A 72089-nucleotide genomic window follows, 5' to 3' on the forward strand; every position below is an offset into this window, starting at 1 on the left:
AGACGGCCGAGGTGGTTCCCAATTTTCATCCATATCATCAGAAGGAGGTGGGCTTGAAGAAGATGTAGACACCACCCTTGATCTTTTCCTTGCTAGGGATGTGGAAGACAATGAATGATCATCAGGAGGAGTGGCTTCCTCAAATGATACCTCGGCTTGATTGTCGATTTCCTGATGTGCCCCTACTTCAGGAGGAACATCTATTGTGGGCACTTGTGACCCTCTATGCACCTCTGCTTGCACATCTCCTTGCGCTGCCTCTCCTTCCACATGTACTTGGGCTTGTACTTGCACATGTGGTTGTTGTTGCGGCCGTGGTTGTTCAACACTCGTCAGATGAAATACAACAACCTGTGTTGATTGAGGGACATTGCTGCTACTTTCTTGCGATGAGCCAACATCATTGGTCGATGGTGATTGAACAACTAGACTAAGTGCCTCTGCAGCACTCAAGGGCTTGGACTTAAGTTGGCGTGGTGGTGGGGGTGGCACTGAGCCCAATGGAGCGGGGGTGCTGCTCCCAGCTTGGTCCCCAGCAGATCCCGCTGCAGGCGTACTTTTTTTTTTACTCCCAAAAAATGTGGCGGGCGGCACACCAGTCTCCTTGGTAACTTGCTTCTTCTGCTCCTTACTGGCAACTTTCTTGCTGGAGGAGCTACGGGAACTTTTTTGGGGGCCATCTTCTTCAGAGCAGGTCAGAACAGCAGGCCACAGTTGCACGAGTTGCAGAGTTGTCTGTGGCCAGACGTGACGTCGTGTGACGTTATGCTGCACACACACACCGCTGCAGGACTTCTTCCTGGCACTGGTGGTTCTCTTGAGTCTTGTGCACCTAAAAGCAATGGAAGACAGAGGAACATCAGTTCAGTTAAACACCCCAAAAAAATCGAAAAACACAGAAAAATAAGCACAATCCCATGCCATCCATGATCTTTAAATTCAAGACACCCCACAGAAAGACTAGGCATATGCACCACTCACTACCCCTGGTGAAAAGGCCACAACAACAGCCCAAAAAACGAAAATCACAGAAAAATCAGCAAAATCCCAAGCCCTCCATGATGTTTAAATTCAAGACACCCCACAGAAAGACTAGGCACATGCACCACTCAGTACCCCTGGTTAAAAGGCCACAACAACACCCCAAACGAACGAAAATCACAGAAAAATCAGCACAATCCTAAGCCCTCCATGATGTTTAAATTCAAGACACCCCACAGAAAGACTAGGCCTATGCACCACTCACTACCCCTGGGCATAAAGGTTGAAAGCTAGGCAAAATGGTTGCAGACCTATGAACACTGCCTGCATTCAAAATGTCCCCCTCCCTCCCAGCACATGGCCAGGGCCTGTAGCAGCACTCAAAATGGCCCACACCAACATGGGCTATCCCCATGAACACCCCAAAAAATCGAAAAACACAGAAAAATCAGCACAATCTCATGCCATCCAGGCACTCCATGATGTTTAAATTCAAGACACCCCACAGAAAGACTAGGCACATGCACCACTCAGTACCCCTGGTGAAAAGGCCACAACAACAGCCCAAAAAAACGAAAATCACAGAAAAATCAGCACAATCCCAAGCCCTCCATGATGTTTAAATTCAAGACACCCCACAAAAAGACTAGGCCTATGCACCACTCACTACCCCTGGGCATAAAGGTTGAAAGCTAGGCAAAATGGTTGCAGACCTAAGAACACTGCCTGCATTCAAAATGGCCCCCTCCCTCCCAGCACATGGCCAGGGCCTGTAGCAGCACTCAAAATGGCCCCCACCCACATGGCCTGTCCCCATGAACACACCAAAAAATCTAAAAACACAGAAAAATCAGCACAATCCCATGCCATCCAGGCCCTCCATGATGTTTAATTTCAAGACACCCCACAGAAAAACTAGGCACATGCACCACTCAGTACCCCTGGTGAAAAGGCCACAACAACCGCCCAAAAAAACGAAAATCACAGAAACATCAGCACAATCCCAAGCCCTCCATGATGTTTAAATTCAAGACACCCCACAGAAAGACTAGGCACATGCACCACTCAGTACCCCTGGTGAAAAGGCCACAACAACAGCCCAAAAAAACGAAAATCACAGAAAAATCAGCACAATCCCAAGCCCTCCATGCTGTTTAAATTCAAGACACCCCACAGAAAGACTAGGCCTATGCACCACTCACTACCCCTGGGCATAAAGGTTGAAAGCTAGGCAAAATGGTTGCAGACCTAAGAACACTGCCTGCATTCAAAATGGCCCCCTCCCTCCCAGCACATGGCCAGGGCCTGTAGCAGCACTCAAAATGGCCCCCACCCACATGGCCTGTCCCCATGAACACACCAAAAAATCTAAAAACACAGAAAAATCAGCACAATCCCATGCCATCCAGGCCCTCCATGATGTTTAATTTCAAGACACCCCACAGAAAAACTAGGCACATGCACCACTCAGTACCCCTGGTGAAAAGGCCACAACAACAGCCCAAAAAAACGAAAATCACAGAAACATCAGCACAATCCCAAGCCCTCCATGATGTTTAAATTCAAGACACCCCACAGAAAGACTAGGCCTATGCACCACTCACTACCCCTGGGCATAAAGGTTGAAAGCTAGGCAAAATGGTTGCAGACCTAAGAACACTGCCTGCATTCAAAATGGCCCCCTCCCTCGCAGCACATGGCCAGGGCCTGTAGCAGCACTCAAAATGGCCCCCACCCACATGGCCTGTCCCCATGAACACCCCAAAAAATCTAAAAACACAGAAAAATCAGCACAATCCCATGCCATCCAGGCCCTCCATGATGTTTAAATTCAAGACACCCCACAGAAAGACTAGGCACATGCACCACTCAGTACCCCTGGTGAAAAGGCCACAACAACAGCCCAAAAAAACGAAAATCACAGAAAAATCAGCACAATCCCAAGCCCTCCATGCTGTTTAAATTCAAGACACCCCACAGAAAGACTAGGCCTATGCACCACTCACTACCCCTGGGCATAAAGGTTGAAAGCTAGGCAAAATGGTTGCAGACCTAAGAACACTGCCTGCATTCAAAATGGCCCCCTCCCTCCCAGCACATGGCCAGGGCCTGTAGTAGCACTCAAAATGGCCCCCACCCACATGGCCTGTCCCCATGAACACACCAAAAAATCTAAAAACACAGAAAAATCAGCACAATCCCATGCCATCCAGGCCCTCCATGATGTTTAATTTCAAGACACCCCACAGAAAAACTAGGCACATGCACCACTCAGTACCCCTGGTGAAAAGGCCACAACAACAGCCCAAAAAAACGAAAATCACAGAAACATCAGCACAATCCCAAGCCCTCCATGATGTTTAAATTCAAGACACCCCACAGAAAGACTAGGCCTATGCACCACTCACTACCCCTGGGCATAAAGGTTGAAAGCTAGGCAAAATGGTTGCAGACCTAAGAACACTGCCTGCATTCAAAATGGCCCCCTCCCTCGCAGCACATGGCCAGGGCCTGTAGCAGCACTCAAAATGGCCCCCACCCACATGGCCTGTCCCCATGAACACCCCAAAAAATCTAAAAACACAGAAAAATCAGCACAATCCCATGCCATCCAGGCCCTCCATGATGTTTAAATTCAAGACACCCCACAGAAAGACTAGGCACATGCACCACTCAGTACCCCTGGTGAAAAGGCCACAACAACAGCCCAAAAAAACGAAAATCACAGAAAAATCAGCACAATCCCAAGCCCTCCATGCTGTTTAAATTCAAGACACCCCACAGAAAGACTAGGCCTATGCACCACTCACTACCCCTGGGCATAAAGGTTGAAAGCTAGGCAAAATGGTTGCAGACCTAAGAACACTGCCTGCATTCACAATGGCCCCCTCCCTCCCAGCACATGGCCAGGGCCTGTAGCAGCACTCAAAATGGCCCCTACCCACATGGCCTGTCCCCATGAACACCCCAAAAAATCGAAAAACACAGAAAAATCAGCACAATCTCATGCCATCCAGGCACTCCATGATGTTTAAATTCAAGACACCCCACAGAAAGACTAGGCACATGCACCACTCAGTACCCCTGGTGAAAAGGCCACAACAACAGCCCAAAAAAAACGAAAATCACAGAAAAATCAGCACAATCCCAAGCCCTCCATGATGTTTAAATTCAAGACACGTCACAGAAAGACTAGGCCTATGCACCACTCACTACCCCTGGGCTTAAAGGTTGAAAGCTAGGCAAAATGGTTGCAGACCTAAGAACACTGCCTGCATTCAAAATGGCCCCCTCCCTCCCAGCACATGGCCAGGGCCTGTAGCAGCACTCAAAATGGCCCCCACCCACATGGTCTGTCCCCATGAACACCCCAAAAAATCGAAAAACACAGAAAAATCAGCACAATCCCATGATATCCAGGCCCTCCATGATGTTTAAATTCAAGACACCCCACAGAAAGACTAGGCACATGCACCACTCAGTACCCCTGGTGAAAAGGCCACAACAACAGCCCAAAAAAACGAAAATCACACACAAAGCAGCACAATCCCAAGCCATCCAGGCCCTCCATGATGTTTTTATTAAACATCATGAGTATCACTGAGTACCCCTGGGCAAAAGGCCCCAACAACAGCCCAAAAATCGAAAATTACAAAATTGTAGTTGCAGCAACTGTAATGCCCCAAAGAAACTTACTTGTGAAATTTCTAATCCAAAAGTGATCCAAAGAAAGTCAAAAAGGCCTCAAATCCAAATATCCAGCTGCATCCACAAAAAGTAATCCTTCCAGCTGAAGAATCTGAATGAAAGTGACCAGCACATGAAGAAAGCACTGGGAGGAGCCTGCTGGACAGGAACAGGAATTTGGAGACTGTGGGGCACTTCCTCCCTCCCACCTCCCCCCCAAAAACGGACTCCTTGCAAAACAAAGTACAGGCAAATGTCAATTTGAGGAGTTATTCTGATAAAAATCATCATTTTCAGAAGGTTTATGCTGCTTGCTGGTGGATTTCTTGTGCAGAATTGCAAATTTTGTATTTTCGCGAGTGCGAGATTGTTGCTGCCCGCTGCATGTACGGGTTCGCGATTGCGAACTCCCGCGATACGTGATCACGGCGTACTCGCGTTGACAAGTGCCTATGCGGTGCTGTGAAATCATCACACACACATAAATCTCTCACTCGAAGGAGGAGAAGAGACCAGGAAGTCCCAGTGTCTTGATTACACATAAGGTCGTAATCCTCTTTTTACTATTTTTTCCCTACTTCATGTGGTGGTGAAGCCTTAGCGTGCTTCGCTCACTTGTTGCATGGAATATATGGTCCTGATGAACGCTGAGCTGAGTATTGGCTCTTTTTAGCAGAATCATGTCGACCTATATTTGTTTTTTGTTTAGGACTGGGTGGTTCAAACTAACATAACCACTTTCCCGTCCGTTATTACTTTCACCAATAACTTTTAATGAGGTTAGAACTACCCCCTAATAAATTAGTTCGGGGAGTAGTCCATACTTCTTTTAATTTTCAATCACTACTTCCAATACAGAACTCAATGAAGACAAATGGCAACCAACTGTCTTGTTGGTGCCTGAGGGTTCTTTTTGTGGCGCTCTATATGGAATCTTTTGTGTCTGATTGCTCTCTGTCTGTTCCTCTCCCTTTGCTTGGTGGAAGCTATTGACTATCCCTTTTAGTTTTTGAGTCACTCTTTTGTTGATTTATAACTATTGCTCATAAAGGGGTACAAGAGTGGCTTTACAAGCCCTTTCTCTCCTGTTGATTATATATATGTAATATAGTTAAGGCCATGCATGGCGGTGGCTACTTCAGAGTGATGTGTTTGGCGCACTGCATTAACATTATTGCTCAAGATTTCTTGAAAAGAGAAAACACAGTCAGAAAATTACTGACCACCTGCCGAAGAATCTGCACACATTTCAGCTATTCTTTTGAGGCCCGGAAGGAGATGAGGATCATTCAACATAGCCGTGGAGTTCCAGATAAAGGATTCATCCAGGAGGTGGCAACACGTTGGAACTCAACCTTCTACATGCTTGAACGTCTGTTTGAGCAGTACTTGGTAATCAATGAGTATGTCAATAGCATTAACATAGGGTCTGCTGCTATGAAAGACATGAGGCTAGAGCTGGAGAAATGGGACCTAGTTAAAACCCTGACAGACATGCTTCGTCCTTTTGAGGTCTTCACCCGTGAAGTCAGCAAGGAGGACTGTAGTTAGAGCAAAACTATCCCATTGTTGTTCTTGCCCGATCAACAACTGAAGAGGTGTCTTCAACGTTACGAGCTGATGTTCACAAACAAGACGCATATCGGTTGGGGGAGAGCTTATTAAGCCGCCTACTTGTCAAAGAAAGGCTTAAAAAAATACATTCAGAACAACATTACATTTGTGCCACTATTCTGGATCCACGGTACAAAAAGGCACTGACCAGCAAAGTAGTCATTCCTTTTGCTGAAGAAGATGTTTCAAAGTCCAAACATTGGCTAGCTGTGTCAGCCACTCGGCTCGAAATAGAGCAGCAGGAAATTGAAGGAAACACCACAAGTACTAATGAAGCAGCAGGCCATCCGGGGTCAAGGTCCACTTCTGTGGCTGAAGGCAGTCACTTTCCCTCACAGCCATTAACGACAGCAGCAACAGTATCCTCGTCATCATCACCTGCACCAGGCCCAGCCATAATATTGTCGGAAGCAGATTGGATAACTCGGCAAGGGTTTGCTTGCTCCAGTGTTGATGCAAAGGAAACACTTGGTACACAAAGTGGAGCACCACCCAGGGAGGCCCTTGAGTGGATGGTGCAGGCCTATCTGGATGACCCAACAGAGGTCTACATTAATCGTGACCCATTGGTCTATTGGTATGGGAAAAGGCCTCACTGGGCACTGCTCAGCAGGCTGGCTGTAAATTATTTGTCTTGCCCACTCGTCAGCGTGTCTTTGGAACATGTTTTCAGTGCTGCTGGTGCCATTGTCACTTCAAAAAGGCCCCCCGCTCACCCAAAAATGTGGAGAGGTTAACAATGATCACGATGAATCAGCACTTCATACCACCAGATTACAAAATACGTGAATCCACGCAGGAAGAAGAGGACACCGACTTAGGTGACGGAAGCTCTTCTCTGTTAGCTGACCTACTCCATGTTCAATTCACACAGGTTGGGGACAAGCTCTACTTCCCTGACAACTAGGCTTGAAAAACTTACTTTTTGTTTTCTTCCGTCCTTTTTTACTTTTATTTCTGTGTGCCTTTCTTGGATTTGCAACTTTTAGCACAACAAAACTTCAATCACAATAAATCCATCAGCAGCACTGTCTTCGTCTTATTTTCCATATTGAAGGTGCCGCTGTCTGCACTCCTGAAGTTCACAACTCAGTCATGCTCCTCTATTCTCCTCCTCCAGACTCCCCTTATCCATTTCCCTCAAGGCAGATGGCCGGATTACGCCGAATCTAGAAACTGCTGCTTCAGTCAGTACACGAGTCCCCTCAAAAGAAGTGGGACTGGAATGACTCACTATGCTGACTGCAACTTCTGAAATTGACACGAGAGGCTGCCCTGTGGCCCTTCACTTAAGAATAAGATGACAAGTGGAACAGGTAATGAATGATGAGAGGGAATGCAGTGGTGGACAACACTGGCTGTCTGGCTCTGATGAAAGCAATTGTTGTTTGTTTGTTGTGCATGAAGTGAATCCTATCTATGAGTTCTGTTATTATTATTTAATCTTTTACTAACTGAATGTAACTCAAGTGTACTATGTTACCTTGTTTAATACAAAGTGTACTTCTACTGCAGGGGCCAGCCACTACGTTGCATTTTTCAATATGGAAAATGTCCTTGGACTCAGTGTATAGACAACATTGAGTTTGCCAATAACATACCATGATGATGATGAGTCTTGATGATTAAAGTTACATATTATCTTTATTCTTTACACAGTCACTTGCTGGGATGGATGGATCATCATCATTGTCAGTTTACGGAAGAAATATGGCAGTTTCGTGAGTTGCAACAACAGGTAAACAAGTCAACAACAACCACAGGAGACCTACATGTCTGTCTAGTCGTGGTATGGGAGTGGTAGAGCCAGTTAGTGTATGCCAGAGACCAGACAGCAGTTCTTGTAAAATTGTGGATATGTGGCTTGCTGCATAAAATTCGATATGCTTTTTCTGTCTGTGTCAAAGAGGTATGCTACATCATCAGGTTGGTTCACTCAGTGGTGTCTGCCTTGCCCGCCTGCATGGCCCTGGCCTGCTGTGTGCAATTACTATCCCTGAAAAGGAGACTCAGAGTGCGCACTTTAGAAATGATGCCTGTATGTAATAATGTCGCCTCTGAAAGTGTTATTTTTGCACTACACACCGTACCTTATATTTTTTCTCAGTGCTGTTTTAATATCCCTTCCTGTTTTTCCATCAAAATTTGCAGGCCGGCTTTTACCTTATGCCATGGGAACAACATCAATCTGCAATTCCGCATCCGCCAGGCAGGCATTGGACAGTGTGTCTGGTCACCAAGATTGATCGACAGAGTGTCAGATGGAATTGAGGAGTACTGCGAATAAGAGGAATGGCTGGATGCATGAAACTACCCAAATTGAACAGGACAACAACAACATACAGTTACAGTATTCGCTTCACTTCTCCTTATCTTCTAAATAACTTATTGATGTGAACTTCTATGAGTGGGACTCTCTGCTTCAAATTCATCCCTACAGCTATTTTATAACTTTCTTTGCTATTTTTAAAACTAATGTAATGTACTACTAAGTCATTGTCTCTCTGAGTGAAATTTCGTAATTACAGCAGCCCTGTACTGTCTAATAGTTTAGTACTATTTAGTAGGTTGTAGTTAGTACTACTTTTCAGTATCCGAACCATCCATTTAGCAAACAACTTCATGCATGCACTTCCTTTATGTCCCTTAAAAGATTTATGGATATCTTCGCATCCAAAGATTTGTTTTTTTCATTTGTTGTTTGCCCATGCTGTATCTTTTTTTACTCTCTCCACAAAACTTTCCCAAAAAACCCCATTCCCATCCAATTTTCCAACCCTAACCCGCTTCCCCCGGGCTGTGTGGTTTTCATTGAGGTGTGACTAAATGACAGCAATAATTCCACACACTATTCTGGGGAGGATAAGGTGCAAGCAGCCTCCTCAAATACATTTTAAGGCAGCTAGATGAATCGTAGGATATTGTAATTCTGCTTAAAAAAACACAAAAGAAATTACTTGTACGTGAACTTGTGGTAGCTGGCATAATGCCAGCTCAGTCAGCTTGCACACCAAGAAAAACAGACACAAGCCATGATGACGCAGACTCGCATTACTTTAAGCAGTACATGCAGGTGGGGATAGGGAAGCTCTTACTTTTCTATAGGGGTGGCACTGGCGATACTGGCCATACTCCCTTACATCAAGGGCTACTGCTCAATGTAATTAATATTTCGCACCGCCCGCCCCCCCTGCCTTCAGTACAACAAAAGTAAAATGAAGATTATTCATTTCTGATCATGCATCCAGCCGATCACATGATATTTGCTTATATGATGGATGACCTTAGGTGCTTTGTTGTGATAGATTGAACAACAGCGATAGTCCACCCTTGATTGACACAGCTGAAAGAAAATCATTAACATAGGGAGTGAGTGTGGTACCCATAATTGCCGGAGGAAGGGACTTGACTTGATATAATGTCAATTATACAATACATACACAATATAAGCCTGGGCTCAATCTCTACTCCTGCCCGCCCCGGTCCGACGCGGTAGCCAGTACCGTTGCGCGGAGGACGGGTCAGGGAGAGCCAGGCACTTCCGCCCTACCACAGGAGCAGTTAGCGCTCTAGTCGTAGGAACTTCAGGGCTATTTAGGCAGAGTCTGTCTGCGGTTGCGCTGCGGTAGGGAGGATGGTGGCAGCGTCTCTCCCGATTCGCTCCGTTGCCACAGGTAGAATTCCAGTGCTTCTCTTTCTGACGCTATTTTTAAAACGTGCATTTTTACTTTGAAATTTCAATTGTGGTTTTGACTGCAACTTTGACTGCATTTTAACAATACTCTATCTGTGCCATTTGGGAATTGTAAGAGGGCTTGGCACACACCGGATACTAACAGGAATCCTGGGCTCAGTCTCTACTCCTGCCTGCCCCGGTCTGACGCGGTAGCCAGTACCGTTGCGCGGAGGACGGGTCAGGGAGAGCCAAGCATTTCCGCCCTACCACTGGAGCGGTTAGCGCTCTATTCGTAGGAACTCCAGGGCTATTCAGCCCTCATGTATTGACGAGTGCGCAGCAGTCACGTGCAGGGAAGCGCCGAAGACACGCCGAAGAAGAGCCAAAGAGTAGCCGGTCTGCGCCCGTCCGCGACTGGACGGGACCAGGGACTTCGGACTCTGTCCAGGTCAGTAGAGACCTCGATGTAGTAAGTCGTGTTAGCTACTCAGCTCAGGAACTATTGAGCCTTCAGATAGCACCTTTGCAAGGTTGCACACTGATACTTGGCCATGCTTAGAAGGTCCCATTTCGTGTATGTGCTGCCGGTTTCAGGCCTCTCCCTATAAATACATCAGTTGGGTGTCACAGGGGAGAAATACGCTCGCTGAATGGGTGGAAGAATTTACTATCCAACACTCATTCCCTACCTAAACACCACACAGAAATTTGGGATCTCATTTCCACCGCACAGCCTTAGTTATGTTTTCTGACCGAGACTTGGCTGAAACCCCACACGGTCCCTGCAATTACCTTGGGTATCCCTGTGGGATATAAAATGATAAGGCTAGACAGACCTGTTAAAACAGGTGGTGGCATTGCTATCACTCATGAAGAGGGTATTACTGTTTCCATTTTGGAACAAAGGAGTACCGCCATGATGGAAATTATGATCTTTAGGATCAATACTCCCTCTAAAGCCCACTGAAAGGGGGCTCTGGTCTATTGCCCACCAGGGCCAAGTGCCAATTTTGCCCTCTCCCTAGTTGAAATATTGGCCCGCATTTTAAATCTGGAAACAATTTTCTACTTCTAGGGGATTTTAATGTGCATGGCGACCTCCCTAATAATCCGGAGACTTTGTATTTCTGGTGAACCTATCCATACTAGGACTTACACAACACAACAAAGGTTCAACTCACCTAGCAGGCCACACATTGGATATGATCTTTTCTAACTCCTCTAAGATTGTATGTCGCCCCTCTACTCAGGTGAATTGGTCAGACTATTTTGTTATTGAATTCTCCCTGCTGGGCTTGGACAACCCTAGTAAACGACCCCTTCCCTCCTCCTTTTTGGCGTAGACAATGGTACAAAGTGACATCTGATGATTTTCAGAAGGCACTAGTCGAACCTCTTATTACAGCCTCCGACAATATCGAATTGGCCCTATCTAAGTTCAATTCTGCCATTTTAACTGCGGTTGACTCTCTGGCTCCCATGAAATTATGTAAACAGCGCCCTATGTCCTGTCAAGAGGCGTGGTACACTGATCAACTACGGTCTGACAAACAGGCTTGTAGAAAGTTAGAAAAGGTCTGGAGAAAAACTCACTCTGAGGAAGACAAAAATGGTTATTATACTGTCCTGTCTATATATCATAAAAACATTAGATTGGCCTGGAAAAACTACATAGCCTTGCAACTAACTGAGGCAGGCAATTCCTCTAAGGTATTATATCGGATTCTACAATCCTTTACTAAACCTACGGCTTGTGAAAGTCTTGACTCATCCTCACAATCATTATGTGATGACATTTCTCCCTTTTTTAGTAGTAAAATAGAGATGATTTATGATAAAATCATCAAGACAACAAACCCTATGGACTGCCCCCCACACCACCATATTATTCCGGACCATCGATTCCACCACACTCATGGCCTTCCCAGCAGTTAGTAAGGGTGACATTGAGACACTAATAGGCCTAATTAAGACAGGATCTCCTTTAGACCTTATTCCTACCAGAATTGTTTCTTCCTTGGGCAATTCTCTTGGTCCTATGATTCAGACTTTGGTGAATCTCTCTCTTGCTGAGGGTCAGGTACCACAGGAGTGGAAGAAGGCTCTTGTAAATCCTATCCGTAAAAACTCTATTCTTCCCTGGACTGATTTATCCAACCTCTGCCCCATATCTCTCCTCCCATACCTGAGCAAGAAAACGGAAAAGCATATCAATATCCACCTGTCGAATCAAGCTAACTGGAGGTTTAGATCATTCCCAGTCTGGATTCAGGCCGAACTATAGCACGGAGTCTCAGGTGTGGTCTTCTTGTCCCTGGGAGGTGCTGATGATCATGAAATAAACACAAACATGGATGATTGTTTTTTTGAAATATTTAATTTCTTTGACCACAATCTAAAATTATCTCGGGGAAACAAATTACCAACAATTGCACTACATGTATTGATTGACCTATCTGATCTGGTCAACTAGGTTAGATAGTACAGTATTGCTGGATTCGCAGACCGTCTACTTGGAAAGTTATGTAAATCACTAACTAAACCAACAACAAAAAGGTTCTACTACGACTGCCAGCACTCAGCAGCACGCGACGTGACAGACACATCCGTCATCAAGATTGCACACCACAAAAAAATGTCCTACTACTAAATAACAAGTCATAATATACTCAACCTATCAATCCACCACTATCTCTTCCTAGTGGCAGCAGGAGTACATGGAAGGACTAGATGTGAGTCTCTAGTCTCTCTAGCATTACGCAGTTCTGCTCAAATGAGCACAAAGTTGCAAACAAGTAAGCATAGTAGCAACGCCACTGAGCAGGCGAGCACCTGCAATCACAGAAGCTATTTAAAATTAATTTACCTGCAATGTAATCGAATCGGCAGCATTCTTGCTCTTCTGGAAAAACATATATTAGCAATATGACACAGAGCAGAAGAAAACAAAGTAGTTATTAAATAGCTTCTCACCAAGGCCAGGGATCTCCACGCCTAGCAGGTGGAGCTGGTCCTGCTCCCAGTCAAGGAGGTCAGCCCACCTATGCGTCGCCTGATGGTAGGTGCGCCAGACCCCTGATTCCCTACGCATTGCCCGGCGCACCTTATCCCAGAGCTGGCAACGCTCTCGGAGGCCATATCCTGCACCGGGCCTGCCCCCTGCTGCCACGGTCTTTGGGAGGTGGCGCTGAACATAAAATATAAGTGCAGCCACCTCCACCACACTGAATATCTCCCGGGCCACTACATCCTCCCCCCTTAATCGCCCGCAAGGGACCCTTCCCCTTGTTCTTCCCGGCTCCTTTTGCCATGGACGAGAATGGAATAGAAAGAGAATAGGGTAAAAGTAAATAAAAGAAAGGAGTTAAAAAAGCAACCCCACTTCTCAAAGTATGCCATTTCAAATATTGTGGATTAATGTATAAAAATTTAATATATGATTTGCAAAAATGTGCATTTGATTTGTTGTTATATAATAATATGTCATCTAACATTTTAAAGAAAGTGCATTAAATCGTAAAAGGTGCATTAATAATTGATAGATTTTAAGATAGTTTGATATAAAATGTAAATATTGCTATATTACTGCAGCAGCATAAAGGGACAGTTGTCATTGTAGGAAATGAATTACAATGTACTTTTAAGTGTTGCTGCTTGTCGACATAAATATTTTGAGGTTGTGAATATTTCATTTGGTGTGTGAATTATTATCTGCATGTCTGTTTTGTGAGTTATGGATTGCAACCCTTACTAAAAACTGAAAATGTCATTAGCTTTGTTTTTAATAGCCATCACTTCACATTAACCTTTGCTTTATCAGTGATTATTTCCATCACATATCACATCAACAGCTGCCTGCGCCACAATCACAGCAGGCAGGCAGCCTCAGCTACACACATAAAATACAAGTTTCATCTTCATAGTGGCAGCCCCCCACCTCTCTACAGAGTGCATTTAGGGACACTAGAATGATGCGGAAAGATTATCTAATATAGTTAAAAAGGCAATCTATGTGTTACATTCTACTTTAATAATAATAATTCATATTTGTAAAACGCAAAACATATCACCCCTTAAGGTTTCAAACACTGGGGTTGTCGTGGAGATTAAGGGAGCTATTGCCCAACGTCACATGATGCTGAGCTGAGCTGCTGCCGGGGGTTGAACCATCAACCCCATGCTTTGGAGTCAGCAGCTCTGGCTGCTGCATCACACTTCTCACCGCAGCAATTTTTGCATCCATTTGAGCTGTTGCTTTACCAAAAAATGGATAATGTGGAATATGGTCCTCTATTGCCATCTCAGGGTTTAAGTGACATTTAAATACCACTTTTTTGCCTTCAGCCTCATGAGTTATGATGTCACCCAACCCCTCGAAGCCAATATTTGACCATATTACCCCATCACCCATTATGTTTTTTTCTTTATATTACGCAATGTCCAGCTATGGTTCAAGTTCACTTTCAATTGCAGGGCACATTTTTGATTTGCCTATAATTTGAGATTCCCATTGCCAGATCTGCACACACGTTGGCAAACACTTTTTTTGATCACTGGTAGCACAGCGTGCTTGTCCATATTTACAAGACCACATAAAGCCAACCACCGTGACTTTTCATGGCCTTGTAAATGGGGCCCGTTTTGTAAACTTGGGAATGCATCAAATTCATACTTCTCCCCAGGGGAGGCATATGGGATGTGCAACAAGGAGAAATACCTTTATTTTTTCTATATGTGCTGCATTATACATTACACATAGAAAAAGGAAAACACCCCTTGTGAAAATAATCACCCCTACAGTGCAGCCACCATTGCTGCATAGAGCAAGGGTGCGTGCGTTGATGCATGGCAGCCCCTTGTTCTCATGTGCAGGGGAAAAGGACAGGAATGTGCCAGATCTTGTAGATACAGCGCATCCCTGCAGTTTATTTTTGATACATTGCAGAGCGGCAGTAAGGCTTGCTGCACGGCCATGCGTTAAAATATTGGAAATGAGGCCCTTAGTGTATGTAGCTCCAGTCTGGTGTTCTCATTTTCATTCAATCCTTTCAGGGAGAAAAAGTAAAGGAGGTGTAAAAAAAGTGTTTTCTCATTTTTATTTCTCATGGGACACTATGAGATGGTGAAAGGATTTATGGCATGTATATAGAAATGTATTAGGGAGGTGTACTATTGGCTTTTTATTCGAATTTTCATATTTTGGGTGTAGAATCAGATTGACTATTGTACTCATATTCCTCTTTTTGGGATGGTGATTATAAGCTGGAAGAGTATCAGACTAAGCTTAGGGTTTCTAACAATAAAGTCGTCATGACTGTGCACAATTGTGTAAGTATGTGAGGGCTGTCCATATAATTCCCATGCAGCAATGGATGCAACACAGATGTTATCTTGATGAACTGTTACCGAGGCTGCTGGGAGGTCAAGCAGTTTAAAGACTGCTGATTGACGTTTCTCAAGTGCTCCCAGTATCACCTTACGTATGAGTTTGAATGGATATATATTGCCTCTGCCTGGTTTAAGACCCAAATACCTGCCTTGTAGGAAAGATAAGTGCTGTTGCAGCTGCACCTTTTCCTCATTTGGCATCAATAAGTTTGGTTAATAGTTTGACAACTCATTCACACCTATATACATTTAAAAGAGGTTGAATATCAGTCTTTTTTTGTATGGACAGCAGTATCCATTTTGAAAAAGCGATTCATTTACATGTCAGAAAGTTGGCAGCAGAGAAAAGGGCACATGAACACTGACAAAGCTTTAATATTCATTAACGTTTTGCAAATATTTCCAGCTGCATTTATGTGAAAGTTGCATAATGAAGGAAGGCATTCTCAGATGGCAATGGCGGGCAAGTGTTATTTTCTTCATCAACTCCACTGTATTGGAGAAGAACAAGAGTAGGTCTTTTGTCTCTTCTGAAAGGGGGATCTGTGTGAAAAAGCATGCAAAAATGTGTTGTTTTGTTGCTACTTCCCAAGAGATACCAGAGATGTATGGAGCAGTGTGCTTCCATTCTGTCTAGTAACACTTCATAATTTCCCATTGAGTATGTTCTGCACAGTGATTTGTCCTTCTTCCACTCGGATTTCTGTCAGGTCCTGCTGGCAACCTACACAGAAGGGTAGGTCACCCACTGCAGGTTGGATGCGGGACCTGTGCACTGACAGGGTAGATACATTGAGAGTGATGGGCACAGGGATTTGATACAAACCAGACCCTTTGGCCAACCCATGCTGCACACAGCCAAAGGCCATGCACAGCCCAGGTTAGTAAGAAGGCCTGGCGGAAGGCTGCGGGCAGTGGCGGTTGCCCACTTACGGGGCATAGGGTGCAGGATTTAGTGAAGTCCAGGTCCTTCAGCCAACTCGGTCTGCAAATGATTTTTGGCTTATAGTGGATCGAGAGCAGCAAAATGGTGTATGTGGTACATTATCACAAATAAATGTAAATTCACTAAAAAGTGACACGTTAAAGTGACGTCATTGGAACTCTGGTATATTAGACTTTCACATATATTTAAAACAGCCCCATAAATTCAATTCCTTCCTACAGTTAAAGTGCAGTTAGTGTTAAAAGTTAAAAATGAAAAAAATAACTACAATCATAAGTTAAATTTGTGATAGCAAACAATAACTAGCAGCAAAGCCATGTAAACTATAACTTGCGCACAAAATGTAATTCTTATGACCTCACAATATTGATACCAATAAAAAACAATGCCTAAAAGCACTACATAATTAAATAACAACACAGATTCAAACCAATAATGTAATATGTCATTTCATGTACACAATTATTTATATTTTAATTGAATATGTCACATCAAGGAAGAGGTCATGAGCATTGCATTTGTCTAAATTAGAGGTTTAGATAGTACAATGATGTCAACCAAACCAATCAAAGAATTCCTCTGAGAAAGGTTCTAGTGATGTCAAGTATCAAATAATTCCATTTAGTGTTTTCTCCATCAGAGAGATCAAAGTTTCCTTTTGGTTTTAAAATGTAGACCATTCCCTTTTTTAAATTAATCAACACACAAATTGCCATGCTGAAATGTAGTGCCTGGCTCCTCCTTCTTGGGATCAGGCGAATATTGTCATTTTCAGAAAGAGGGACAAACCACCCACGTTGCCAGACCCATACAGACCTATATCTTTGCTGCCTTGTGATGGCAAGATCTTTGCAAAGATCCTGGCCAGCCTCTTAGCCAAGGTTATTGTCAGCTTGCTAGTGTCATGCAGACAACATGGTTTGATCCCAGGAAGAGGCAGTGTCAACCATGTATGGTTGGTGCTAACACTTCTTGATCTGGCTAACATACATCATACAGATTGGCTGTTTAAACCCATGGTGGTGGTGAGGCTACGGCCACACCGGCGGTCGGGACGCTGTATTCCTGGTTGGGTGCCCAGTCCAGCATGGGAACACAGCTACCACTAGGAATGATGCCTGGAGGTCTTGCAGTGGTCTGAGGCCTGCAATATGCTAGTGGTGCCGCTGTGGCTCTGCCAATCATATTCCTTACCACCACAATTTTCATGACAGTGAGACTGCCATAAGAAGTGTGGCACTGAGGAAACTAAGGGGACCCTACAGTACTGCCTGTTTCCTCAGGGTCTGGGGATGTATGCAGGGGTGGCACATTTTCTCTCCCTGCCTGCATACACCCCTAGTTCCTGCACCGCGTGAACTTCACAGTTCATGCCATGAAGTTACGCGCTTTGGCAGCCCTAAGACGAGGTCTTGCTAAGGTGCACATATGAGTCTTAGCACGGTACTGCTGTGGGACTGCCATAGCAGGCCTGCCAACCTGGATTCCAGTAGGAAACTGGCGAGCAGTCTCAGGACGGGTTTGGCAGTGTGCTAGCAGGACAAAGGCGTGGTGTCTCGCGGCCACATCGCCAAACTCGTAATCGGCTCTTAGCCATACATTCTACTCGAAAATACTTGAGTCTTTATCGTCAACTCTGTAATTAGAACAGAAAAAGATTATTGTCCCTTTTGACTTGGCTAGGAAAATGTGTTACCACACATATCAAATTTATGATGAAAATTACTCTGTTTCATCTTCCTTGCAGGTGTTAGTTTGATACGTGTGTAGGTGAAATATAACTAAGCACCAGTTACAACTTGTTTCTTGCAGCGTTTCAGTTTTCAGGTCATAAGGATGCAGGTGTCGCAAAGCTACATTCTTCTAGTCATCAAAGGGTAAATATATCCTGAAATCCTTTGAGGCTGTGGTCCTGCAGGTATGAGTAGTGGGGCTGAGTTGGGGCGATTCGACAGATGACCATGAGAGAAAATTAAGTAAATAATTCATTTTCCCTCATCGTAGTCTGAGAAAATGGGCCCCCCACCTCGATCGGCCCCAACGCTCCACCACTCTTACTTGCACGGCCCGCAGCTGATCATATGCCCCCTGAAATTGCCTATAACTTTCATTTGTTTTGAAGGAAATGTTCATTTAGGCCCACATAACTGTCACTAAAAGATGTTCAGAGAGTCATCTTTCACATTCTTTATGGAAGGATTAAAACAATCAACCTCAGGGTCATGAGTCATTGTCTCATGCCTTGCTGAGGATACAGGGGTGTGGCTTTTGTTGTTGTTTGTCTCTACGTGGAAAGCAGACAAGAGAAATTGTGATGTACTCCAAAGGGAGAGATCAGTCCACTATGAGGAAAATATTAAAATGATGTATGAACATGCTGAGTAGTATACTTTTATCTTTGAAGTTCAATGAACTATATGCATCCTTTTTAGTAGTGATTGCTCACCCTCCACTAAGATGTACATATGAGTGATATCCTAACACTTCAATCAAATTACAAACAATGTATCATGTCAGCACACTAACCAGACAAACCTCATCACCAATACTAGCTGATGTATTCCATTGTTCTTGTAAAGCTACTTTTATCTATCTCTTGTCTATTCACAATATTAATGGCAACTGGTTAATAAAAGATCAGTGTTTTTATAAAAACGTTTGCTTGTACTTTAAAAAAAAATGTATTAACTACTTGCAAGGTACATGCTGTTTTCTGCATTCTTGAGGACCTCTGATAGATTTAAGCTTTGAACTTGTCTGAACTACAGAGAGTTAGTTAACAGAGGCTTGGAGATCTTTAAGCTCATCTAGTTGAAAGCTGTAGGAGCTCTGGACAAGCATAGTAAGCCTGTAAATTCTCTTAGCCTAATATTGCCAGCGATACTCTGACAGATATGGACCTCCTGCTATGGTAGGTAGTGTGGATATGTGTATTATAAATGTTACCTGATATAAATACTTTGTACTAAATATAGCTCTCAAAAATAGTCACATAATGAGAAAATGTTCTATTACGAAGCCTAAATGGGCAATATTTCTAGATAATATTTATTACTTGATATTTATGTTAGATGATATTCTAAAATGATATTCTGGTACCAATCCCTAGCACCATCCCGTTTTCACATAACATTCAATATAAACAGCAAAGTAACAATGGTAGAAATGGAAACAGTGTAAAACTTTCACAAAGTGGGTTTATTTTGGGGTATAGTTATACTGTCCCCCTCCAACATTGTACCCACTTTTGTAAAAAAACATGCATTCTATGTCTCCTCATAAACACTACTGCACCTGCAGAAATAAACTTTACAGGATTTTCCTTGGTCCTGTGAGCAACCAAAGCCTATCAAATGTAAGAGTACTACTGTTCACCACTATCCAGGTAGCTAAGATATTCAGTCTTAGACATGAAGTAGCCTTTCAGCCTCTACAGCTTTATATGTTTACTAGCAGCCCGCCCCAGCGTTGCCTGGGGCAGAAAGGGGCTGGGGGCAGTACACCCGCTCCTGCTCCGACCCCCTCCCGCCCCGACTCACTCCGGCCCCCCTCCCGCCCTGACTCACTCGCGCCCCCCTCCTGCCCCAACTCACCGTGCCCCCCTCCCGCCCCGACTCACTCGCACCCCCCTCGTAAACGATAGGAGAGAGGATGTGCTGTGTTTCTGAGCTAGCTAAACCACAATTAGTACTTATATGTTTTAATGAACTGTGTAAATCAATGTCCAGTTTGATGGCTTCCAAGAAAACTTCCATTGAAAACCCATACCCCTTCCCCTCCACCAATGGTTTAATTGCATCTGTTCAGTACTCGCGCCCCCTCCCGCCCTGACTCACTCGCGCCCCCTCCCGCCCCGACTCACTCGCACCCCCCTCCCGCCCGACTCACTCGCGCTCCGACATTGTCCTTTACTGCTGCCTCCTTATTGCTTCCCCCTGCATCACACAGTCTCGCACTGAACTTTCCCTTTCCTTACCTGTGCCGCCGCTCCTCACTGCACAGCCGCTCCTCCTACATCGTCATCACGCAGGACGCGTTGCGGTCATCACGCACGTCGCATCGCGGCCAGCGCTAGGTCCCGGCCGGCGCTACTTTCAGGGGACTACTTTGTTTACAAACTTAATTTTTTTAATTTACTTTTTTTTTTTTTTATATATAGCCTATGTCCATCTACACACCCTGACATTTTCATAGATGTATCGGGTGTGTAGATTGGCGCTGTGGTTCCCAAGTTTACCTGGCCAAAAGGTGCAAGTTCTCTCTTTATAATAGTAGTATAGATGTACATCTGCAATATCCACACTCCAATACTACAATAGGAGCTTTCCACTGCTATTGAAATAACTCTCACCCACTGGAAAGTGCAGTAACATGCTCCATCATCAAGTCCTCAGCCAGATATTAACTGAATCTGAGTAGGCTCAATCTTGAAGAATCTTGAGGAATACTCAATTAATTATTTATTATGGCATCTTGTAGCAAGATGTAAAAGGAGTAATTAATAGGACACCAGCATCTCAAAGGTCTACATGCTTCAGCCACATTGTATTGTCAAAGAAGATCAATTGGATTGATTCAGAACATAACCCTAAACAACTGTAACGTAGCAAATTGTGTACTGAAGCAGTGCTTAATTTGTGCCGGTGCTTTCCGGTGCCAAGCACCAGCACTTAATTTTCAGGGCCGGGTCTACCCATGATATCAGCTGTTCACTAAATTCGCAGGGTTCTCCCCAGTGAAGCGCTAATATTGCACGTGATTGTGTTTAAAATAGCACAGTACAAATTGGATGCTGCAGCAGCAGCCCGCTTTATGAGGCATGTCACACTCAGATTGAAACTGCAGTGCCAGGACCCCAGCCTCCTCGTAAATTACAGGTCAATCCAATCAAGGCTGTGGCCTGCATGCACTGCTACTTCTGGGTGGTGATTGCAGCTGAGTCACGGGCCTCTATCAGGCTGATACCACTGCTGCTACAATGTATTCTGATGCCTGCCCCACAGCGTCGCTGAGGTGGGATGTAAAGCAAAGTCTGTCCACTGTGCCGCGGGGGGAGGAGGGATGTCACCTCTGGTCCTGTTTCCAGAGCGGCCAGTCTGCAAAGAAGGCAGGCAGCTGCTACAAGGTGCGTTTGGGTACGGGAGTGAAGTAGGAAAGATAGGAAGAACTGGGGGCATATTCACGAAGAGCTGGCCATCCAGACACAGCCAAAACAAATCACATGTAATGTCGAGCCTGGAGGTGGCAATTGGCAGAGCAGAGAAACACATGCTAACGCCATAAATCTGGGACAGGAGGCCTGGAGTCACTCCCCTCCACAAGTCTTACAGTAGGGTCATTAAATTAACTCTGGCTACTGGTTCGAGGGACTCAGGGGCACCGCCTAGGCCTCGCAGCGCTGTCTGCTGCTGTTAATATATTTATTTAACTGAGCAGATGGAAATGTTATAAATGTGTGTAACAGTCACTGTATTGTCCTCCAATCATTGGCACTCAACTACTCTCACCTGACCCACTTTCCTGCCAATGACGTAGGGCACACATGCCGTGGTGTTTCTTAGAGCACTGCTGTGTTTCAGGTGGAGATGTTTGTGGCATATTGTGGTAAATGAAAGACGGACAATCCACTGTGTAAGTTAAGATCCTTTATTGTAAGTTCCTTCCAGGGACACCCCGACATTCTATGATGTCACAGATATCATAGTACAGTCTATCCAGGGAAGAACAGTGGAGAGGACACTTACCACACATATACACTAAAAAAGTTCAAGTGGTACAAAAAAGGCATTGAGTTATTAGCGTATGGGGGACACTTGCCCGGTGGCCCATCAGGTCAAGACAGATCAGTGCAGGGTTAGGGTAGGGCAAGGAACGCATTGTCTGCTCTGCTTGTGCTCCCTGCAATGGTCAGGCTGTGATCCTGCCTGTATCCCCAGGCCATGTCCCTGCAGCAGTTTCACCCGGTGCAGATCTGCAGCTGATAAGACCAGGCTACGTGCATCCGTACCTGGTATTATTGGATCTGGAGACTTTGGCTACCTGTAATGCAGGGTTCGGTATCCCTACCCAGAGCTAACCCTTCTGGTGAGACACCGAAAATCACAACAAGGACCTTAATTTAGTTTCTCTAAATAATCAGTTCTAGAGTGTGGAATGCATGATTTTTAATTGCTGGTATCCTGCTGCTTATTGCTGCCTCCCTACCTTGCTTGAAACAAGTTCTGTAAATTAATGTTGCAGGTCTTTGATCGCAGCAGTAGCTCCTTTGATAAAGTAGGTAATGTATTTGCATAAATTGCTAGAATCTGCAGACTATTTAAGTCAGTTACCAGAGCTTTGTTGAAGTGACTATTGTGCTCCAAAAAATGGCACTTCAATTATCATATCTTTTTTCAAACAAGTTGGAAAAACTCCTAGCAGTGCTTTTGGAGGGTATAAGGAGTGGGTCTTTTTGTCATGTTTTGTTTTTGCAGACATCTTGTGCTGGGCACCACAAAACACATCTTGAAATAGACGCGACTGGCTTTTTTGTTCTGCTGCCCACAGACTGTACGGAAATTTACAAAAATAACTGTGAAATGTTTTTAAGGGCCTCTTTTTGCAATGTGGGTACTAGAGGTTGAAGAAGCATCCTGCTGTCATACTAAGAGAAATGTGGAAGAAACTCTGATCTTGGTTGAAGGGTGAAGGCGGGCTTGTTGAATATTTTCTCTGAAGACACATGGGTAGTTCTTGGAAACGTGTCAGGATTCCTTCACCATCCTGCGTGAACTGAGGGGAGGTCTGTGCTGTTGTGCTCAGCGCCGCAGGATGTCTGACCTGAGACGCTGCTGGTGTTGTGCTTTTCTCTGGTTTCTAGGTAGTGGGCCTCCGGACCCTGAGACACTAACAGACTCAGTGCAATGGTGTCCGTTAAAGATAGTGCTCAGGAGCACTTCCCGAGCCACAGTCACTTCGACAAAGCTCTGGTAACTGATTTAAATAGTCTGCAGATTCTAGCAATTTATGCAAATACATTACCTACCTTATTAAAGGAGCTACTGCTGCGATCAAAGACCTGCAACATTAATTTACAGAACTTGTTTCAAGCAAGGTAGGGAGGCAGCAATAAGCAGCAGGATACCAGCAATTAAAAATCATGCATTCCACACTCTAGAACTGATTATTTAGAGAAACTAAATTAAGGTCCTTGTTGTGATTTTCGGTGTCTCACCAGAAGGGTTAGCTCTGGGCAGGGATACCGAACCCTGCATTACAGGTAGCCAAAGTCTCCAGATCCAATAATACCAGGTACGGATGCATGTAGCCTGGTCTTACCAGCTGCAGATCTGCACCTGGTGAAACTGCTGCAGGGACATGGCCTGGGGATACAGGCAGGATCACAGCCTGACCATTGCAGGGCGTACAAGCAGAGCAGACAATGCTTTCCTTGCCCTACCCTAATCCTGCACTGATCTGTCTTGACCTGATGAAATTGCTGCAGGGACATGGGCAGGGGCAGCAGAAGGGGTGCAACCTGGTCCTGCCTACCCATTACAGCACCACAGGCTGAGACTGAGCAGACAATGCTATGCCTGCCCTAACCAAGGTGAAGCCACTGCTGGAAAAGTGTGTGGAAGTCGACCTGGAGTCAGATGATTATGAAATTCCAGAGATTTTGAAAGGAAACTGTGATTGTAATACAAGCTTCCCCAGTGCGTGTTGGTAGCCTGTGCAATTGTATTCACTATACAAATAAATCAAATAAATCTGAGCAGCCTCTGTGAGCCGAATTCAAAAGTGATGCCAGGAGGAGGCCGCATATAATAATAATTATCCTTTTAACGTAATGCCAATAATGGATTCCTAGAGTTTCTTGTTGCGCAAATGGGTGCAATTTCTAATGTTCATATGTTTCCCTCGCCAGCATTGCTTTATTTTGCTAAAATTATAGAAAAGTCACACATAGCAATCTAAAAACTTGGCAGCTATACACAGAGGGCTCTAACAGGTGATAGGCTGTGGAGCTCTGCTGGCAGGCGGTGTGGAGACAGAAGGTAAAAGGCAGCAGACATTGCCAGTTCTAGCCATAGTCGGCCGAAACTACAGGCTTCAGCCAAATTTCAATCAATTCCAGGAACACACTGAAGCGGTGCCCACTAGGAATGCTTTCAGCCAGGAGCCCTCTTTGCCCAACTGACCTGCGAGGCCCAGATTTCTTTCCCGCTTCAGAATAACTGTAAATCTTGTTTATATCTAAGGAGAAGGGTCTCATTATTGACCTTAAAAATTGAGCACGCTGCCATTGAACTATTGAACCCTCTTGTATTCTGGTCCCATGCTCAGCTGGTGATGGGAACCTGAAAGTGTGAGGATGAGGCCTTGTTGCCAGTTAGGGCTTAATGTGTGAAACAAAAGAAATACAGGGGCCAAAAGTTTGTCTTTCGAGACCATTGGGAGAACTTCTGAATGCCAGTGTTGCAAAAAAAGGAAGCTGTCTGGTCTTGATTCCGCCTCATCATTGCTCTTTCTTCACTCTACACGATTTTCTCTCTTGTGTGTTCTTTTTCAAGCCGGCTTTCTCCCTGTGTCCTTACCCTTCTTTTCCGCCATTCAATCTTTTTCACCTTTCTCTCTCCTGCTCTGACTCAAAGTTAGTCTGCTGTTGAACAATAGTTCCAGGTCTTTAAAAACGATGGCTTGTAACCACCACCTGCAACAACTGGCACAAATTAAGCAGTGCAGTAAGGGCAGCATCCAGCACTTAATTTCAGCTGGTGTTTTCCGTTGCTCGGTACCAGTACCTAATTCTCAACACCTGTATTCCAGTACCTATGAAAATCTTGCACGTGCTGGTGCTGTCTGTCTAATTTTGAGTTAAGCACAGCAACAGATGTTTAATAATTTATTATACATTATATATGAATAATATCTACTGCTCACATCATTTTTTATAGCTTTAAGTGACGTGAAATAGTCTTAATTGTCACACTAGGTTAGTGATGTGTACTATCTGTGTTGGTACTGCTATTAGCAGTACATCCAGGGAGGGAAAATGCGTGGTGCAAGCTGCAATGGCCTCCAGAAAAGGGTCCTGGCACCTATGTTTTTACAAATTAAGCACTGGTTTATTATGGCTGGAAGTTAACAACACACCCCGGCTGGATGCCTATATGTGACATTTCAATGGTTTATGGCCTGGCTAATGGATGTTTCTGTGTGACATTTCCACGGTTTTTGGCCTCGCCCTGTCCTGGATGCTTATGTGTGACTGATTATGGCATGCTTTCTGGCCTGGATGCTTATGTGTGACATTTCCATGCTTTCTGGCCTGAGGGCTTCATTGTGACATTTACACAGTTTATGGCTTGGGTGATTGCTTATGTGTGACATTTCGATGGTTTATGGCATGGATGCTTATATGTAACATTACCATGCGTTCTGGCCTGAGGGCATGTGTGACATTTTCAAGGTTTATGGCTTGCGTGCCAGTTGAGGGTGTGGGTGGAGCCAATAGAGGAAGTGGGTGGAGCAAGTGAAGGAAGTGGGTGGAGCCAGGAAAGTGGGTGTGGCCTCCGACAAACATTTGAGCACCTGCACTTCATATTTTACAAATTAAGCACTGTAATGTTGCTGCACTCGCTTGGGTTAACACATTTGAGCTAACTAGTATATTGCATTCACATACAAACCGATATGAGGCATAAGAGGCACTTGCTCAGACAATGGGATCTGTAGATTAAGGAGACACAATAACATGAAGCAGCATACTGTATATCCAGCCACAAAGAGTCTTAGAGATGGGTGGACCCTCCAGTCACACACTGAATATATAATCAAATGATGCTTTTTTTAAAGGTTTATTTTTAACAAAATTATAGAAGTATCCTCCATTGGCCCTCCCAACTTATTTCATCAAGTATGTCTCCAAGCTCCGGATGTTAACCATGCATTCTAGTGCACCATGTTTCAGTGTCCATTTTGCCATCTACATCTACCTCCACATCTACCTCCATGTCACGTGCTATGTAAAGTCATATGACTCTATCCGAAGAGTGAGTATTTTTAACACTACACATCATTTGGATTTTAAAAACTCTGAATATGTTCTGTTGGCATACTACTCAATGTATCAGTGTTCCATCTTATTTATTTTCAGTGTTTCGCCCTCATCAATCCAGGCATAAAAATCTAATTCTGTTGAATGTTCTTAAAGAAAGGAATGCTCGAAATTTATATTTTATATCCATTTTTTACATGATCATGGACATATACATCATAGTAATAATGGAATGTCCCGGGGGGCGTGGCCAGGGGCGATCCGGAATCGCCACATAGTCTCTGAGCTCCGTGCTCGGTGAGCCCAGCAATCAATCCTTAAATGCCATCCTGCCTTCCTAAGTGCTTCCCCCGAGACCGGATCTGTCGCGGAGCCCGGTCCGCCGAATCCAGGAGGTTTGCAGCTCCTGCAGCGGTCTTGTAACCGCGGCCGGTGTACAGTCGAGTGTGGGCCTCAAAGCCGGGACCCACAGTGGGAGCTCGGGCCCGTGAACCAGCGATTTCCAGTTTCGGCCGGAGGATTAGGCTACAGCATGAGAAGAATCGATTGGCGCCTGTGTCCGGCGTCACAGCTGTCTGTGTGGCTTTGGGCTCCCTGATTGACCGGGCAAACTGGTAACTGATTTAAATAGTCTGCAGATTCTAGCAATTTATGCAAATACATTACCTACTTTATTAAAGGAGCTACTGCTGCGATCAAAGACCTGCAACATTAATTTACAGAACTTGTTTCAAGCAAGGTAGGGAGGCAGCAATAAGCAGCAGGATACCAGCAATTAAAAATCATGCATTCCACACTCTAGAACTGATTATTTAGAGAAACTAAATTAAGGTCCTTGTTGTGATTTTCGGTGTCTCACCAGAAGGGTTAGCTCTGGGCAGGGATACCGAACCCTGCATTACAGGTAGCCAAAGTCTCCAGATCCAATAATACCAGGTACGGATGCATGTAGCCTGGTCTTACCAGCTGCAGATCTGCACCCGGTGAAACTGCTGCAGGGACATGGCCTGGGGATACAGGCAGGATCACAGCCTGACCATTGCAGGGCGTACAAGCAGAGCAGACAATGCGTTCCTTGCCCTACCCTAATCCTGCACTGATCTGTCTTGACCTGATGAAATTGCTGCAGGGACATGGGCAGGGGCAGCAGAAGGGGTACAACCTGGTCCTGCCTACCCATTACAGCACCACAGGCTGAGACTGAGCAGACAATGCTATGCCTGCCCTAACCAAGGTGAAGCCACTGCTGGAAAAGTGTGTGGAAGTCGACCTGGAGTCGGGTGATTATGAAATTCCAGAGATTTTGAAAGGAAACTGTGATTGTAATACAAGCTTCCCCAGTGCGTGTTGGTAGCCTGTGCAATTGTATACACTATACAAATAAATCAAATAAATCTGAGCAGCCTCTGTGAGCCGAATTCAAAAGTGATGCCAGGAGGAGGCCGCATATAATAATAATTATCCTTTTAACGTAATGCCAATAATGGATTCCTAGAGTTTCTTGTTGCGCAAATGGGTGCAATTTCTAATGTTCATATGTTTCCCTCGCCAGCATTGCTTTATTTTGCTAAAATTATAGAAAAGTCACACATAGCAATCTAAAAACTTGGCAGCTATACACAGAGGGCTCTAACAGGTGATAGGCTGTGGAGCTCTGCTGGCAGGCGGTGTGGAGACAGAAGGTAAAAGGCAGCAGCCATTGCCAGTTCTAGCCATAGTCGGCCGAAACTACAGGCTTCAGCCAAATTTCAATCAATTCCAGGAACACACTGAAGCGGTGCCCACTAGGAATGCTTTCAGCCAGGAGCCCTCTTTGCCCAACTGACCTGCGAGGCCCAGATTTCTTTCCCGCTTCAGAATAACTGTAAATCTTGTTTATATCTAAGGAGAAGGGTCTCATTATTGACCTTAAAAATTGAGCACGCTGCCATTGAACTATTGAACCCTCTTGTATTCTGGTCCCATGCTCAGCTGGTGATGGGAACCTGAAAGTGTGAGGATGAGGCCTTGTTGCCAGTTAGGGCTTAATGTGTGAAAAAAAGAAATACAGGGGCTAAAAGTTTGTCTTTCGAGACCATTGGGAGAACTTCTGAATGCCAGTGTTGCAAAAAAAGGAAGCTGTCTGGTCTTGATTCCGCCTCATCATTGCTCTTTCTTCACTCTACACGATTTTCTCTCTTGTGTGTTCTTTTTCAAGCCGGCTTTCTCCCTGTGTCCTTACCCTTCTTTTCCGCCATTCAATCTTTTTCACCTTTCTCTCTCCTGCTCTGACTCAAAGTTAGTCTGCTGTTGAACAATAGTTCCAGGTCTTTAAAAACGATGGCTTGTAACCACCACCTGCAACAACTGGCACAAATTAAGCAGTGCAGTAAGGGCAGCATCCAGCACTTAATTTCAGCTGGTGTTTTCCATTGCTCGGTACCAGTACTTAATTCTCAACACCTGTATTCCAGTACCTATGAAAATCTTGCACCTGCTGGTGCTGTCTGTCTAATTTTGAGTTAAGCACAGCAACAGATGTTTAATAATTTTATATACATTATATATGAATAATATCTACTGCTCACATCATTTTTTATAGCTTTAAGTGACGTGAAATAGTCTTAATTGTCACACTAGGTTAGTGATGTGTACTATCTGTGTTGGTACTGCTATTAGCAGTACATCCAGGGAGGGAAAATGCGTGGTGCAAGCTGCAATGGCCTCCAGAAAAGGGTCCTGGCACCTATGTTTTTACAAATTAAGCACTGGTTTACGATGGCTGGAAGTTAACAACACACCCCGGCTGGATGCCTATATGTGACATTTCAATGGTTTATGGCCTGGATCATGGATGTTTATGTGTGACATTTCCACGGTTTTTGGCCTCGCCCTGTCCTGGATGCTTATGTGTGACTGAATATGGCATGCTTTCTGGCCTGGATGCTTATGTGTGACATTTCCATGCTTTCTGGCCTGAGGGCTTCATTGTGACATTTACACAGTTTATGGCTTGGGTGATTGCTTATGTGTGACATTTCGATGGTTTATGGCATGGATGCTTATATGTAACATTACCATGCGTTCTGGCCTGAGGGCATGTGTGACATTTTCAAGGTTTATGGCTTGCGTGCCAGTTGAGGGTGTGGGTGGAGCCAATAGAGGAAGTGGGTGGAGCAAGTGAAGGAAGTGGGTGGAGCCAGGAAAGTGGGTGTGGCCTCCGACAAACATTTGAGCACCTGCACTTCATATTTTACAAATTAAGCACTGTAATGTTGCTGCACTCGCTTGGGTTAACACATTTGAGCTAACTAGTATATTGCATTCACATACAAACCGATATGAGGCATAAGAGGCACTTGCTCAGACAATGGGATCTGTAGATTAAGGAGACACAATAACATGAAGCAGCATACTGTATATCCAGCCACAAAGAGTCTTAGAGATGGGTGGACCCTCCAGTCACACACTGAATATATAATCAAATGATGCTTTTTTTAAAGGTTTATTTTTAACAAAATTATAGAAGTATCCTCCATTGGCCCTCCCAACTTATTTCATCAAGTATGTCTCCAAGCTCCGGATGTTAACCATGCATTCTAGTGCACCATGTTTCAGTGTCCATTTTGCCATCTACATCTACCTCCACATCTACCTCCATGTCACGTGCTATGTAAAGTCATATGACTCTATCCGAAGAGTGAGTATTTTTAACACTACACATCATTTGGATTTTAAAAACTCTGAATATGTTCTGTTGGCATACTACTCAATGTATCAGTGTTCCATCCTATTTATTTTCAGTGTTTCGCCCTCATCAATCCAGGCATAAAAATCTAATTCTGTTGAATGTTCTTAAAGAAAGGAATGCTCGAAATTTATATTTTATATCCATTTTTTACATGATCATGGACATATACATCATAGTAATAATGGAATGTCCCGGGGGGCGTGGCCAGGGGCGATCCGGAATCGCCACATAGTCTCTGAGCTCCGTGCTCGGTGAGCCCAGCAATCAATCCTTAAATGCCATCCTGCCTTCCTAAGTGCTTCCCCCGAGACCGGATCTGTCGCGGAGCCCGGTACGCCGAATTCAGGAGGTTTGCAGCTCCTGCAGCGGTCTTGTAACCGCGGCCGGTGTACAGTCGAGTGTGGGCCTCAAAGCCGGGACCCACAGTGGGCGCTCGGGCCCGTGAACCAGCGATTTCCAGTTCGGCCGGAGGATTAGGCCACAGCATGAGAAGAATCGATCGGCGCCTGTGTCCGGCGTCACAGCTGTCTGTGTGGCTTTGGGCTCCCTGATTGACCGGGCAAACTGGTGTGAGTAGCGGCCGCCGAGGGGGTGCTGTGTCAGCTACGGCCATGGCAGATGCCGCTCTAAGCGCCGAGTCCGGGCCCCGGGGTAGAGTGTGTATCTTCCCCCCTCACCCCCACTTGACTGTGGGCTCCCCCCTGCGGATTCTGGAGGACGACAGTGAGCCGGCTGCAGTCGGGACCTTCTCCACCCCTCTTCCTCTTTGCCTTTGGATCGGCGAGGCCACTTTTGGGTTAAAAGGACTCCTTGCCGCCGCAGAGTTGGCAGAGCAGCTTCCTGAGGCCCCCGGGGATCGCACACATAGCAATATGAAGTCCCTCCCTTCCCCCCACATTCCTATACAATCCATCCTGCCTGCAGTACTGGTGGCACGGGCTGTGTTTCCTGGTGGCGAGTGCAGCTGGTTTTGGTGGTGTGGGTCAGACAGCTGGATCAGGGACCCTCTCCACGCCATGGCTGCCCCTCCTGGCGGGGCCCATGGGACGCAGCGCAGGGGGGGAACCTAAAGTCAGCAGCACATGAAGTCCATTGCCTGTGAGATCCAGGGGAGTGTGCTATTCTGGATGCAGGAGGGGGAGGCTTTCTTCGTTGGAGAGAGGCTACAGCTTCAAGGTGTGGTGGGGCGGTGGGCCCGGACTCAGTGGCATTGTTCTGTTTGGAGGCCCTCGGGTGGTTGAAGGACCCCCCACCCTGATGTTCCCTCCCCCTGTCTGATCTTAGGGAGGAGCAGTAGTCTATTTGGTCAGACAACCGTGAGTGTGATGAACTTTTTTGTTTAAGAGTGCTGGCTGGATCAGGGACCTGAGTGACTATGTGCACAGGGGATCATCTGAATAATATCTGTAAGCACTGCGGAGGTGCAGGCTCTCTGTGGCGGTGAACTGGTTGTGTTTCTGATTCCCTTGCACTGTGTGCCTTTGTGGGACACCCTCCAACATCTAAACTGTGGATGAAGTGTATTCCCTGTCCTCAACGCAGCGGTCTGTAGAGGACCCACGCCCTGAGCTGCTGGGTCGGGATCAACATCTTGCTGTTTCAGGTGGGTGCCCCTGATTGTGCACTGTCCATCGGGACATGGAGCGTGTTAAGGGCACTGGGGCCAGGGGGTCGAAAACGGTACAAGCCAATAAACTTGACAGGTATACCATCACTAAGGATGTGCCGAAAGGAAGGCTGTCAGAGGACTCGGGGAGGGTAGCACTGGTCGGGAGGAACCGGAGCTCTCTCTTAAAGACGTCATGGACGCCATATCTGGGGTCAAAACCTCATTAGAGTATAATATGGACTCAATGGCCATAATCAACTTGATTCGTGCTGACATGGGGAAACTGAATGTAAAGGTTAAGCAGGTTGAACTTACCAGTCCAGTCTTGTGGAGGACGTCTCCCAGCTGCAGGCGGAGGTCGGGGAGCTGCGTGACTCTCGTGTGACCTTTGACCTCAAGTTGGATGATTATGAAGGACGCCTTTGTCGTAACAATCTTTGCATCCTGGGGGTGCCTGAGAAGCCAGAGGGTCAGGCCCCGGACCTCTTTGTCGAGGATCTCATCCTCAGACACTTACAACCGAAAGGTATCAGCAAGTTTTTGTCATTGAACGGGCACACAGAGTCCCGGGCGGCCGTCCCAAACCGGGCACTCCCCCGCGGCCCATGTTGGCCTAGTCCTCAACTATCGTGACAGGGATGCTATTCTTCAAAGTCCAAGGGTCAGTGCTCCCCTCAAATGGGAAAATGCTACTATTGCCTTCTTTCCTGACTTCACGCAAAGAGTGCAAAAGCAGCAAAAATCCTTTTTGTCAGTGAAGCGTGATCTGCGGTAGAGAGGCATGAAGTACTCTATGTTGTTTACGGTCCATCTTAGAGTTGAGGCGGATGGTTGTGGATTTTTTTTGATCATCCTGAGACAGTGATGGAGTCGCTTGAGGTCCGGGCCACTCCGGCTCCGGCGGACAGGGGAGGGGATGGTGGCGCAGTGGCTCAACCTTCCTGAATGTACGCTCAGTTGTATGTCTTGACTGTTTGGATTGGTGGTGGGGGGGTGGATGGGGCGGGTGGGGCGTGATGTGTCCTGTTTTTTTTTGGTGAGGTGGGAGGTATAACAATTGGATAACTGTGTTTCCTTCGGATTCATTATTATGACTGTCTGGGCGCTGACCGGAGCTCTTATGCACCATCCCCCTAAGTACTTTTTTTGTTCTTTCTTTTGAATGTTTAGGGTGACAGGCACTCTGCATTTTTCAGTGAGCAGTTTTACGCCGAGTGGGCAGGGCAGCGGGGTGGGGCGGTGTTGGGGTGGGAAGTTTGTTTCATCAGTTGAGTTGATGGTTTATGGCATCAATATATTGCACTTGATTAGCATGCAGCAGACAGAGGGTTGTCAATCCTTCTTCACAGATGACAATGGGGGGTAGGGAATTAAAGGTTTTGAGTTGGAACGTGAATGGGCTGGGGGACAAAATTAAACGCAGTGTGGTCCTTCAGTATCTTAGGCGACAAGCTCCAGATGTGGTATTGCTTCAGGAAACGCACTTAGTAGGGAACTCATGCAAGGCCATGCACAGAATGCGATATAAGTTGGTGGCCCACTCAGGGTTCACGTCGGGCTCCAAGGGAGTAGGTATCCTTATTGGAAGGATGCTTCCCTTAGTAAAAGTCTCCACGTGGGAGGATGACAGGGGTCGATACATTGGTATTTCGGGTCGGTGGGAGGGGTGTGTTATTACCCTCTTGTCTATCTATGTCCCCCCGGGTTTGCAATGTACCTCATTTGCTGACCTGGGAAGGCTTATGCTTGAGTTGCCGGTCGGACTTTCGATCCTGGGTGGTGACTTTAATGCACTTGTCTCTGGAGTTATGGACAGGCATCCCCCGCGGGATACGGGGCGCACTACGTGATGGCTGCCCGATTTTATGGAAGCAATGGGTCTGGTTGACAGCTGGAGGTTGCTCCACCCTGATCAGAAGCAATACACATTTCACTCTGGCGCCCATAACAGCCTCTCCCACTTGGATTATTGCATTGTCCCGGCGGCTCAGGCATCTTACGTTACAGAGGCTACTCACTTTGCCAGGGGTATCTCAGATCACTCCCCGCTGTGGTTTCAGCTGTGCGTCACCCCCGGGACGGCGGGGAGGGTGGCCCCATTAACCCCTGGTATCTACGTAACCCTAAACTTCACAAGGACCTTATTAAGGCTTTGGATGATTATTTTACGTACAATGAGGGGTCAGTGTCCTCCTCCATGTCCCTCTGGGAGGCCTTTAAGACAGTCATTAGGGGTCAAGCCCTGTCTCTGATAGAGGGAGCTAAAAAGGAGAGGAACAGGGAGGTAGTTGACGCAGAGATTGAGATCAACCGGTTGAGCCTTAAGCAATATGATTACAAATCCCTGGTCACTGATAGGGCTAAGGCTCTAGGTAGGGAGCAGCAGGGCAGGCTTTACGACCTGGGAAATAAAGCCAGGAAACTCATCGCCTGGTTGGACAAAAAGGACTGGGCTGACCGCATCGTCCCAGAACTTGTCACAGAGGAGGGGGTTTCGCTTACAGACCCACAGTGTATTGTTGATAGCTTTGCGGCGCACTTCCAATCTGTGAACGCTTCGGTCTCGGATCGTTCAGAGGATGATTCTCGTCTGCTGCTTCATGATATACCTTTGACAAAAAGCAGAAGTACCCACACTTCACGTTATTTCAACAAATCTTACTCAAAAAAAGAAATGAACCAACTTTATCATGTTCATCTCGGCAATTATTTATGCCTTTTAATCGTTTTTTTAGAATAAACAATGTTGCTTTTTAGAAAGAGAAGAAGGAGTTCTTCACAGAGATAGCCACACGTTTTTGTGATCTAAATTGTGCAACAGCATATGTACAAAAAAAGTGAAACATACAATCAATACGATTCATTTCATAGTATGACGTGTTATAAAACAAACAGGTGGAAAAAGAAATTATTAAAGTGAAAAAAGATGTCAAACTTGTTTCAAATAGACATCAACACATAAATGCAATTATTTCAAAATACTGAAATGTCATCAATTACTGTAGAAATTCAGTATGAGGTCACATATCAACATTATTTTCAATAGATAAGGTTCAGTCCCCTTTGTCAACAGTATTTTCAAAATTGTGGGATTTAATCCTTTATGCCGACGCGTTTCGAGTGTGGGTTTCCAGTACCCAAACTCTCATCAGGGCCGAGTAAATCGTTTTTCCAATCCTTATCCTAGTGATAAAAAACACAAAATGTGTATACTTATTAGGACCGCCTTCCTTAGGTTTCCCAGTTTCTTTAATCGCTACATGGTTAAAAGCAAGGCGCCTTACCTCAAAGGTGTAGAGGTGAAGGTCACACTTGGAGCTTTAGAATGAAGCTGTGTGCATGCTTCTAAAAATAAAAATCGTTGTATATTTGTTAGATACGAATATCTAACATCGTTTACTGCTTGCAGTCAAAATTATACAAAGCCAGGACAGAACGTTTTTACCTTTCACGGTGTTTCTCAACAGTTCAGTAGTATGTACTATTTTCTCTCATAGTTTTTATAAAGAAGCGGGACCACTCGTGCCGTATAGTTCTGTGAAAAGAGTTACCGACATGCCATTATTATGTCTGTCTGCATTTTTAGGATCGTATCAATTACACTGCTTAGTGAGCCACTAAAACACTCACCGCGAGTTTCCTCACGTGTTTAATGGTGTCTCTCACCAATCTTGTTGGGCGGTACTCGTTCAATGTTCACAGATCTGTAACATTAAAAGGCCATTTTAGGGGCGCTGTACTCAAGGATAGGGTCACAAACTTGCTTTCAGCGGACTGGAGGTACACGCTTACCTATTTCTTCCGCTTGTTTCTCCTCTCACTCCACTCCTCGATCTGAGTCACCAGTGTTGTTTGGACCGGCAACTGCCTATGCGTTTCTTGAAACTTTCGTAACCAATCAAAGGAGGGTATTGTGAAAAAGCCATTAAAAGGCATAAATAATTGCCGAGATGAACATGATAAAGTTGGTTCATTTCTTTTTTTGAGTAAGATTTGTTGAAATAACGTGAAGTGTGGGCACTTCTGCTTTTTGTCAAAGATATATTGGGCCCAACCCCACTTCTGTCCACAGGGCCATACCCCCCAGTTCCTAAAGCTTCATGATATACAGCTCCCTTGCCTGTCCCCTGAAGACCGTGACTTTACGGATAGTGCTTTGACAGTTGACGAAATAGCTCAAGCTGTCCGCTCCCTGAACTTGCGTAAAGCGTTGGGACCTAATGGGCTGCCAATTGAACTCTACAAACTTAGACCCGATAAATTGGCACCCTATCTTAAAGGCATGTTTCTCGAGGCCAGGGAAAAAGGGATTCTTTCCGATGGTCAAAGAGTGGCATCAGTGGTAGTGATTCATAAGGTGGGCTGGCCCAAAACCAACTGTGGATCCTATAGGCCCATTTCTTTACTTAATGCTGAGCCCAAAATACTGGCCAAGCTTCTTTCTAATAGGAAGGTAGTAAGCAAACTGACCCACCCGGATCAGTCAGGCTTTGTCCCTCACAGGAACACGGTCCTAAACTTACGTAGACTGTATGGCGTGATAGCTAGAGCCCATACTCTGACGGAAAGCAGCTGTGATTGTTTCTCTTGACGCAACCATGGCTTTTTATACTGTAGAATGGTCCTATTTTGTGGGCTGTCCTAGCTAAATTTGGATTTGGCCTTGAGTTTATTGGCTGTGTGCGTTTGCTGTATACAGAGCCACTTGCTCAAATAGTTGTCAATAATCGGGTCTCGGCGCCCTTTCAGCTTGGTCGGGGCACTCTGCAGGGCTGCCCTCTCTCTCCCCTTCTTTTTTCGTTGGCCATGGAACTTCTGGCGGCCTGGTTGCGCTGGGAACCCTCTATTTGGGGCATTTGATGGTCCCCTGATTGGGAGGACTGAATTTCCTTGTATGCAGATGATATTCTGCTTTATTTAACCTCTCCCCGGAAAACCCTCATTGTCGTCTGCGATGTCTTGACCTCTTTTGGTAAAAACTCTGGGCTTTCCAATAATTGGGGGATATCTCTGTTGCTTGTCCTATGGGGGGCCCCCCAGTCCCTCCTCGGCATTGTCCCATTCAAATCAACACTGATGGGTTAGAATATTTGGGGATTTTCATCTCCCTTGACCCTGCAGTCAGGTATGCCCAGAATCTCCTTCCCCCTTCGCAAAGGCTTAGGAGTGATATCGCCACCTGGAGGAAACTTCCGCTCTCCTTGTTAGGACAGGCGGCCCTCTTTAAAATGATGGCTTTGCCTCATTTACATTTATGCCCTATAGAATACCCTTGATGTAGTGTCAGCCAGCTATTTCCGTAAGGTGGAAGGGTTGCGGCGAAGTCTCCTATGGGAAGGCAGACCCCATATTGCTTTAGCTAAGCTGACGCTCCCCTGGTACGATGGAAGCATTGCCCTCCTGGATATCAGGCAGTACTATTGAGCCTCCCAACTAGCAACAATTAATCATGGAACGTATGGTCCTATTGCCGACCCTGGCTACGCCATGGATAAGTGGCTTCTCCTTGAAGGTAAATACAATAGGGCGCTGTACTCTAAGCCGACTAAGTTGAACTTGAAGGGCCCAACTAAACATGCTGTTCGGATCTGGCATGATGCCACAAGTTCTCTGGGGTGGAAGGACAATCTAACGTTGGCCACTCCTCTTTTTGACTCAGAGCGCTTAGGGAAGCTCTGGAGTACAAAAGGATTTGATAAGTGGGACCTGATAGGGATCTCCACCATTGGAGACATCTGGGTAAAGGGGATGATCAAGTACTTCGAGGAAATGCAGGACGAATTTGAGTTGTCGAAACTTGAGTACTTCTGCTACGCTCAAATCATATTACACAAGACAGTGGTCCCTACTTGTGAACAGAATAATGTACAGAACCAATAATCATACACCTGATAAGTGTTATGTCTTTTGTCCAGCCGGACAGGAAATTTATTTTTGGCGTTCTAGTTGGTAAAACAAGATGTATGAACAATTTAATAACAAGTGGGCACAGCCGTGACCCACAACTTTCAAGACAGAATAACGAAAAGAATGGCCAAAAGGGCAAAGCAAAAATCTGTCTGTGTACTTGTAGTCAGTGTTACAGACGCAAATTTTTATAACCACACCATTGCATTTTACAATATTATATTATCATATTGCATAAGGGGTTTTATGGTCGACGACGTCTCAATGCCTTTTTTACATGTGGGGCATCATTATCAGGACAAGAAATTTCATCATTGTTGTCTTATACATTCATTATTTACACTATGCCTTTTTTTTTTTTTTAAAATTTTTTTTGTATTCCTCATATACCAATTTTTTGGGTGCTCTAGACGGAGATCCTCTCCCCCCCCCCTGGCATCACGATGTTACGACCACAGAATTCGATGCCAGAGAAGGCAGGAAAAGGATACTCCCCTCTAGTGTTTACTGTTTGCTTTATCCACCTCAGCCTCTATGACTTGGCGACCCTCGGATTGGTTGAGGACTAAGCACCAACAGTACCCCGGTGAAATCATCGGAATACTCTCATCTGTTCCGCCATGCCACAAGGAGCTCCCAGATCTTTGACTCTGAGGAATTATCACATGCTATATCAGACTCACTAATATATATAATATACCTTAAACACTCAGAAAAAGTGGGAGCATCTTCAGATTTCCATACTTTACATATTTCTCGTCTTGCCAACAACATCACATAGAAAATAAATTTAGTCTGCTGATTCGCGAGATGGTAATCCGTCTCCAGACCGAACAGGATCATTACCGGTGAGACCACAATCCGTGTTCCTAGCACATCCATCAAAAAACCCTCAATTTTTTTCCAAAACAGGTTGAGGCTAGGACATTCTACAAACATATGCAAGTCATCTGCCTCTAAAGATTTACACCTTGGGCAGCTATATTGTAGGTTTGTGATCTTTGTCAGTCTTTTTGGGGAAAAATACACCCTATATAGTGTGAACAGATGGTTTCGTTTAAGAGGAGCTGATTTTACTATTCCGTTCACCAGGCTAAAAGAATCCCCCCACAAGTCTATCAGTTTGTTACTAACCCCACAACATTTCCCCAGAGATTCTGAAGTTCCAAATGAGTAACTCCCTCTTTTTCCATCAATGCCTCATACCAAAAAGCGAGCTCTTTATCCCAACGCCCCTTTCTATTTACAAAATCAAATTTCGGGTTAGATGTACAATCCCATTTTTCCGTAGACCACCAGCTTGACAACTGGTAATATTTAAATCTTGTAAGGGTTCCTCCCGTCAACATAAAGAGGGAATCCCACCCCAATAACTGTTGATCGTTTTGTAAATCTCTCCACTGCATTAACCCTGCTAATTTGAGGGGGGTTGACAGTTGGTCTCTAAGACATTCTGGGGTCCCTGGAGAGTCCCATATTGGGGCCTGAGAGGCATAGTATGGAATTTGTAATTTTTTCCTGAAGAAAACCCAATTCTTCAGAGCCGTGACTAAAACCTTTAGCCTGACCTTTTTATAAAATCTGGGGTCTCCAAACTTGAATAAGAAGTATTCGTGGCCTTGGGGGATACCATGCAATATTGCCTGAAACAAACGTCCCAAAAAAGATGTATCTGCCTTGCCTGCCATGACTCTGAAATTTTTAAAGTGGAAGGAATGGGCATAATGCAAGATGTCAGGTAGCGCCAGACCTCCCATTTTTAATTGTCTTCTTAACTTTTTAACAGAAATTCTGGGCATTTTGGAATTCCAGATGAATGAGCCTATTTTTCCTTGTAGTTTACCCACCGCCTTTGTATCAAAAGATAAAGGTATTGAGTTAAACAGGAAAGTTACCTTTGGTAGTATAATCATCTTTATAAGATTGACCCTCCCAAAGATGTTTAATGGGAGCCCGGACCAACGCTGTAATTGTCCACAGATTTCCTTATACACCTTGTCCAGATTAACTTTCGATATCTGAGTAATGTCCTGGACTAACTGGATCCCAAGGTACCTCATCCTTAATTTTGCTTCAGGCAACACTACCTCCGCATTCCATTGCATGATTTCCGTTTTATCCTTATTTATTTTATATCCAGAGGTCTTTCCAAAAGCTTCTGCCTGTTCAAAAAGTCTAGGTATTGCTACCTCAGGATTGGAAGTGAACATTAAGAGGTCATCTGCATATAGGGCGAATTTTAGATCCAGATCGGTTATGGAAAAAGGTTTTATTAAATTATCTGCCCTTAATTTATTCACTAATGGCTCGATATATAAATTAAACAATAAGGGGGAAAGGGGGCACCCCTGTCTAGTACCCCTTGATATTTGAACCCAATCTGTGAGCGTCCCATTTACAAAAATCCTTGCCTTTGGGTTCAGGTACAGTGCTTTTATAGAGGTGATGAAGTTAGTTGGTAAACCGAATCCGGACAGTACATCCCAGAGATAATCCCAATTTACCTAATCGAATGCCTTTGCGGCATCTATTGCTACAATGGTCAACGGAAGTTTCTTATCAGTAGCATAGTCTATTGCTGTGATGGCCTGAAAAGTCAGCTCGTTAATCTGCCTACCTGGCATGAAACCCCTCTGATCCTCATGTACAATAGTTTTAATCACTTTGGCCAGCCTCGCCGCCAAGACTCCTGCAAAGATTTTATAGTCAGTGTTCAGCAGGGAGATTGGCCTATATGATTCAATAGTCAGGGGGTCCTTATTCGGCTTCAGGATCAAAGCAACTGAGGCCTCCAACCAGGTCTTTGGAATAGGTTCACCAGCCAGGTATATTTTGTTAAACAAAGAAGTAAGGACTGGGACAATTATCTCCGCACCAATTTGATATACCTCCACAGGGAGTCCATCCGGGCCCGCAGCTTTTCCTTTTGCCATCTTCTTCATCTGATTATGGACTTCCCCCTCTTTTATCTCAGACCTTACAAAGTCAAAGTCGTCCTCCTGACACTGCGGAAGTCTGACCCCCTCCAACCATCCATCTACATCCAGATTAGATTTATCCTTGGTTTCAGAATATAAGGTCTGCATGTATCTTCTTGCCTCTTCCGAAATTACCTCATTAGCATAGGAGACATCACCGGAGCTTTGCACTTTAAGGCCGTTGATTTGATTTCTTGCTCTATCCGACCTAGCCTTCCATGCAAGCAGGCGGCCACATTTTTCCCCATATGAGAAGTTGCTAAGTTTACTTGAATCCCATTTTTCTTTGATGATCTTATCAAGATTCGCCTGATATTTCGCTTTCAAATTTTCTAATTCTTGTTGTAAGATGTGTATATTAGCATGTTGTTCAAGTGAAGCCTTCTGCAGCTGTTGCTCCTTTTGCTTAATCTCCTGTAATGAGTTCCTCTCTGTTTCCTTCCTATTCTTACTTCTCTTAATCATTATAGTGGTAAATAGACCCCTTAAATAGGTCTTAAATGCTTCCCACACTATTTGTTCTGGAGCAGTAGCCTTGTTAAACATAAAATATTCCTCCATTTGTCTCCTCAGATCTCCCCTTATTTCCTCCTGTTGTAGTAACGATCTGTCTAACGTCCACCTTCTGGCCTGCCCTCCCTGTGGAATCTTTATAGACAGGGTTACTACTGAGTGGTCAGATAATATTGCTGGAACATAGGAAGTAGTCATGACTTTAGATAAGAGCTCTTGATCAATTAAGAAAAAATCTATACGCGAATGATGTTTATGCCTGTGGCTGTAAAATGAGTAATCTCTATTTTTCTGATTTTTGACTCTCCATACGTCTAACAGACTAAATTCTTTCATGATAGTTTTAAGCTCTCTCTTCGATTTAGGTAGAGAGAGAGAGACAGCCCTAGAGGTACGATCAAGTTTTGAATCAAAAACTAAATTAAAATCTCCTCCTAAGATAATAGGTGTATCTTGCTCCAATAGACTAGATTTTAAGCTAATTATTGCATCTGGACAGTCCTGGTTCGGACCATAGTAGACTCCACATGTCAACCTCATGTTATTAATAGTTATGAAGGCAGTCAGCCATCTTCCCGTATCATCAGTATCGTACTTTTCCACCCTTACCCCACTATTTACTCTAACAATAATAGCCACACCCCTTATTTTGCTGCTTTGATTGGAGCAGAGGAGATCTTGTAACCCATCTTTGATTTTTGAAGGCTATTTTACATTCTTTCTGGTCTAGATGTGTTTCTTCTAACATAATAATATGAGCATCTGATTTTCTCAGAAACTCACATATTCTTTTCAGCTTTTTATCCTCTCTAAGCCTGTTCACATTCCAGCTTATAAACTTTAAATTATCCCCCGCCATTGATCATAGAGAAGAAACAGGTAAAAGATGGCCATCACTGCGTTTATTCCACCCCTTCTGTCATCATTGTTTGCTATTACTATAATTTCCATAGCCATTTCTGATAATATTGATATATGAGGAAAATGTTCTTTTATATTTTTTAACCCTTCCCCCCCTCCCCTCCCTTGAGGTTCCCCCCCTCTTGAACCTTGGCGATCTTTTCGCCGTTGAGAGCCTTGTCCCTGGCCTAGTCCCTGCCGCACCTTAGTGTATTTAGATATACTGTGTCAATGCCTCTATCTCCACCTCATATCTGTGTATTTAAGTGCAAAAGAAAAAAGAAAATAGTGATATATAAAGGTTTTTTTTTTTTCTTTTTGTTTGGTTTTTTTTTTTCTTCTTTGTTGTGTTATATTACAATGTTTTTTTTTTTTTTTTTTTTTTATTATATTATTTATATATTTAGTTTCGGGCCTCTCTTTGCGCTTGCTGAACTTCTTGGTGGTCTTTCATAGCTTCAAGAAAACGGTCTACTTCCTGTGGGGAAATGAAGTTATAAGTCTTGTTGTTCCAAACAACTCGTAATGATGCTGGGAATTTCATCATGACTTGAGCACCAAAACTTCTTAGTTCCTGCATACGTGATCCTAACTCCCACTGTCGCTGAGCTGTTACCTTGCCTACATCTGAACGAATTGAATATTTAACTGAGTTAATCTGCAATGATGTATCTGTAAGTGCCCTACTCAGAATCAGCTCCTTTACCGAGAATGTTAGGAAATTTACTAAGATTTTCCTTGGTGCATTTCGCCCCGGATGTTGCCGAAATGGATCCCTGTGCGCTCTTTGGATCTCTTTTTCCAATTCAATGTCTGGTCTATCTTTCAATACACCTTCTCGCAGTAGTTTGCATACTAGAGTCTTCACATCACCATTTTCTATTCCTTCCGGAACTTTTAGAAACTTCAAATTATTTCTCCTGGAATGGATTTCCAATCGCTCCAAATCTAGTTGCAGAGACCTGTTCTGCTCTTTCAATTCAGTTATGGCCTCACTTTTGTGAGGGTAGCGACCTCTCCCTCTAAAGCCTCCGTTCTAGTACCTATCTCATCCATTTTGTTCTCCAAACTTGTGCATTTTCGAGTGATCTCACTCTGGTTGGCTTCCGATGTTGCAAATTTAGGGAGCAAACTTGCCAAGAGATCCTCCCTCAGAGTGAGTAGAAGGGTCTCTAAGCTTTGATTCTCTTTCCGCGGTTCATCTGATGATGATGCTGAAGCTGACATGGACATGGATGCAGATATAGGTACAGAAGAAGATATAGATATGGGTACTGTCTCGAGCTCAAGTTCATCTGGGGTCCCCCCTAGATCTCCCAGGTCAGTCTCAGGGTCCAACAGCAGAGGGGCATATTTATTCTGGAGCGTAACGTTTAATTGTGAAGAGTCTCCCAATGCATTAACCGGGGGGGCCTGTCCTGTACCTGCACCAGTACTCGCTTGCTCTACTTGCTCTACTTGCTCCATTTGCCCACCACCCTTTTGGACCTGATCCAATGTTTAATATAGGGCTGGAGACTGTCTTCTCCATTATCTTGAAGTAGGATACCAAAGAGGGAGGAGGTTTAGTTGATTTGGCAATAGTACAACCTCTCTTCTGCTTTTTACAATCCCCTAATTTACTTTTTTCTTTTTTCTTCTGTTTCGGGGTTAAAGGGGTTAATGTGGCTGGGCAGCCTGGTTCCTTACTTCCTGAAAGTAGCAGCTCTTTGTCGTGTAAGGAGCGCAGGAGGTATCTATTCCTAACTACTGGGGGGACAATAACTCCTGAAGTCTGTTTTAATGTTATGCCTGCCCCTCCGTTTTTCTGGCTCTCCTGGCCCTTTTGACCCTGACTCCCCTGCAATGGACACGACCTCTCCTCAATACCAGTTAAGGTTGATGCCGTCCCAATGTCCATTCCTTCGGGGCTCCTATACTCTGCTGGAGCCTGACCCTTTATCTCCACCACTGACGCTACACTAATCCACTCCCAGTGCTCCACACTTTCCTTAAATACCAATATATCGTTCAGCAGCCCCCCTCTTTGCTTTTCATAAGGGGAACTGATCACGCTCACCGTGTTCGCCGCTAGCCTGCCTCTGCAGCTGCCATATAGGTAAATCCTCGCCGCTGCCGCTCGTGTCCTGCACCAGGCTCTTGCCAAACTCCAGGCACCGCGCTGCTCTGCAGCTGCCCGTAGCGCCGCGTCTTCCGTGTAGCTCTCCCAGGGACGTCCCATGCGTGCGCAGGTCCTAGCGCCCCTGGGTTCCCACTCGGCGGCAGCTCGAAAGAAAATCAATAGAACCGTCAAAATCCCGAGCCATTATTTTTTTTATCAAAAACCCCGCATTATCTCACCGCTTAGATCCCTGAATCTCGCTGCTGCTGCTGCCGGCACTGACACCGCAGTCTCACTCGGCAGTCTCTCCCAGGTCAAGGACGTGCTCTCGCAGCCGGCGTTAGCCTGCCGCCATCTTCCTCCTACACTATGCCTTTTATTGCATTACTTCACATATAAGGATTACATGGGAGGAAAGGAGGGTAGAAGAACAAGAGATATACATGAAATTAGGCATGTTGTTTCAAGAGCTGTCATCCTCATATATTGTGAGAGAAACGGCGAGTGAAGAGTTGTTTCTATAAGAGTGCAAGTGAGGGCAAGTTGATTAAAAACGGCGCGTTGATTAAAAAGGGCTTGGTACTGTCCAAGAGTAGCCCTTTTGGAACCCAAACAGAAAAAAAGACAAGATAGGTTAATTTGTGTGACCACATTCTCCCCTGCTTCATTTTATTTTTTTTTTTAAAATATTTTATTATTTTCACCTGGTATAAAGTTACAAAAACATTCGATATTATTTCAAATTAAGCAAGTTCATCATATACATACATAGTCTGTTCTCATCTCATAAAATAACAGTACTCAACATAGATCAAAACTAAATGCCAGTTCAATTCAATTCTAATTTCCCCCAGATTTTCTCATATTTCTGCAATTATTTGACACCTCTAAGTTCTGCTAACGTACATTCCATAGTTTTGATTTCATTAACCAAATACCACCATTCCAAGGCGTTGGGTGGGTTTGGACTGACCCACGCTCTAGCTAGAGTTAATTTAGCACAGGAAAGTAAGATAGATAACAATACGGAGTGTGGTTCATTTGTGGTATGTAGACCTAATATTACCATAGGAGCTGTTATTGGTATGCTGGAAACATTTTTTATAGCTAATATTTTCCCCACTTCTTCCCAGAACTTCCAGAGTTTTGGACATGTGAACAGCATGTGTATAAGATCTGCTGCATATTCATCACATTTTGGGCACTTGGTTTTCTCTCCCAAATTGTTATTAGAAGCCCATTTAGAAATCTTTTCTGGTGTATAGTATAGCATATATATGGTTCTGTATTGCTGTAGACGTAAACTAGAAGATCTTACATAGTAATGAATATTAGTGTAAGAATTGCTTATTTGTTTTCCTGTGATGTTGGTTCCCAGTTTTACATTCCATTTATTGGCTAATATTTCGTTATCATCCGTTCTTAAGTCTATAAAGATCTTATATGTCAAACTGATTATTGATTTCTCCTTTTTTGAGTTTAAGATATCCCAAATACCCCCGCTCGATAAGGCTTTAATTCTGTTCTTCCGCACTAAAAAGTCGTATATTTGCCTATATTTCAACTCGTGTGTGTCGGACAATCCATATATTTGTTTTAAGGTACGGAAATCCATTATACCTTGAGAAGTATATAAGTCCCCTAGTACCTCGATACCTTTCGATTGCCACCTTCGGAATTCCCCATCACTAAATATGTTAGGTAGTCCAGGATTGTCCCATAAAGTTAATTGGGTGTGAAATATGTTGCTTTTACAGTAGATAAGTATATCTTTCCATTTGAAGCAGGGGAGAATACTTAACATTCTCCCCTGCTTCAAATGCGGTTAGAAAAAGTGTGCTAAAACACTGGCCAGTTCTTAATGCAGGTCAACTGACGTTGGATCGTCCTATGTTCGCTTTTAAAAGGGCCAAGAATATTAAAGACCACCTAGTAAGAGCATCCCTGCCACAGCAACCCCTTAAAACTACAATAAATGACGCATGGGGTCTGCCTCCTCTTATGGGCCATGCAAAATGTGGAAACTGTGTATGTTGCGATTCTACAATTGAAGGCAAGTCTTTTGAATATGGCACCATTAAATTCGACCGGAAATACTTTTCCAATCGTAATTCTGCAAATTTGGTGTACGCAATTTTATGTCCCTGCATGCTTATCTACATAGGTCAGACAAGCCAAAAAGTGAAACTAAGAATCGGCCAACATCGAAGCAGGATCCGGTGCACAACAGCCAATGCACCACTTGTGGAACATTTCTCAGAAAAAGGCCACAGTGAAAAAGACCTACTCTGGACAGTTGAAACCACCATCAAACCCCCCCCCCCCCGGGGAGCGGACATTTCTCAATTGCTCAATAAAGAGGAACTCCACTGGATTGTGAAAACCAACAGCATCAGGAATGTCCTGAACCGCCTTGAAGATTGGACCTCCTTACTGTAAACCCTGTATATATGACATCGTACAAATGCATTTCTTTAAAGTCACTTGCATCGTTTTCTACACCCTGCACTCAGTACCCCAACTAATCCTTCACCACCCGGACTACCTCACCACTTCACCACCTTAAGATGGCCGCCCCACGTGTGCACATTTATCACATGACACTAAGCAGCTCAGTCTTCCCTTGCTGTCTGCAGCCCACGTGGCTTGATACACTGCTCCCCCAGGACGCTGTCAGTAATGACCAGACTGCCGTATCCGCCTCAGCGCCCCCGGCCTTGTCAAGTAAGTTACCACCGCTCCCGTTTATTTTATTTTATTTTCCGCGAATAAACTCGTATGAAGCCTGCTAACCCACTTCCACCTCACCCCCCTCCTCTAGATTGAGCTATCACGCTCGCACCTGAATTGGATCCAGACAACATTTGCTCTGGATGCGGCTCTACTAGTAATTATGTTTATAACTAGCACCTCACATTCCCGGCCATCACCCTGGTCGCACTGAATTATTAATTAATTCTCTCCAGATATACCTTCCAGCCACTAATAATCGCTTCAAGAACTGCGGACCCCGCAAAGGATTGTGCACGTAGGTATGACTGTGTTAATCGTTTGCCGCCGGTAACCACTCTTGCATGATGTATGCAATCACTGTGCACCGTTTCAACCGAAATTTATATATCCACTTGCGCCGTGCCCATCACTTCACCCGTGTCCTAGAGTACGGAAACAGCATTAGTACATTTGTTCTCACGGACCTCAGGGGCACTTCACGTTGTTTATAATCGACTCGTCCTTACTCCGTTTACTGTAGTTTAAAGGTTTCTAAGCAACAAGCGACAGTTCAATTTTACCTTTGTTCTTCCTGATCTCACAGGCACTGCGCGTCGTTTTTAATCAACTTGCCCTCACTTGCACTTTTATAGAAACACATTTAATCAACGCGCCGTTTTTAATCAATTTGCCCTCACTTGCACTCTTATAGAAACACCTCTTCACTCGCCGGTTCTCTCACAATATGTGAGGATGACAGCTCTTGAAACAACATGCCTAATTTCATGTATATCTCTTGTTCTTCTACCCTCCTTTCCTCCCATGTAATCCTTATATGTGAAGTAATGCGATAAAAGGCATAGTGTAAATAATGAATGTATAAGACAACAATGATGAAATGTCTTGTCCTGATGATGATGCCCCACATGTAAAAAAGGCATTGAAACGTCGTCGACCATAAAACCCCTTATGCAATATGATAATATAATATTGTAAAATGCAATGGTGTGGTTATAAGAATTCACATCTGTAACACTGACTACAAGTACACAGACAGATTTTTGCTTTGCCCTTTTGGCCATTCTTTTCGTTGTTCTGTCTTGAATGTTGTGGGTCACGGCTGTGCCCACTTGTTATTAAATTGTTCATACATCTTGTTTTACCAACTAGAACGCCAAAAATAAATTTCCTGTCCGGCTGGACAAAAGACATAACACTTATCAGGTGTATGATTATTGGTTCTGTACTTTATTCTGTTCACAAGTAGGGACCACTTTCTTGTGTAATATGATACTGCCCAAGTTCCCTATGGCAATACCTTTTGGGTTCCCTTGTTTTTTTGCAAACACGCTCAAATCAGACATTCACTCTGATCGGCTCTGCCAGTAGACGCTGATCTCCCAGAGGCTTCGCTTCTTGAAGATAGAATTTTGGATGGCCACCTCCCCAAGAAAACAATCTCCCTTGATCTATAAGAAGCTAATTAACCATAGGGCTCCGGGGAGTTGAGGGATAGATGGGTGTAGAACGGCATACAATTAGATGATGAAGACTGGCAATCGGCCGTGTCTTCTCCGAAGGTGGTTGCAATTCCAGCACGGCTGTGGCTCGTTCAGCTTAAAATACTACACAGGGTCTATGTCACAGGGCCCCGACTTGTGCACATGGGTCTTTCTGATACCATTCTCTGTAGACGGAAATGTGGTCTCATGGGTACCTTCCTTCATATCATCTGGGAATGTCAGTATATCACTGAGTATTGGCGTAAGATTCATAGTATCATACACAAGATCTGTGGTGTCTCCCTGGTGCCGGAAGCGAGGAGATGCCTTCTCAACATATGGGAGCCTACGGACCTCAACTCTGCACAGACACAATGGGCTACATCGGGTTTTATGATAGCAAAAATTAATATTGCCCAGCTGTGGGGAGCCGAATAGCCTCCCACCTTGGAGGTTTGGAAATATAACTTACACTGGAGTATGTTTCATGAGCAGACTGTTTTCATGGCAAGAGGCCGCCCTCGAAAGTGGGCTTCGATATGGGGACCTTGGAATATAGATATAGAGGAGAGATCTGTGCGCCACCTAGAGATGCTGTTTTTGATGTATCCCCATCCCCGTAAAGTTTCTGATATTATGGTCATTCCTATACTCTGTACCCCGGAATATGTTATATCTGATATGATGGTCTCCTCTGTACTGTGAATTTCAATGATGCTTTGTTTCAATAAAAAGAATACTTACAAAAAATAATGGAATGTCCCTAGTAGGGCTCATGGTCACATAAAACAGGTGCTAAAACCAGGACCAAAAGCAAGCAATTAATGTTCCTGAATACTTGTTACACTGCTCTTTTAACTATCTAAGAATTTAATTAAATTAAATGTTGGCATTCAAACATCCCATATATGTAGTCAGTCTGAAAATCCAGCACTGATCTCTTTCAAACAAGATATTTTTATTATTGTTGTCCAGTTTTTAAAATCTGACACTGACTGGTCTCATGGAATGTAATGGTTGGTCCATTTCTTTGGTGTTTTGTCTACATGCCAGGTTACTGCAGTGCTCACAAATAGGAAGTTTCTATCTTCCTTCATGACATGCCAATATATCTTAGATAAAAAGGGTTTGTGATCATATAACTATTTTTCTCAGACAAGCAATTGGTGTGTTTTTTAAAATCCATGCAGTGTCTTAACCAAGATCTAAACTATTTATGTGTCACATTAGGTTCAGGCACTGAAGTGATCACAAGGATTGCAGCATATTATCTTTGGAAGACCCCATGGGTTAGGTGCACTTCTTTTGAGGGAGGATAACTTTTTATGTGAACAAGAACATATTATATAATCTGTCCTCTTTCATGTGAGAATATGGGTAATTCAAATGATAATGTTCCTGTATTCACCAGTTGTTCATTATGATTGTCTTTACTTGATTAAGTGCTATATTATAAGTTATTACACATATCAATCTAGTGTTACTGACATCTGTGTGTAGTTTCCATAAGGGCTTTGCCATTCTGGTTTCTTGCTCTTTTCTTTGCTATGCCGAGGCAAATGGGTGCCCAAAGGGAAGGGATCTGTCCTTGTGAATTATGTGAAGAGTTTTAAGAGATTGTATTGCTGGATCTGTGTGCCCAAAGAACTGAGGACCAGATGTACGACCATTTCTTTTTGTCTCTAATTCCAATTTTGTGTACTCTCAATTTGAGACTTGCAAAAGGATTTATACTAATGTTTCTCAGACACATTCAGCAATTTCCAATGGTGTTGCAAATAACCTACCTCATCAATATTCACGAGGCAGAATGCAATTAGGGACCAATTGGGAATGGCCTGCAATCATAGGGATGGTGGCCTGATGGGTTCAGCAGACCACCGTGTCTGTAAGTGAAGTGCTTTAGAAATAGAGCAATATTTGTGTGAAAAGCAGCCCGTTTTCTTTAACCCCTATATGGTAATAACGGAAAAGTTCTGTCACGATCCATGGTGGCACACACTCATGGGGGAAGTGCTGGAGCTCCTCCCATGGGCAGCCCATCTACACCACCCCCTCGGCGATCCTGTAACATCAGCACGCACTTCGCACACCGGCATCATCAGGAGCAGCCGGATGCAATGGAAGCCATTTGCTTCTAGGGACCGGAAGGAAACAGGATCCCTTGCTCCTGGGGATTTCTGGGTGCACGGATGCATCAGGCGAGGAAAGAATTCTTCCTCTCCTCTTTTGTCTCTTTGTAGGGCATTCCTGCTACATGATTGCGCTTGGGGTCGCGACCGTGCCGCTGGAATGCCCGACTAGGCACCAGGGATTTTTTGGGGGTGAAATGTAAGTGACCCCAAGGGTCGCTTTCGATAGGGGGTAGTTTTTAAAAAAAGTATTTTCTGCCCCCCCCCCCCCCCGCTCCCCCCTCACGGAGACAAATTGGCCCGCTTTTTTGGCCTGGGGCAGAAAACCCCACTAGGCACCTGAGATTTTTTTTTTGTAGACGGAAGCGACCCATTGGGCAATGGTCTATTACAAAGGGGGCAATTTTTTCTCTGTTGATTTCTGCCTCACTCCCCCGGGGACAGATGGGCCCATTTTGTTGGCCTTTCTGTCCCCAGGAGGGGTAGAAAACTCCACTAGGCACCAGGGATAAAAAATGTTTACAGATGGAAGCGACACCTTGGGCAAGGGTTGTTTCTAAATGGGGAAGGTTACTCTCTGCTGCACCGGTGGACAGAACAGCACATTTTTTGCCCTTTCTGCCCCCAAGGGGGGGATAAAAACTCCAGTAGGCACCAGGGCTTATTTTATTTGGCAGATGGAAACAACCCCTTAAGTAAGGGTTGCTTCCAAAGAGGGAAAATTACTCTATTGGTTTCTGTCCCACCTCCTGGGGTCGATCTGTCAATTTTTTTAGCTTTTCTCTTGGTGGGCAGAAAACCCCACTAAAACCATGGTTGTTTATTTAAAGTTCATGGGGGCAATCACTAAGGCAAGAGAAATCCCCGAATTTTCCAAATGGGGACATTTTGTATCGGCCTTTCTCTGCTCCCACCGCACTTTTTGGCCCTGTTTGAAGGCTGATCTAACAGATTGGCCATTGGGTAGTGACATAGCATGTTGTGATGGTAATTGTTTTATTTCTTGGGAATTGTGATTGTAATGTTTTATTTTGGCTTTTTATTCTAGTTCAAGGCTTTTGCTCTTTGACTAACGTTCCAGGTTGCGGTTTCTTTACTGGTTGTTCTGCAGTTTGTGTAGTTGCATGTGATTGGTAAGAAAACAGTTTTTATACTATTTACTATAAATGAGTTTCATTTTCCTGCATGGATGTGGTTTCTTGTATCAAAAGCAGTGTGTATAACTTCTGTTTATTGAGTGGGGAAACCTTTTTGCATTTGTGCTCAATGTGTATTTTGTTGTCTTGTGAGCAATTGGATTTGATTTTTCTTTCTAGTGGGATATCATTGGTATTTGTTGGGTCTCTGTAGAGTATGTACTGGTGAGTGTAGTTTTTTCAGGCAAGTGAGTGATATAGTTTTTGAGCATATATATCCTTGTGATAAAACCACACTTTTTTACTTATTTTGCACAGTGTTGCTTGTTGTTGACTTGTCTGTGAAGTCTCGTTTCTTAGAAAGGATTATGGCTAGCAGCAGGATTACTGCTCAGTAGGTTGTTGGTATGCTTTTTAAGTCTTCCTCTGACTATGGTTCAGACATTTAGTATGCATCTGAGGCAGAGGAGGGAGAGGAAGATTCTGGCAGTGAGTTTTCTGTATGCAAGGAATCATCAGATGATGAAGCCACTCTTGTGCAGATGAAGTGCCTGTTTAAGAGGAGGACATTGCTGTGCCAATAGTGCAGAAAGAGAATCTGGGATAGCGAGTGCACACCTTCACTTTTTAGTTTAGATTTTTTGCTTAAATTGCCAAATACGTGCGTGCATCACAGCGCTGTGAACGTCCCACACAGTACATCAAAGATATTGCCAAAACGGGTGACCTTTGAGCCCCGTGCTGTTGCACTGCTATAATGAAGATGCTCCCCTCTTGAAGTAAGCCAAGTTCACCACTTTAACTAAATTTTTCAAAGTAATCTTATAGTAGTCCACAACTACTACGGAGTCAGCATGGGAGCCAGCTGTGCTCCCAGCATAGCCTGTCTATACATGGGAGAGTTTGAAAGAATCAACATCTTCAACAAAATAGCCCCCTTCTTCGAGAACGTCAAGAACTGGAAACGGTTTATTGACGACATCTTTTTTATCTGGAAGGGGGCAGAAGAACAGTTGTCTGAATTCATCAAATGGCTCAATGCGGCAGATACCAATTTGAGATTTACCAGTCATACTAGTACATCCAAAATTGAATTCCTAGATATCTGGATTGAACACCATGAAAACTGCATCAAGGTATCGTTATACACTAAACCGACGGCTCGGAACACCTTGCTCCAGTACTCCAGCTTCCATCCGCGGAGTCAAAGGGATAGTATTCCATACAGCCAGTTTCTCTGAATTAGGAGAAACTGCTCGGATATGCAGGATTTCCTGATCCAAGCAGACATCTTACAGGAAAAATTGCGGTTCCGAGGCTATCCTGCCAGACTGATTAAGGAGTCGTTCAAACGGGCGAGATATACTGACAGAGAGGCTATGTTCACAGCAAAAAACCCTGAAAAGACAAACCAACTAGTCTGTGTCACTCGCCACTCGGAAATGAATCACAAAATTAGACAAGCCATCAATTCGAGTTGGCATATTTTGAATCTGGAAAGTGACAGGCCACATTTGAATCGACCTATATTCGCCTTCAAAAAAAACCCCAACTTGAAAAATCACCTGGTAAGAGGCAAAACTCAAAAAACCCCTGAAGATATCCAAACCAGCGTAACCGGATTGGAACCTGTCTATGGCAACCACAAATGTGGGACATGCCATATTTGCCCGCAGGCAATCATGGGAGAAACTGTAAGTACCAACACCCGCACGGTATCTGTACGACGGAATGCCACCATGACAAACTGTCGCACTAGCAACATCATATACTTAATTCTGTGCCCGTGTAACCTCCCATATGTTGGGGAAACAGGCAGAGAGTGTCGAGTGTGAATAGGGGAGCATAAGTCCAATATTAGAAACCAAAAAACTGCAGCCCCCATCGTAGCACACTGGCTAGAAAAAGAGCATAAAGAATTGGAACTACGTTGGTTCATCCTGGAAAAAATAAAAGCGAACCCTGGAACTGATCCCGTGTGTTTACGAAAAAAACGGGAAGTTTTTTGGATCTTTTTCTTGAATGCTGTGGATAAAGGACTCAATGAGGAATGTCCTTGGCACCAGGCATTTCTGTAAAAATGAGCTCCGTGATAACGATGCCTGACTTCTTCTCTCTAGAAATATACAATAAATTGGATAGAAAAAATTCACTGTATTTGGCAATATTCGAAAATTGGAAGTACTTTGAAACATCTTAAAGGGGGAACAACTTAACAGTCATATAAATATATAATTCCCCGAATGATATATACCAACTGGCTAAATAAATTCGATATGGTGGCTATTAAGTAGTTAAAGGAACTAGGTCCTGTCTCCATCTTTACATCTTTAGAGTAGCCGTTCTAAGATGTCCGCCATCGTTCCAACACAAAAAACAAGTGTGTCATCTATGTCCACGACTCTATGCAAAGGTCCTTTTCTCTATTTTTACACCTTTAGAGTAGCGGTTCTAAGATGTCCGCCATCGCTCTTACAGAGAAAACAAGTCTTTCGTCTATGTCCACCACCTTATGTGGCTGATGCATCCTTACTACTTTAGAATAGCCACTCCAAGATGGCCACCACCCCTCTAACAGAAATATTTAGTCTGTTGTCTATGTCGACCACGCTACACAGCTGATGCCCCTTTACTATGGCGCGAAGAGTGGGCTATTTAAACACTAACATGCTTTGAATCGGCGAGAGTCCTGTCTCCCGTCTCAGTGGGTCGATGCGGCGAATCGACGGAACCCCTATTACAGCCCTATCTTCCATCCTCTAAGGTATGTACTACTGGCCGACTCCCTACCATCTAGATCTAACGTCTTAATATGCTAAGGTATATACTTAATACTGTCCCCCTTCTACCCTCTATCTTCTATCAGGTAGCACCGTTCACAGCTTCGCTCTGTTTCCATAGCGGAAATCATTGCGGCACCTTGCCTCGTCCTTTACGGTGTGTATGTATTTCAGACATTTTTTTACCTGACTCCACATTACCCAAAGGATACCTGTAATTGTGTTCTTTTACAACTGGCCCTTTATCTTCCATTAGGAACCCTTTACTGATAGCAACTGGCCCATTTGAATAACTACTTACATGGCGGATCGAGACCATTGACCACTACCATCCGTGGACCTTACCTCATTTCTTTACGGTGTGTATAGATGGCAGACACCACTCTACTTGACGTTGTATCAATCAGAGGTTATCATAGTAATGTATACTCACTATTGGTCCCTTTATCTTTCACTAAGGACCCTGTTTTGCTAGTTACCTGCTTATCCGAATAGCTGGAAGTACGGCGGATCTACACCTCCACTAACGGATCTAGTTTCCGTATATTTCGCACTGTGATAGCCATCAGATTTAGGTAATGAAACATCTGCTTTATTTAGTCAGTGTGGGCCAACCCAATAATGTGAGCCCATCTATAATTAATGCTCCCCTTTGTTTACCAAGGACCATATAGTTCCAAAATTTGGGGACAAACCACTTCCTTATTATAACTGAAGAACCATGTAAAGACCATTCTAAATCTTTACCTAAACATAGGATCGAGTGCAGTTAATTCTTAAGTTGAAACGGATATCAAATTATACCTCAAACTAAAAAATGGCACTTTAGCTTTATTAAATCAAAATATTTATCTAAAGCCTTACTTTGACTTACAGGTCCTCTACAACAGGACCCGATGTGAATGGAAATAAAAACCACCACCTACTGCACATAGGACAATGGGCTTCGAGCATCTATGTAAACATGACTAAAACTTCACAATAGGTAAAATCTTAACTAACAACTTGGTTTGTCGGGTGTAAACAATGGTCCAAAAAATAAAATGGAAAATGTCAAATACTTGTAAAATCTGACCTGAAAACAATGTGCATATTTATTACTGTGTTGAAACCCCAATATGGATTAAAAAGTCTTCCACATATTATGCCAACTATCCCTCTGCGAATGTTTAGATGAAAGGACTTCGCCACAAGGGCGGGCTTTCTATTTCTTGGTACTTTACCAGGTTGAGTAACTGTAAAAAAAACTGTTTCTGTCACTTGGTCAAATGTGCTAGAAAATGAATGTTTGTAATATTAGGAAATATGAGAGTTGTGATAATATGTACTCGACGGGTAGCTTAGACAAGGTTATCTTTATGCCTTTCACAGATCTCACCTAATCGGGAGTCTGTCTTTGGGAGTGTCACTAGGCAGTTAGGCATTGCACAGCCACTAAAAGTCAACCATACAGTCATTAAATGAATTTCGATAATCATTGTTTATCTTTGTTAAAATTTATAAAAAGGTGAAAAAGGTACATGTTTGAACATGCTATGACTGTATATTTCTTATTGAACTAAAATATTAAGCCATTGCTTTTTATTTCCAGATCTTCTTTCCCTCCCCTCCCAGTCACCAACCCCCAGCCCTGACGAAGGTGTGGCCCTTCTGGCCTGTCACCGAAACGCGCGTCGGCTTGTGTTTCCAGAAATACGGCACACTGTTTTATATCTATTAAGAGCCGCATTAATGTCATCTGTCTGGAATAACATTCTGATTTATGCAACAGACTTACCATCTATGTGTTGCATACGCCAGGTTGATAGGAATGCTTGTGAGAATGAAAGTTGAATGACAGAATATTAGATAGATTAATTTGGAAATTTGTGAGTATGAGAGTATGATTGAAGTATGAATTGTTACTGGGTAGGTCCCAATGTAGGATAAATTTCTCTTACATTTTTTCCCTCTCTGCACCAATGTATTTTGTTTGATGCCTTTATAAACATGCTGTGGATTTAATATGATCTCTATTTTTGTACGATCTTTTTTACTTCAAATCAAAGAGTATACACAAAAAAATAAAAATATATATATTTGCTAAACACTTGTTTTTGAGTATAATTGGATTGACCAAATGGTATGTGCATTGCTAAACTCCTAGTCTAATCACCCCATTTATAGTGGGATCCTATTGTTAGGACCATCACATCATTAGGCGGGGTTACGTTCTTTGTTCTATTCTCAGTTAATTTCCCCCTCACGGCCTGCCTACATCCTTAAAAGCCCACCGGGGAACCCCCTTCTTTCATTATTCTACTCACAGCCTTGCGCTGTGGGGGTAGTCCGGGTCTTTGAAATCTAAGCGAACCAATCGAGACGGGTTATGAAAGATGATTGATATATGATATGAATGCTTATTTGACTGTTGAGCACATTTGACCTACATAATCTCTTCCTGGTTTCTGGAACCACTATTGTTGAGTCTATCCTAATACGATATAGTCCCATTTGAATAATATCTACAATGGACACTATAAAAACATTCGGTTTTACAGACGACGATTTTGCCAAAATGCTCGGTCTCCCTGCGGACGGCAACCAGGATTTCACTGTCCCTAAAGGACTTAATGGAGATTGGAATAAACTACTCAATCTCCGTAAAAAATCAAAAAGGACAGAGTTACACGCAAAGTTCATGCTCGATTATTTACGAGCCGGCACAATCCCAATCGGACTTAGAGTCCGTAACATCCCAGGGATGTTCATTGAAATCAGACAGTTCCTGGAGCGATGGGCCCTCATTTCCAACCGTTGCTCCAGGGACTGGATGATGCTCATTGTAGAAATAGCTTGTGCCGTGATTGACATCCTTAATAAAGAAATCCGTGAACTAGAGGATAAACTGAAAGAGGGAGACGCTGTAGATGATGGCAAAAGGAAACTTGAGGAGATCCAATTTGAATTGGAATCGTTCTCTGAATATCTACTTAAAAGGAAAACCGAAAATCTGCGGAAAGATATTCGAATGTTTTCCCAAGAAAGAGCATATCCATACCTGGGAGCTAACTTTTATACTGCCCAGGAAGAGAATGCACCTCGCGGACAGGCACCCAGATGGGGTCAGGGAAGAAAAGTCACCACCTTCTCGGAAACTACCGACTCTGAAGGCGATGCCCCTGATGATTATGATCCGAGTTACGACGAAGGTCACAATCCCAATCAGGGACACAATTCCAATCGAGGGAATAGAAATGGAAATTATAACCATCAACAGAATCGTTTTTTAGGGAATCGCCGGGGCAATACCCGTCCCCCTGCGAGAGCTCCCCAAACAAGGAATTACCGTCAGGGTCGCGGACAACCGCAGATGTATGTACAGACCCACCATCATCAGTATTGGCGAACATAAGGGGGCTCCCTGTGTTTAACCTGTCGAGTGAAACCTTAGACCCTATGGCCATCCAATTACTAACGAGGGGCTTATCTTTTGTACCATCAGCCAACTTCAATAAATTTGAATTAAATAGGGATCTACAGTTATTCTTCAGAAAGGTCCGTCTACAAAAATTCTTTTTGGAGGCACCTCCGACAAACAACGAGAACAACAAATCTGGATGTAAACCTCCGTCCTCATTCACACCCTCGCTGGAAATGGTAGGCCCTGAGGTTAACATCTTTGAAAAGACCGTCATGAATAAAATAAACAAAATGACACAATACGTACCGATACCCAAAGCCAACCTACCTTCATCAGAGAATAGAGCTTTAAAAGAACTTGAATTGAATAATAACATCACAATCAAAGCTTGTGATAAAGGGGGAGGGATTACTGTATTTGATACCTCAGACTACAAAAGAAGAATGACCGAATTGCTTTCCTCTTCAGGTCACTACATACGAATCACACGGAATCCAGAAAACGCTCTGAAAAAATGTATTCTAACCATGGTTCAGAGAGGAGTAAATCAAAATCATATCTGTGAGGCAGAAGCTGAATTCCTAACCCCGAGTAACACCAAAATACCCATCATATATGGGCTACCCAAGACCCACAAAAACAGTACTGATCCCCCCATGCGACCGATTGTCTCCACAATTGGCTCTGCCACTGAGCCATTGTCAAAGTATATTGACAAATTTTTAAATCCTATGGTTACTGAATTGGAATCATATGTGCGAGACACGGGACACTTTATCCAACAAATAGAAGGTACACCATTTTTTGAGAGCTCTGAGATAATGGTCACCCTTGATTCTGAATCTTTATATTCTAACATCCCTCAGAAAGGTGCATATGAAGTTATTGAGACTATTCTGTCAAGAAACTCTGAGATCACCAACGGTGAATTCATTTTACAATGTCTCAAGATAGTTCTTTTCGAGAACTATTTTGAATTTGACAATACGTTGAACAAACAGGCCACCGGAGTCAGCATGGGAGCCAGCTGTGCTCCCAGCATAGCCTGTCTATACATGGGAGAGTTTGAAAGAATCAACATCTTCAACGAAATAGCCCCCTTCTTCGAGAACGTCAAGAACTGGAAACGGTTTATTGACGACATCTTTTTTATCTGGAAGGGGGCAGAAGAACAGTTGTCTGAATTCATCAAATGGCTCAATGCGGCGGATACCAATTTGAGATTTACCAGTCATACTAGTACATCCAAAATTGAATTCCTAGATATCTGGATTGAACACCATGAAAACTGCATCAAGGTATCGTTATGCACTAAACCGACGGCTCGGAACACCTTGCTCCAGTACTCCAGCTTCCATCCGCGGAGTCAAAGGGATAGTATTCCATACAGCCAGTTTCTCCGAATTAGGAGAAACTGCTCGGATATGCAGGATTTCCTGATCCAAGCAGACATCTTACAGGAAAAATTGCGGTTCCAAGGCTATCCTGCCAGACTGATTAAGGAGTCGTTCAAACTGGCGAGATATACTGACAGAGAGGCTATGTTCACAGCAAGAAACCCTGAAAAGACAAACCAACTAGTCTGTGTCACTCGCCACTCGGAAATGAATCACAAAATTAGACAAGCCATCAATTCGAGTTGGCATATTCTGAATCTGGAAAGTGACAGGCCACATTTGAATCGACCTATATTCGCCTTAAAAAAAAACCCCAACTTGAAAAATCACCTGGTAAGAGGCAAAACTCAAAAAAACCCTGAAGATATCCAAACCAGCGTAACCGGATTGGAACCTGTCTATGGCAACCACAAATGTGGGACATGCCATATTTGCCCGCAGGCAATCGTGGGAGAAACTGTAAGTACCAACACCCGCACGGTATCTGTATGACGGAATGCCACCATGACAAACTGTCGCACTAGCAACATCATATACTTAATTCTGTGCCCGTGTAACCTCCCATATGTTGGGGAAACAGGCAGAGAGTGTCGAGTGCGAATAGGGGAGCATAAGTCCAATATTAGAAACCAAAAAACTGCAGCCCCCATCGTAGCACACTGGCTAGAAAAAGAGCATAAAGAATTGGAACTACGTTGGTTCATCCTGGAAAAAATAAAAGCGAACCCTGGAACTGATCCCGTGTGTTTACGAAAAAAACGGGAAGTTTTTGGGATCTTTTTCTTGAATGCTGTGGATAAAGGACTCAATGAGGAATGTCCTTGGCACCAGGCATTTCTGTAAAAATGAGCTCCGTGATAACGATGCCTGACTTCTTCTCTCTGGAAATATACAATAAATTGGATAGAAAAAATTCACTGTATTTGGCAATATTTGAAAATTTGAAGTACTTTGAATCATCTTAAAGGGGGAACAACTTAACAGTCATATAAATATATAATTCCCCGAATGATATATACCAACTGGCTAAATAAATTCGATATGGTGGCTATTAAGTAGTTAAAGGAACTAGGTCCTGTCTCCATCTTTACATCTTTAGAGTAGCCGTTCTAAGATGTCCGCCATCGTTCCAACACAAAAAACAAGTGTGTCATCTATGTCCACGACTCTATGCAAAGGTCCTTTTCTCTATTTTTACACCTTTAGAGTAGCCGTTCTAAGATGTCCGTCATCGCTCTTACAGAGATAACAAGTCTGTCGTCTATGTCCACCACCCTATGTGGCTGATGCATCCTTACTACTTTAGAATAGCCACTCCAAGATGGCCACCACCCCTCTAACAGAAATATTTAGTCTGTTGTCTATGTCGACCACGCTACACAGCTGATGCCCCTTTACTATGGCGCGAAGAGTGGGCTATTTAAACACTAACATGCTTTGAATCGGCGAGAGTCCTGTCTCCCGTCTCAGTGGGTCGATGCGGCGAATCGACGGAACCCCTATTACAGCCCTATCTTCCATCCTCTAAGGTATGTACTACTGGCCGACTCCCTACCATCTAGATCTAACGTCTTAATATGCTAAGTTATATACTTAATACTGTCCCCCTTCTACCCTCTATCTTCTATCAGGTAGCACCGTTCACAGCTTCGCTCTGTTTCCATAGCGGAAATCATTGCGGCACCTTGCCTCGTCCTTTACGGTGTGTATGTATTTCAGACATTTTTTTACCTGACTCCACATCACCCAAAGGATACCTGTAATTGTGTTCTTTTACAACTGGCCCTTTATCTTCCATTAGGAACCCTTTACTGATAGCCACTGGCCCATTTGAATAACTACTTACATGGCGGATCGAGACCATTGACCACTACCATCCGTGGACCTTACCTCTTTTCTTTACGGTGTGTATAGATGGCAGACACCACTCTACTTGACGTTGTATCAATCAGAGGTTATCATAGTAATGTATACTCACTATTGGTCCCTTTATCTTTCACTAAGGACCCTGTTTTGCTAGTTACCTGCTTATCCGAATAGCTGGAAGTACGGCGGATCTACACCTCCACTAACGGATCTAGTTTCCGTATATTTCGCACTGTGATAGCCATCAGATTTAGGTAATGGAACATCTGCTTTATTTAGTCAGTGTGGGCCAACCCAATAATGCGAGCCCATCTATAATTAATGCTCCCCTTTGTTTACCAAGGACCATATAGTTCTAAAATTTGGGGACAAACCACTTCCTTATTATAACTGAAGAACCATGTAAAGACCATTCTAAATCTTTACCTAAACATAGGATCGAGTGCAGTTAATTCTTAAGTTGAAACGGATATCAAATTATACCTCAAACTAAAAAATGGCACTTTAGCTTTATTAAATCAAAATATTTATCTAAAGCCTTACTTTGACTTACAGGTCCTCTACAACAGGACCCGATGTGAATGGAAATAAAAACCACCACCTACTGCACATAGGACAATGGGCTTCGAGCATCTATGTAAACATGACTAAAACTTCACAATAGGTAAAATCTTAACTAACAACTTGGTTTGTCGGGTGTAAACAATGGTCCAAAAAATAAAATGGAAAATGTCAAATACTTGTAAAATCTGACCTGAAAACAATGTGCATATTTATTACTGTGTTCAAACCCCAATATGGATTAAAAAGTCTTCCACATATTATGCCAACTATCCCTCTGCGAATGTTTAGATGAAAGGACTTCGCCACAAGTGCGGGCTTTCTATTTCTTGGTCCTTTACCAGGTTGAGTAACTGTAAAAAAAAACTGTTTCTGTCACTTGGTCAAATGTGCTAGAAAATGAATGTTTGTAATATTAGGAAATATGAGAGTTGTGATAATATGTACTCGACGGGTAGCTTAGACAAGGTTATCTTTATGCCTTTCACAGATCTCACCTAATCGGGAGTCTGTCTTAGGGAGTGTCACTAGGCAGTTAGGCATTGCACAGCCACTAAAAGTCAACCATACAGTCATTAAACGAATTTCGATAATCATTGTTTATCTTTGTTAAAATTTATAAAAAGGTGAAAAAGGTACATGTTTGAACATGCTATGACTGTATATTTCTTATTGAACTAAAATATTAAGCCATTGCTTTTTATTTCCAGATCTTCTTTCCCTCCCCTCCCAGTCAACAACCCCCAGCCCTGACGAAGGTGTGGCCCTTCTGGCCTGTCACCGAAACGCGCGTCGGCTTGTGTTTCCAGAAATACGGCACACTGTTTTATATCTATCAAGAGCCGCATTAATGTCATCTGTCTGGAATAACATTCTGATGTATGCAACAGACTTACCATCTCTGTGTTGCATACGCCAGGTTGATAGGAATGCTTGTGAGAATGAAAGTTGAATGACAGAATATTAGATAGATTAATTTGGAAATTTGTGAGTATGAGAGTATGATTGAAGTATGAATTGTTACTGGGTAGGTCCCAATGTAGGATAAATTTCTCTTACATTTTATCCCTCTCTGCACCAATGTATTTTGTTTGATGCCTTTATTAACATGCTGTGGATTTAATATGATCTCTATTTTTGTACGATCTTTTTTACTTCAAATCAAAGAGTATACACAAAAAAATAAAAATATATATATTTGCTAAACACTTGTTTTTGAGTATAATTGGATTGACCAAATGGTATGTGCATTGCTAAACTCCTAGTCTAATCACCCCATTTATAGTGGGATCCTATTGTTAGGACCATCACATCATTAGGCGGGGTTACATTCTTTGTTCTATTCTCAGTTTATTTCCCCCTCACGGCCTGCCTACATCCTTAAAAGCCCACCGGGGAACCCCCTTCTTTCATTACACAACATTAATCAATACTTCATGCATCCTTCTTTTAGTCACTCCGGAGGCAGCAGTGATAACTTAGAATGTTTTATTTAGCATTTTCAAATGTCGTTTGCTGCCATATAAGCTTATACAAAGACACATGCTTTCAACATTCCATTAAGCCGGCATTGTTAAAACAACCCAATGCATTTCGAACTATAAAAGTTCTTCGCCAGGGGTACTGAAAATAAATCAGAAAGAACTGCATGAAAAAATGATGATACAATACATTTACTGCATTTGCTAAATCACAAAAACGGCAACCATTTATCTTCCCTGAACCCCCATTCAAATCCTATTCATATTCACTACTAAACAAACATACACTTAAAAGCATTTCTTCCCAAACCCTTTCTACACACCCATTCCCCTCGTGCAAACATGTTAATTGTCCTAAATTAAGAGCAATGAAAAACGTGCTCCCACCCACTCACAGCGTTCCAATAAGCAAACTCAGTTCTTTATACCTCATCACACCATAACCAGCCATTATTTGCCGTTATTGAGAGGAGTAGAGATAAACCTTTTCCAAATGAAAAATGTTTAGCCTCCTTCCAGAGTTTTTGTATCTTTGATTGGATAAGATAGCTTTATTTATTTTCTTCATTTTCCTATTGTGATCAATATAGGTTGATTTCTACTCTCTGAACTTTATTACTAAAGGTGTCAGACATTCTTTTAGCCATTTTAATAATATAAATGTGCCAGTCACAGGTGCAGTAGCATGGTATAATTTCCTTAAGGTAGGATTGAGATCCCCCAAGATATTATGTAGGGTGTTTTTTTCTAGCAGTCCTCATGGGGCTACACTGACTCCAAAATACTCAGTCATAATTACTCTATTCAGAATTGTTTTGGTCAGATTACATTTTAAATCCCTCTGTGAATTCTAAATATCAGTCTGTGCTATAGTTTGAGCAATGTTGATGGTAGTATAAACAAGAGAGACAATTAAACCTGGTCTTAGTGAGTTATTTATTTTGTGGATATTGTTATATAGTTGGACATAGAGAGAACCCACTTCAAAAATACTTCTATTTCCAATTCTCTTTTGACAAAATAGGCAAACGGTTGCATCAGTGTACAGGTCAAGAACATGAGTCTAGTTTCTATAAAGATCTGGTTGCTCTTGAGTGGTGTAGGTTTTACACAACACTTTGTTAGTCTCTTGCCCTTTCTCCTTCTACAAATCAGTAACAGAGGCTATTATTTTTTCCTGACCGCATTACTGAGACTGGCGGTCAGCAACACAAGCGCTTTTACACTGTCATAAAAGACGACCTCAGCAGGTACTGAGTGTGCTGGATTCATAATTTGATATATCTGAAAAGGAAGATCAATATTAAAAATACTCTTATGTTTTATTTTTTCAGACATATTAGTCCTAGCCCTGAAGATAGTCCCCTAAATTGTATTGGGACTTAAAAGGCATTGGCATGTATTACCTAAGGGAAAAACAAGCCTTTTGACAAATAAAGAGAGCCTGACAGGGAAATCATCATTGAATACATGACCCTGTTGGCAAGAACCCTTATTCCCTTCGGTTGGCAACCTTTGAATGTGGTCTAATCCTGGCAATGAACTTTAGAACAGGGCTGCTGTCTAAAAATTGACTGGTCTAATATTTAAATCTGTAATGTTATTTGTGTTTTTTTGTCACATGAAATAAATCTGTTACTTGTGTTTAATTTTTGTTTTTATTTTTGCTTTATGAATTTATGTAAGCAAGAGGTGTAATCTTGATCTGTTCTAAAATTAACTATTTGAATAATTTCAAAAAATTGTTAACAGCATTGACATACTAAATTATGTAGATCAATTCATTCAGAAGTTTGGTCTTAGGTTGCTAATGGAAAGCAGCATGTAAATTACCAGCTAGATAATCTTTTGTATTATGAACTTTCTAAAAGTGTCATTGTCAAAAAAATTGTAACTTTAAATACACCTTTACCATTAGAGAGGATTTTTACATTACAAATTCTTAGACACCAATGGTAAATATCTACCTGTTCTCAATCAAACAATAACACCTATTAACTGTAATGAGGCAACCCAATGTTATCCTGTGGGAAAGGTAAACCTCATTTTATTGAAACATGAATGTGGATGTTTTTTATTACCAGAACATGTAAAACTAATGAATGCATGTACAACCTTTCAATTACAATGTACCCTGCCCTAAGACCACCTAAGCCTACCTTTAAAGGTGGCTTATATGCAATAATATGAGAATTTAAGGCTTGGCAAGTGGGTTATTTTGCCAAGTTGCAATGTCAGACCTGTGACATGTTTAAGGTGCTGTTTCAGAAGGTGGCACACTAAGTGCTACAGACCCACTACTATCAGTATTACACAGGCCCTTGGTATATGGTATGGCACTTTCCAAGGGACTTAAAGGTAAATTAAATATGCCAATCAAGTCAAAGTCAATTTTACCATGTTTTCGGGGTAAGCACAAGCACTTTAACACTGCTTTAACAGTGGTAACATGCACAGACTTCCTGAGGCCAGCAAATATGAATTCAGACAAATAGGAGGGACAAGGCAAAAGGTTTGGGGGAAAACCACCCTATGGCTGTGAGATCCAACATGTGACCCCCAGCTGAACGTGGTCAGAGTTGCAAACCTCCTGGAAGTTCTCATAACTATGGCGGACAAACCTAGACAAATCCTGAACAATGGAATGGTCTTACCCAAGACAATGTTCGACCTTGAAGTGCATTCTCTGAAGGGAGATAATCTACCTCAACAGTTTTGGATTCTCACCTCTCATCTGCATCAGCCCTCTGAGACGCTTGTGGTCGTTTGAACTCAGACTCGAGACCCAAACAGGTATGGTCTCAGTTTCCTCAGTGCATAGACCACAGCACAAAATTCCCTTTTATTAGCACTCCACCTCTGTTCCCTGGGAAGTGACCTCCTACTGATGAAGGCTACAGGCTGGTATAGGCCCTCCTCATTTAATTGTGATAATAAAAATAAATAAGAAAAATCAAATTGTCACACAAAGGACAGGTGTAGCAAACAAGCCACATCCATTCAGCATGAAATCAGTAAGTGTGCAGTGTGCAGCTCATAGTGCATTTTAGAGCACACTATTACAAATATAATTAAGACATGGTTTGATAGCACGATGTCATTTACAGAGAGTACCTTTTCTATCGAATTAGACACTAAATTTGAACAGACATGCAGTTTTACTCATAAAATTATAGAGAGCACATGTGATAATTTCTGGAAACGGTTTCACCAACTATTTTTCTTTTGAAAATCCCCAAGTATCTTGATTAGTTTTGATCCTATTGAAACCTTCATTTCCATCACAATTCAGAATTATTAAAACATGTGCCTCGTGTGTGCTTTCCTGGTGGGTGATATATTTTGAAATATTTGTAGTTAATTTGCAGGTAGTTAAATGTTTTTGTGTGTTAGAATGAAATTGATATTTTACTGCCTTTCCTGTACCCCGGCAAAATTGCCTCATAGTTCACTTTACAAAATCCTCTAAAATTGAAGTCAGAGAAAGATAAACACACGCCAATCTACATGTGAAAAGAATACGTCGTATTTTATCAGAAGCCTGAAAGTTTTTGATCTTGGTGATTGAGTGCACAACCAATGTGATAAGATAAAAAGGAAACAAAAGACACTCTTGTTATATTCTTATTTTCTGCTCTATCTCTTTAAAGAAGTGTGATTAGGGTCGCATGCCATTGCATGCGACATGTTTTCATGTAATGGTGCTCTGCATTCCACATGCTTGTGGAACTGTTATGTGCGATGGTTAAGATTCAGTTGATGCTGGACTTTGATGCTGAAGGATGTTCACTGTGCTGCCATTAAAGTTTCATCTTATTTTACTTCAAATGACTGATTATTCAACAACTCTTTATTGATTATTCACATTCTAAACCCCAGCCTGGTTATTTTGGGGGTGCTACAGCACCCCACACTCCTACCTCCAGGGCCTGTGCCCAACTCGCTTTATTTCTGCTTGTTTCATATTCTCTCTGCAGACCGAGGTCAAGCAATGTATGGCGTCAGATGTTGTCACTCCACCATTCACAAATCATTCTTGCTTGTCATTTGAAATTTAAAAAAATACTAATAGTAAGTATTTGAAAGAAAGTGTAGTCATTTGTACAAACGCCCCACTTAATATTCAAGAAAACGTCTACATGCTTAAAAAATGAGACTATCAATTAAATGGAAACTATCTGTGGGAAGTGGTCTAATCTACGGAATGGAATCGCTAATTTATTTTGCAGCATTATTTTCTTTGTTTTTCATTCATTTTCGTATGCAATCAGGCATTTAGTGCTTTCATGAAGGCAGAATGCCTCCTTTTGAAATGAATGTATCCTTATTTTATCTTACTGAGCATGAAGACAGTCTCTGAATACGAACAGGATATTCTGCATGATAAAAGGATGTTTTACAAGAATAAATTGAGTAAAATGTCCAAACGTTATAACAGGTGGTGCCTTGATCCTGAAAGGGTTTCTGTTGAGATGTGAATCGAGATTTTCTAAGCACTGGAAAAAAAAACAGAAGAACAAAATGTAATCAAAATGCAATCTTTCAAACTGATATCTTGTAGATTATTTCCCCATTAGATAGGAAGCATAACTTGAGCTGGAGGCAGGTGCTTTTTTATTAGGTTTTTCTCTTTCAAACCCCGTATTCTCTCAGCGGATTATAATGTGAGATTTCTTGGCAGGGAGAGAGAGCACCTGCCGGTTCTACAACCTCCAATAACAGCCAGCAAATCAGAAATATTCTGCAGGTAATTAGGAATTTAATAACAGGTTATCAACAACGACGTTTGAGCACAGAGCTCCAGTATGCGTGACATCTATGAGAAGTGACTTTAATGGTTCTTTGGGGTCCTGCAGAGCTAGGACTGTTCGGCTGAAAGCATAAAATATATTTAACATTTTACTCTGGTGATATCAACTTGACATCTTTTATTCCCTAAAATATACCACTATTTGAAATGTAGACAGTGTTGTTAGATAATCATAATAAACATTTACAACATGATTGTCATTTTTTTTTAATATTCCGACATTGCAATCCTCTTACTCAATGTTCTAGATTTACTTAGATTTCTTTTGGAGCTCATGTCGCAGGGTAGTTTTGCGCTGCATTTGCAGGATTTTATAATGGTACCGTATTGTCCGGCGTATAAGACGACCCGCCGTATAAGACGACCCCCCACTTTGCTTGATAAAATTTAGGTTTTGTGCTATACTCGCCGTATAAGACTACCCCCACTTCCAGCACAGTCCAACGCTCTACTCGTACCTTGTACGCTTTTATAACCTGCACACTTATCACTTTTTTCTCTTGTAATGTACCGATTGCTACCTCATGTATTTTGTTATAACCTGCACACTTATCACTTTTTTCTCTTGTAATGTACCGATTGCTACCTCATGTATTTTGGTTGCTCGCTATTGTCACTTTTGAACCATGTAACTTAACGTTTGTTTTTTAGAAATATACGGTAGGGTTGTAAGCACTGTATACCGTACTTAGGCGGGAAATGTTTCTTCCACCTTGCTTGTATGCTGGAAATATTGCAAGCCTACCGTAATCTCTCCACCTGCTAGTCCTCCGAGTACGCTCAGCTTACCGCAGTGAAGCAGCTCCAGTGCCCGGCGGCGTCCTCCGACTCCGTGGATGCTATCGCGGATCCTCAGCGTTGTCCACCGATGCAATGCTCCGGCGGGAATCCTCCGGCATTATAGCTGCCAATTTCTGCGGGAGGCCTCGGGAGTACCCACCAGGCAGTAGGGGCGAAGTAGGAGCGAAGTTGCGGCTTGAAAGCCAATTGTGCGCGGGAACCCCCAGGATGCAATGCTCTTCGACTCTTCGACTCTGTGGCTGGCGGGCGGATTAGAGCCACCCTCCCCCACCTCCGGCTGGGCCGGAAGCGCGGGAACCTTCAGGAGTAGTCCGCGCTGTTAAAAAAAAACCATGAAAACAGACGGTCTAATTTTGCATCCGGCGTATAAGACGACCCCCGACTTTCCAGAACATTTTAAGGGGTTAAAAAGTCGTCTTATACGCCGGAAAATACGGTAAGTAAATCAGTGCAGGGCTGTGCATCTTTATGAGATATTGCAGTACCCGCGCAAATACAAAGGCTAATATGCAGTGCATGCAGTCACATGAAGACATGTGCGAACACACCCATTCACAACACTCACATACATTCATAAATACACCCACGCACCACACTGTCAACTAAAAAACAACATTTACTTGCTGCAGATCTCGGTGGAGGGAAGCCTCGGAGGTGCCAGAAGGATTAGTTCTGCCGCCTTACCTTATTGAGGGGAGGCAACAGTCCCTAGCTCATCACAGAGTGAAATGCGGTCAATAGGAGTTGCTGATCCCACTCCACTCCGTGATGAGGGGCCAGTGATTGACACTCGGGCCTGGGCACTTCAAGGCTTAGAACTGAACTGCCCAGATCTGAAGCAATCAGTGACGCTCCCCCTCGTCACAAGGAGGAAGGCCTGAGGTGCTTTGCCGAGCTGGGAAGGCCACACCAACAGGAGCTGTAAAATCCTCAGCCAAGTAAAGTTCAGCTCAGGCAGCGAGGAGTCTGACCATTGTGTGCATGTCTAGCTCCTGGCTGCCTAAAATGAAAATAAGGAGTATCTGTCAGACTAACAATTGCCCAGCCTGACAGAAACTCTTAATGTCCCAAAAAAACGGGCCCCTCCGTCTTTATAGACAGGCCACTGCTGAGAATATGAGTTTGCCAGTAAAAGCAACCCAAAATTACCCCTGGGGATACCGTTGATGAATTGATTAGTATTTTCCTCCCCAATGGAAATTGACAAAGGGGCTAGCTGATTGTACAATGATTCTCATATGTTTTACGCCCACTCTAGGCATGTCAAATGTATGTAATCGCAAACTCTCATCTCAGCCAACATCGGAATTACAACTGCTCTCAAAATGGGATTGTAAGTAAAGGTCATTACAATTTGATGTGTTGTAATTGTCTTGTTGTAAAAAAAAACATACATTGCGTCAAGTTCTCAACTAACGTCCATTTGTACCTACATGGTTGACACCCCAACATAATCCACAGAAACACAACTTACTGTTTGGACCATGTCCCAATAGCCACCGAAGTCACAAACAATGGACTCTGTTGGACAGGGGCATAATGGTGGCCCATGCCACCCTTGCAGCACTAGGGAGCCTAACCCCTTCAAGGGATCTCCAACAGTTCATAGTCCTCCATTACCCCAAAGCCAAATCATAGATGAGAGATATGTGAGACACAGGTGGGCATCATCACCTTCAGCAGGAGGGCTTCATTATTTTGTGTTACATCACTACTACAAGCCCATGATGTGGACAAAGGTGAGAGTAAGATCTAAATGGAAACATCAGCCTATAAAGCATCACAGTCAAGCTCAAATGATGAACAAAGCAAAACCAGCCAAATAAGGAGTAAAGATTAGGGAAGAAGAGGAAGCACTACACACACATGGAAGGTTTCCTGAGGGCTTATCGTTTTATAAATTAATACAAAATGATGCTGAAATTAAGTAAGCTTATCTAAGGACTTAATCAAATATTAATTGTAGATTTAAAAGATGTGAACATTTATGAACAAAGACAAGGTTAAAAATGTATGACTCTTTTTAAAGCCACAAAACATAAAAAAATAAATCAAAATATATGTTTGGGTGTTTCAATTGTTAGCAGCTTATTGCCTGTGATATGTTTTCCTACTCTTTGTTAAAATGAGTTGTTTGTCAGTCCATCGGTTCCAAATCCTAGCACTGAAGGTTTCAAACCTACATTTTCATTCATTAATATGAAATGTATCTCCATCAACCTGCACAGGAAGTCATATCACTGGTCTCCTGCCAAAACATCTTCAAAGGAATCTGCCATGCAAGAGGACTTAATTTCCCACCATCCGTATGACCAGGAAGTGACATCACTGATTTGCCCATCATCTATCTGCACAGAAATTGACATCCCTGGATCTCTCATCATCTATCTGCACAGAAAGTGACATCACTTCATGCCTTCTCCCAACTTCAGTTGACCTTTGGGCCGTCCCATTTCGTGGCAGTCCCCAAAAAAAGGGCAGAATCATTCAAGGTAATGTCCTGTGTGGGCCTATTAAGAGAGGACAGTAACAAGGACCTGCTAGGACCAGATAGGGCCTTTGCCCAGAAACCCTGCTTCACAGAACAATACAAGGTAAGATAAAATGATGTTTATCATCCAGCACCCCATACTCTCAATCCCCACAAGCACTACCAGATCTAGAGGACCTAAACACTCATGTAGAATTTGCACAACATATCGACCCAAGCTTGCACAGCACAATATACATACCAGGTCACGCTCACCAATCCTTGATCTGCAGTGCCCCATGCACCAGACATCACAGACCACATCAACAATCACAAGATTGACATCCTTCTCATCACGGAAGCATGGTTCACACTGATATGTTTTAGCCATCTTTCTTCCCAAAGACTACAGCATCCATCATGTGGAGTGCACACACAAGATGGAATGAATGCTTGCTGTCCTTCATAATTCCTCATGGCCCTGCTCCCTAGGCAAGCAAGTAGCACTCACCTCCATGGAGCTAATGACATGCCATTTGCCACTCTCTACATCTCCATCTCAGACTGCCACCTCCAGGCCTCCTGGGCTGGACAAGAAATGTATTGACATTGTGTCTTCTCAGATATCTTTAGCACTTTGCCCATCTGTATTGCCAATACCACCTTCTTGGGTGACTTAGAACACAAACTCGATACAAACAAGAGGTACACTTTTCAGCCTCGTCGATACATTCAATGTGCTACAGAATGTTACACAACCAACATTCTCTAAAGACGCATATTCAACCTTGTCTTCTCAACATCACCAAAAATCCAATGGATACAACCCATACATCTGGACTAGACCAACCACCCTATTTCATGCTAAGAGATCTACCAACAATCCAAGGCCAACAGAAAAGAGAAGACCAAACCTTCAGATCCTTCAAAGACTTGTTCATAGACAATCTGATGCTTCAACTCATCTCT

This window comes from Lissotriton vulgaris, chromosome 9 (assembly GCF_964263255.1).
Source record: "Lissotriton vulgaris chromosome 9, aLisVul1.2, whole genome shotgun sequence".
Classification (NCBI taxonomy): Eukaryota; Metazoa; Chordata; class Amphibia; order Caudata; family Salamandridae; genus Lissotriton; species Lissotriton vulgaris.